At 36.6% G+C, this 56,561-nt stretch overlaps 3 protein-coding genes, 1 long non-coding RNA gene and 1 pseudogene across 7 annotated transcripts; 3 read left to right on the top strand and 2 right to left on the bottom strand.

Annotated features, from left to right (window-relative positions):
• The first annotated feature begins 2,254 nt into the window (after window positions 1-2,254).
• On the top strand, window positions 2,255-5,962 carry LOC112197967 (mitochondrial outer membrane import complex protein METAXIN). Its single transcript, XM_024338953.2, has 6 exons — window positions 2,255-2,515; window positions 2,948-3,282; window positions 3,473-3,549; window positions 3,715-3,775; window positions 4,820-4,982; window positions 5,516-5,962. The coding sequence occupies exons 1-6, from the start codon at window positions 2,374-2,376 to the stop codon at window positions 5,701-5,703; spliced, it is 966 nt and encodes a 321-aa protein (XP_024194721.1). The 5' UTR covers window positions 2,255-2,373; the 3' UTR covers window positions 5,704-5,962.
• Window positions 5,963-6,339: 377 nt separating this feature from the next.
• LOC112197966 (protein ROLLING AND ERECT LEAF 2) lies at window positions 6,340-11,521 on the bottom strand. 3 transcript variants are annotated; one of them, XM_024338951.2, is made up of 5 exons: window positions 11,410-11,521; window positions 8,343-10,226; window positions 7,753-7,970; window positions 7,387-7,610; window positions 6,340-7,275 (listed from the first exon to the last, which is right to left on the bottom strand). In XM_024338951.2, exons 2-5 carry the CDS (start codon window positions 10,027-10,029, stop codon window positions 6,567-6,569), a joined length of 2,838 nt encoding a protein of 945 aa, XP_024194719.1. In that variant the 5' UTR covers window positions 10,030-10,226; window positions 11,410-11,521; the 3' UTR covers window positions 6,340-6,566. The 3 variants fall into 3 exon arrangements, with proteins under 3 accessions (XP_024194719.1, XP_040373305.1, XP_024194720.1); XM_040517371.1 differs by lacking the exon at window positions 11,410-11,521 and adding an exon at window positions 10,539-11,403; XM_024338952.2 differs by having other exon boundaries at window positions 6,341-7,275; window positions 7,753-7,967.
• Window positions 11,522-28,379: 16,858 nt separating this feature from the next.
• On the top strand, window positions 28,380-36,690 carry LOC112196634 (pentatricopeptide repeat-containing protein At2g34400). 2 transcript variants are annotated; one of them, XM_040517320.1, is made up of 7 exons: window positions 28,380-29,300; window positions 31,032-32,039; window positions 32,261-32,342; window positions 32,584-33,989; window positions 34,119-34,750; window positions 34,929-35,371; window positions 35,796-36,690. In XM_040517320.1, the coding sequence occupies exons 1-2, from the start codon at window positions 28,393-28,395 to the stop codon at window positions 31,969-31,971; spliced, it is 1,848 nt and encodes a 615-aa protein (XP_040373254.1). In that variant the 5' UTR covers window positions 28,380-28,392; the 3' UTR covers window positions 31,972-32,039; window positions 32,261-32,342; window positions 32,584-33,989; window positions 34,119-34,750; window positions 34,929-35,371; window positions 35,796-36,690. The 2 variants fall into 2 exon arrangements, with proteins under 2 accessions (XP_040373254.1, XP_040373255.1); XM_040517321.1 differs by having other exon boundaries at window positions 34,119-35,371; window positions 35,936-36,690.
• LOC112200997 lies at window positions 35,871-36,833 on the bottom strand (annotated as a pseudogene).
• Window positions 36,834-38,253: 1,420 nt separating this feature from the next.
• On the top strand, window positions 38,254-39,411 carry LOC121052536. The gene is made up of 4 exons (XR_005809393.1): window positions 38,254-38,697; window positions 38,803-38,872; window positions 38,959-39,026; window positions 39,160-39,411. It is a non-coding gene; the product is annotated as an uncharacterized LOC121052536 (long non-coding RNA).
• The last annotated feature ends 17,150 nt before the right edge of the window (window positions 39,412-56,561 follow it).

The following is a 56,561-nucleotide window of genomic DNA, read 5'->3' as shown; positions in this document are numbered from 1 at the left end:
ATCGAGCTCAATCTCATTCTTCATCTTTTAGAATGCATACAACATAGTTGGTATATGTTTTTCACATTGTAGCAAAAAGTGTTTTAAGGTCACTACTGCTTGAAATACCTCTTTTGGAGAAACAACTGGTATAACACAACTGTCACCAGGATCATGATCATCAACATTAGGTGTATCAATTATCTCCTCATCACTAGCTTTTCCATTAGTGCATCATTTTCACTTGATAATTCAAAAGAAGAAGTTCCACGTCCATCGGCCTTTAGACTAGAAATGATTTTAGATAATTCTTGGATGCCTTCATCTTTACCGCCTTGTATTTGAGAAGCCATGCCTTTAATTGAGCGGATATCTTGCAGTACCGAAAATAATTTACTATGATTGTTGTCTTGATCGACATCTATAGTCCAAGACACATTAATTAATAAAGTTGATAGCATTCAAAATGTTTTATTTTTTTTTTGGAATTGGTTGCTCCTGTCTCATAGCCTTCCAAAATGCTAGGATAAAACTTACGTCAATAATAAGCTTTAAATGCTCGATTAATTAATAATCTCGCTAAGTTAATAAATTTTCTTTGATCAAAATTTTATTAATTTATCAAAATTTTATTGTATAATATATAATAGAACTTTCCACGTTCTTGACGACTTATTGTTTAGTTAAAGAATAAAATATATCCTAATCTAATTATAACCTGGAATAAATATAGAAAAGTAAACGTGATAATTATTAAGTGAAAAATACTCTAAGGTGAAGCAATTAATGAACAAAATTGTAATGTCACACTCAATCTGTGGGATTCATTAACGAGGCATATGTAGTTATATTATACTATGTATGATTGAGTAGACAAAGAAGTATATATGATTGATGGCTTATGGTATGTTGCGTACGTGACTACAGAAAAGAAAATAGTATCTTCCATTTTTTTTTATTGAAGTAGCACCTCATACTCATTAGTCATTACTCAATTATATGTAGCTGCAAAAGTGTTACAATGGAAGCGGAACCAATATGCTTTTAACGTTTGAGTGCATATTTGATCGATAAAAAATAAAAGAAAATTGATACCAAAAAACAAAGCAACACAACTACAATCAGAAACTCTTAAAGCTAGGTCCCTTATTTGATCCAAGAAGGTCCTTATAATAAAGAGTTGAATTTGGTTCCCTGTCTTGGTAACGAAGGATAGAACATGTGAAAGGATTGGAAAAAGTGATTTAGGAATATTAGCATATGTACATTTGATCCTTTCCAATTTAAAATACATATAAATTTTCTAAGAAAAATAGTCGAACATGATCAATATATATGTTATCCTCTAATCCCTTATCATTTCTATAAACCTCTAGGAGAAATTTATGCTCTCCTAGATGGATCAACTTGTCTATTTCACTTAAGGTAGTACAATCATGTGGTGTTATTTTTAAGGGTTAAATACTGCTTACTCCCTATACTTATAGGGTTTCATCGTTTCAGTCCCTGACCTTTGAATTTCACCTAAAAAGTCCCTGAACTCCCAATTTCCTCTAAATTAGTCCCTACCGTCAAACATCCGTCAAAAACTCTGTTATCTTCTCCTAAAAAGTCTATTATACCCTCATTTACTGAAAAACATATATATATATATATATATATCTTCCTTTTTTTTTTTTTTTTTTCTTTTTACCTCTTTTTCTTCCGGCTCTTTTGCTTCCTTCTGTTCATCTCCTCATCAAGATGGTTCCAATCCACAGACCTTCAAGAGGTGAAATGAAAAAAAGAAATAAAACAGAGAAAAAATAAATTTTTTAAAAAAAAGTAAGTGAGGGTATAATAGACATTTTCGGCAACTTTAATAGAAAATTTTGACGGTAGGGAGCAATTGGGAGGAAATTGAGAGTTCATGGACTTTTTAGGTGAAATTTAAAGGTCAGGGACTGAAACGATGAAACCCTATAAGTATAGGGAGTAAACAGTATTTAATCATATTTTTAATTTTTGCATCACAATATACTTTTTCTTTACTAATATATTGTCATACTGGTGAAATCGGAAATAGATAAACAAGCGTTTCCAGAATGCAAAATTCTTTTTTCATGGCTGAACTTGGTAATTTTTCCAATTCATCATTGACAAAAAAAAAAAAAAAAAAAAAGAAGAAAAAAAACCTAGGTACACAATTGAGTTGGATAATTGTAGACCGACCCATGACCCATGTTCATTGTGATCGACCCGGATCCGCCCAACCTCAGACTGGGTGACCCCCAAGCCAATTTCCAAAACCCTCAAGAAACCTTTCCTCCACGTCTCTCTCTCTCTCTCACACACCTTCTGCAACATCCACTTCGCTTCTGGGTTCTCAAAGTCAAAACCCTAATCTGTTTCTACATGGAAGACTATACTCTCGTGGTGAGGAAGCCCTGCTTTGGCCTCCCTACTGCTTGCCCTTCATGCTTGCCCCTCTACTTCTACCTCAAATTCGCTAACCTCCCCTTTCAATTGGACTATAATCTCACCTACCCTGATTCTGGTACCAACCCTAATTCCATCTCTCTCAAATTTTACTTCTTTTTATTGGGAAAGTACTCTTCCTTTAAGTTTTGTGCATTGTGTTTTTTCTTGAATCCCAAGTTCTTTAATTTTTCTCACTGCTACTAATCTAGGGTTTTTCGTTCAACTTATATAAACATGTGATGCCGACTCTGCATATATATATATATATCATGGTTTCTTGATGTTATACATTGCGGTGTTTTTCGGGTTTGATTCAGTATAGCTAGGTTTCTGTATTCAGGAATATGCAATTTCATTGGCACTGGAAACTATACTGTGTTTGTGAATTTATGGAATAATGAGTCTTTGTTCAGTTTTGCCAATGGAATCTTCAAATGTTAGTTTGCGGATGGGTGTGAGTGTGAGAGAACAAGAGAATCAGTGTATTGATTGCGGTCTTTTGTGTTAGATAAAATTCCGTATGTTGAATCTGGTGAGTACGTGGCCTATAATAATGAGAAGGGTGGCGTGATTGAGAGACTGAAAGAAGATGGCATTGTTGATCTGGACACTGAATTCCAATCAGTCCCGGAATGGATATCTATGAAGGCCATGGTTAGCTCCTGGCTTGCTGATGCAATCAAGTATGAGCTCTGGGTGGGAACTGATGGTACTTCTGCTCAAACTATATATTGTTCTGACCTTCCATGGCCAATAGGAAAAATTTTGTTCTTGAAGCAACTGTACAATGTCAAGCAGCAACTTGGGATTACTAAGGACAATGCTGAAGAAATAGAAGAACAGGTCCATTATTTCCATTGATCTTAGTACTTTCTTTGTCTTTGTCTTTTCTACCTTGCCTCTGGTCTTCACTCTCTACCTCTCTCTCTCTCTCTCTATTCATATTTTCTCTCTCTCTCTCTCTCTCTATGTTTTCTATTTTATGAAAATCATATAATGTTGTTGGTCTGAAAATTAAAAAATTAATGGACAGATATACAAGAGAGCCAGCATTGCGTTTGGAGCTCTGTCTAGTAGATTGGGGGATCAAATGTTTTTATATGAAAACAGGTGATTTGCTCAATATCTTGTATACTTAGATTGTTGTTCCCTTTTAGAATGAAGCCCGCAGACAACTCTTCATTTCATTTTGTATTAACGTACTTTAAAAGTGAAGTAGTGACTAATACTAACCTGCTGATTGTATTTCTACCTGCAATTTTCTTTTTTGAGTAGGCCGTCAAGTTTGGATGCTGTCTTTTTGAGCCAGGCACTTATCACTCTTCAAGCGTTACCAGTAAGTCAAATTTTATGTTAGCACCATTCATGTTTAATTGGATCAGTTACTTTCTCTGAATCCATGGAAATTGAGTTGCCAGCTAGAATTTTAGATTTCATTGTAGCATCAGTAAGGTGCATAACTGAGAGAGTATTGATTGCTTGATTTCTGTATCAAGAAAAGAGTTTGCGAGAAAATTTACTGAATGGGAGATTTATTTGAGTCATGCCTGGTAGAACTGCAAAAAACGGTGACTATATTATAAATTATGATCTGTACAGTTGTCTATATGATTTTATCAATCATTTTAAGCTTTTAACTGTTGTGCAACTTTATTCCATGGTCTGAACTATAAGCTTTATAATGATATTTTTAAATAAATCCCTAGTGATTGATTTGTATGAAAAATCAAATATCAATACAAGATGAAAATGACACTCGATGTCCTTTACTTGAAACAAAATTTGACACCATAACTGACAGTTTTGTGAATTGAGTATATCTTCTGTACCAAAATAGAGAGGTAAAACAAATAAGAATGATACTGCTACTGACTTAAACTCAGATGTCATTGCTATGTGCACAAAATTTGACCCAATCTGTGATTAAATTTAAGTCGACGAAGTCTTGGAAGCAAGTTTTTGGAGGCAGATGACTCTCCTGACAATTCATTTATAGCTTTATTCATCTATCAACTGAAATAATGCATGCTGTCCCGCTTCTTCCTTAGGATTTAATAGCTGCTAGGTTTTCAAGACCTGCTTTGATCTTTCCCATACCATGTTTTAACGTGAGACTTATTTATGCAATGTTATTGTGGTGACAGTTCCTGATTCTGTACTCATGGTTTTTCATGTTATCATGAATTAATGTAGAATCTTGGATTATAAAAAATGATTTCAAGCCTCTTATAAATATATTTTGAATTTTTCCAAAGGAACTTGGTCCTGTGTGGTAAACTAAGTTGTATCTTTTGTTTTTGTTTTTTGTCCTTTTTTTATGTTGCCCTTTTCAATTTACTTTTGGATTATTTTAACACTTCTTGCTATTATATGCTTTTAGGAAACATCAATTCTCCGGAGCAAGCTCTTAGAACATGAGAACCTCGTTGGGTATGCCAGTAGGGTTAATATGGAGTTTGTTGATGCGAGTACTTCATCTTCAGTCCCAAACTCCCATGCAAATCCTTCATCATCAGCTCCGAGAAGAGGTCCTTCAAACTGGCGTAAGACACTTTCATATACTTAATGTTCAAGTCTTGTATATCTTTAAGTTATCTCGGATAAAATAATTTGATTTATTGATCACCTTTGACAGCCCTCTATTTTTGTTTATATAGTGGGATTTGAGAGTGGAGTTGGTCTGAACACAAGCAGTTCACCATCTTATTTTTCTTTAAAAACGTAGGATGTTACTTTTGAGTGCATAAAAGCTATTAATATGAGCAGGACGCCCTAGGCCTTTCTTGAACTGAAAGCTGTAGTTTGTATTTTTGTAGTTTTTATCATGTGAGATACCTGCTTTCCTGCACATTAATGAAAGACATAATAGGGACACAAAATCTTTTTAAAAGATACATAGCTAATGACAGGCAAGTCATCGATTATTAGAACTTACCATGCGTTTTCTGAATTTGAACCCTTAAATATTGATGGGATTAAAATTATATAATTATTGGAATGCTAGATTATCTTAGATCAGGGCCACCTTGGTCGTAACTCATTTTGCATTTTCTGTTATGCTTATTTTATTGATCAGGTTCTAAGCCCAAGACCAAACCCAAAAGGGAAAAAACAAAGGAGGAGAAAGATTTTAAGAGAAGGGCCAAATATTTTTTGATAGCACAGCTGGTTTCGGTTGTACTTTTTGTCACTCTCATGGGTCAAGTTGATGGGGTTGAGGTTGAGCTTGATGATGATGATGAAGGCTTTGATTACAATGAATAGAAAGAGTTAATCATTTTGTCTGATTTGTAATCTCTACACCAGCATTTTTGGCCCAGTAGCATGAGTTGTGATGAGGATGAGTTTTCCTGTAATCCTGTTCTTTCATTTTTGTAGTATGACAAGGTTAGAAATTTTGGAAAATAAACACCAGTACGTTGTATGATTTATTGGAACATCAAGTTAGAAACTTAGAATCGAGGGTTGGAAGATATACTTTTCACTCGTCATATTATAACATTTTAACTTTTGAAGCAGTGCTTATACTTGTGTAAATTTTATTCAATGTGAATTGGATAAAGGTTAAACCATGATGAATTTCATCCCTCTGGTTTTTAGGCTTCGCTTTGCTGAAACAGATCATTGAATAGGGTTGAACCATGATGCAATTCTATTTCATGTTGTTTAATTTTTGAACCTACTGTGAAGTTTATTCAATTTGAAGTACAAAGTGTTATAAATGATGTAATTCATACATATGGCTATTCTGTGTAAGCTCTTGCTTGGTATGGTCTTTCAGATCTCTTAGCAAGGATGCATCGTGGTAAACTGGAATTCTGGAGCTCCTCCTGTTTGAGCTCATCTTAGGGTTTTGATGCTTGGTTTTCTTATTTTGTGCCAAAATGAATTGCATATAGGGATTTGGAGTTCATTGGTGGTTACCGATTATAGATTCGAGTATTTAACCCTTCGTTATGTAAGATTACATTCTTAACAACCAGCGTATTCTGTTTCTACGCTGCTTGGGAAATAAACACAAGGATTAGGGTGGCAACAACTCTACTCTAAGAATTTATAAATAGCTTAACTCGTAATTACATTAGACACCCACTCCTAAACTACCCCATAAAAATCTAAAGTCTCATTCAAGCTCTAGTCTTGGCATCGTCCCATTGATTCACAAGATCAGCATACCCCTCAGCAGAAGCAATAGAAAACTCTGTCAGTGAGCTCATAGTAACTGACATTCCAGCACAAAGTACCCTTATGGCAACTTCAGCCATTTTATCCGCAGTCATTACTTGTTCAACTTGACCAACTTCCACCAGTTCCATATTCCCACTGAATTCCTCAGTTGACTCGAACCTCTTTGAACCTATCCGAGCTCTACGTAAATCCTCTTTAACCTGCTGTGCATAGAGAGATCCCATACCAGCTGCGAAAAAATCTAGTCCATCTAGCACTGGGGTCTCACGTATGGCATCTAGAAACCTTGACCATTGGATGCATATTCCAAATATTGGAGGAGCACCGTAAGAGCGACGAGGAGAGAATGGCAACTTTGATGTATCTGGATCAGCCCTCATGCAACGGAGAAGCCATCCTGTTAATGCGTGTACGTAGGATCGCTGAGAAGTGATCCATGACTCGAAATAGGCTCTCCAATTCCTCAGTTCGGTCTCAAGATTGGCTGCAGAACGTGCTAGCCGGTTTGGATCAGTAACTGAACTGGAAGAAGAAAGCCTTTTAGCTTCCAGTTTTGAAGGTGTGCCTGCTAGTAGAAGCTTGGCTTCATCGAGGCTTCGTTTCTGTGTCTGATGACACTCTGCCATTACTTTCCACATCCTTGCCAACCTGAAGGTAAGTACATTTAGTACAGAGTGATTAGATTTGCGTTGCACATTGTGTGTTATATGTGTTGTTAATGAGTGCTAAAGCCAAGTATATTGTGTTAATGTGTTGTACCCTTGCACCAATTCTGAAAGTTGAGGCTGCAGTTCTTCATCCCTTAAGGTTTCAATTCTCTTTGAAATAGCTTCAACTGAGTGTATCGAAACCTTCATCTTCGTATGCAGATCTCTAATGGATACCCTTGTTTTTTCTAGAGCAGATTGGTCATAGCCTTTTACATCTTGGTTCCGGAGTTGCTTTAATTTCTTGTCATATGTCATCCGAACCTTTTCTCCAGACTGCAAAGTAGGTGACACACTGATCAAGCTCTTATAATTTTTGGTTCAAGCATAAGCACCGTGATGATTATCATCATCATCAACTATGGCTAATTGTATACTCCCTACTTAAAAAGTAAATCAGTTTCTGTTAGAAGTATACCTTGACTTCCTCATAGAGTTTCTTCTCCCAAGCATACAATCTGTCCAATGTTGATTGGTGACTACCTGAAAACATGCAGGGCTCCTCTGAGAAGTCACTGCTGCTTTCATAACCTTCATCTTTGGAGCAGGAAGAAGTCACTAAAAATCTGGATGAGGCTGAGCGAGACGAGGATGCTGAGCGAAATAAAGCTACTGGGTTCAGCATTTTCATGGCTGCTACAGCAAATTAGTTCTATTAATAACCTCAAACTTTGACATAAAGGAATTTTGATGAAACATGAAATCCAGCGAAGTAAAGGAAATATGAAATCCAAAATGAAGAGTTGGTTTGATGAAACATTGACATTCCTTGACCACATATTGCCATACTGAAATCCAAATTAGTTCTAGTGAATATGACATAACAGATCAGTTTGCTTTATATCCCTGTATTATCTGGAATAAACGAAAGCTAAACTGGATGTTTTGGTCTTCTACCTCCATAACTATTGAGTACAGACTTCCACATTTAAGATAGTAAGATGAAAAAAAATTCTCAAATGTAAAGGGAATTAATTTACAGTAGATGTCATAGCCAAGTAAGCAAACCTGAGAGTTCATTGGAGGTTGATGAGTACTGCTCTCTGTTGGCCTCTAACAACGCCGAGACCTGATTGGCTGCATTGCAAACGATCACAAACTGAGCTTCTAAATCCTTGATAACTTCTGCCATACTTGTTGGCCTTCGGTTTACATAAACAGTAAATCCTGGTGTTTCTTCCTTGGCCTCTCGATCAACAACTGCCGTTCCTTGATTACTAGTTTCAACTTGTCTTGCAGTCTGAGCTCGCACCTCTATAGTAACATGATCATGGGAGGGTATTTCTGCTTCATGCTCAGTTTCGTCTCCGCTGACCGTCTCCTCATCCTCATCATCGTCTTCAACAATAACTTCTTCTCTGTTGTAGTTTAGATCCATTTTATCCCTTTCTTGTCTTACATTTGCCTCATCATAGCAATCCTCTTGCTCAGTTTCAATTTCTTCCAAGTCAGGGATCCCTTCTTCTTCTCTGACCTGCCTTAGTCCTCTATTCTCATCATCCATGACTGTCTGATCAATACTAGATGGAGTGGGATAACCATAATAATCTAATGATGAAAATGGGTTCCAGAAAAAATCCCATTGAGAGTTTTGAGGTGAAGGTGGAGGGATATTGGGCCTGTTGTTAGGGGAATAGGAGAAGAATGAAGAAGAATTCATTGGCGAAGATTGCATTGCAAAGAAACCATCCATTCCAAACTGGTGTACTGGAGAGTAAGTTTCTACTCTGACCGTCTCTGGTGATTGAGGGGGTCTCTCTTCCACTGACACTGCCGGATTTCCTCCTGATCTTAGGCAATGTACCTTCACAGATGAATGGGGTTCGGATTGGGTTTGTGCAGGTGAGAAGGATTTTGATGAAATCCTCCTGATCTTAGGTGTACTGTCACAGATAAAACCAGGACTTCCACTGACTGTCTCCGATGATTGAGGTGGCCTCTCTTCCACTGACACTGCCGGATTTCCTCCTGATCTTAGGTAATGTACCTTCACAGATGAATGGGGTTCGGATTGGGTTTGTGCAGGTGAGAAGGATTTTGATGAAATCATCCTGATCTTAGGTGTACTGTCACAGATAAAACCAGGACTTCCACTGACTGTCTCCGATGATTGAGGTGGTCTCTCTTCCACTGACACTGCCGGATTTCCTCCTGATCTTAGGCAATGTACCTTCACAGATGAATGGGGTTCGGATTGGGTTTGTGCAGGTGAGAAGGATTTTGATGAAATCCTCCTGATCTTAGGTGTACTGTCACAGATAAAACCAGGACTTCCACTGACTGTCTCCGATGATTGAGGTGGTCTCTCTTCCACTGACACTGCTGGATTTCCTCCTGATCTTAGGTAATGTACCTTCACAGATGAATGGTGTTCGGATTGGGTTTGTGCAGGTGAGAAGGATTTTGATGAAATCCTCCTGATCTTAGGTGTACTGTCACAGATAAAACCAGGACTTGTTTTCTTTATTGGTGTGAATGGTGGGGTTATGAAGGACTCTAATGAGAACACATGAGGCTCATCCACTTCAATATAGTCACGAAGAGCAGCTGAAACTCTTTTCAGGGACTGGATATAGGCCAAGTGTCCAGATGCAAATCGTGCTCTTTGTTCGAGAGCCTGTTTAATAAATCTCTTTCGATCTTTACAAAGTTGAACTGCTTCTCCATCATCTAGCTTAGATGTAGAACATCCCATCTCTAGCTTTCTCTTAACTTGTCCTCTCGGCCTATGAATTTTTCAGACTCGGATCAAAACCAAAATCACAAGGGTAGTCTTCTGTATTTCTTGCCAGATACATAAGGATATTCTGAGCCTGATTAGCAGAGGAGTTCAACAGCCTCACTCCAACATGAAGAACATGCAAACAAAAGAAACAAAGAAGAGGAAAGAATCTGCAGAGAAATCAAATTTTCAGTACCAACATACACATAATTAAAATCTCCTATAGGACTAAAAACACTTGGAAAAGATCTGGGTACTTTTCTTTATATTCAAGTCACAAAGAAGGTTTAAGAACATCACAAACTTGAACAATTAGGAGAACTTTGATTCTTTCAGGCCTTTTCTATCAGTCCAAACACCTAAAACATAACTATTAAATCCTGATTATGCAATAAGCCAATAACTGCCTACTAAAGTACTAGCGCAAGAGCCTCCTATACACATAACTTTCTGCTAGGAAACTACTAGTACAAGAAACTCACAGAAAAAGGAGAGATCAGTCTTTCATAACTGTTGTTTCAATAGATAATGAAATTCTTCGAGTTTTTTCCAACTTGAAAGAAAACGATTTAGCCTTGTGGAACAACATATACGGTTAGGGTTTCAAAACTAACAAATTCAATATGAAATAGTGATTCAAAGCAGGTAATAAAGGATTCAAAGAAAAATTGAAAAAGCAATGTAAACATAGGTAGTCAAGTTGAAGTTTGATCTCCTCAGTTGCAACTTTTCAAGGTTACAACAGAAGGGTTTTGAAAAAGAAGATAAAGGTCTAAAGGAGAGGAACAAAAAGAGAGACTAGAGAGATCAAATTACCAATAGCCCATAGTGAAATCTGAAACAATGAAGAATAGAAGATGGAAGACAAACAAATCAATTTAGTGAAATAAGTATATGTTGAATACTTCTATGAAATTAACACAAGAAGCTGGGAGGTATATATTATGAAAAATTAAAATTCAACACATGAAGCCTTTATCATGCAATTATGAAAAATAGAGATTTCAAACTAAAAATCAAAACAGCCAATAGAGAAGGAAAGAGCTTTAAAATTGATACTAACAGAAACATGAGAAGCCAATCACTCCTTTTTTTCAGCTTGTAGTGAATATGAACACAGAACATCTCAAAACAAAAAACCCGTTTCACATGTAAAACGGTATCTATATCTGAAACTACTGAACTAAAGCAGGGGTGAGTAGAAAGAAAGAGCTTCCATATTCAAGAAACTCAGATTAAAAAAAGAAAAAAGAACCCAGCTTTGGTAAGACTGTTCTACCAAATGAAATACAGAACACAGAAACAAAACACTCCAAATGAATCAGTAAAATGGATAACATAGAAGAAACAAACCTGGGTATTGCAGAGAAGAAGAAGAAGAAGAAGAAGCTTTGATCACAGAGAGAGAGAGAGAGAGAGAGAGACGTTGAGAAAAAGTAACGGTCAAAAGCCAAGAGGGAGAGGAGGAGGAGAAGCAAACATAAAAAAACAAAAAAAATAAAGTTTTCAGGTTGGAGGACTCAAAAAAAGAAAAAGGGGGAACAGACCTATGTGCTCTCAGAATATGACACGATTAAGTGACGACTTTGCCCTCGGTTTTGCACTAATTTGTGTAAATGCCACTGTGACTTTATTATCCGTTTGAGGTTCTGACAACTTGGCCTCACAGGCTTAACAGCTGCATTAAATGATTGGGGTGATGTTGAAAACTCCGAGGAATTTAATTTTTGACGTGCGGTTAAAATGTCGTTGAAATTTGAAATCAAGTTGTTGTTGTACATGAAGGAAAAATCCAAAAACAGGGGAAATGGGAAGTTTGTAGTTTTGTAGGTGCCATTATTGTGTTCATCTGTGACTTTGTACTTTTGTTTTGGTGCTCGTGATGTGTTTGTACTTTGTGCACATGATTAAGCTATTAGTGTTACTTTAGAACATATTTAGAACCTATAATTATGTGTAAAATTAAGGGAAAATCATTAGTTTATGAAAATGAAACTGGGCATTTCATCAATCATCATCCCCATCTCTTATTAAAGTTTCCATAGATATACTTTAAGAAGCTTAACAGTGATTGCTGTATTGTGTCATGATTATAAATGTGTCACTGTATTTGTCATTAAAATCCACAATAACTAATTCTTTTTTGTTATGACTAAATTTTTTGGCATGTTTAACGTTCTACCATTTGAAGGTTAGACTTTACAGGAATGCCTTCAAACGTTTGTTCATTGTTGTTGTGACAATATTATCTATTGACGCAAATGACCTGTTTATGTTCCCATATTTACTAGTTCTCATTTGATGGTGTCGTGTAAAATGCCGACGTTGTAGCATATCATTTGACTGAGTTGATCATATTTTGAACTTGGCTCCCCTTATCTTCTACGTTTGATTTTCGTTCAGATCGTCATACTAGAGTTTAGCCGTAGCATTTCCTCTAATTGTTTTGTTCTCATAGAAAAGTTTAATAATAATGTGATTGAGCATAAACTTTGGACAAAGAAATAACAACACAAGAACTGAGTTCATGGTAACCTTTTAGACTAAAAAAATGAAACCTTAAATATCGAAACTCCTAAATACTTAGTCATTCAAAGCATAAATTACATAACTCGTTAGAGTACAATATACAAAATATGAAGGTGAAATTGGGGAATACTCGTGAAGAAATGAAAAGTAACATAGTACCGTAACATTATTGAATTTGCATCCATAAAGATTGTAGAAATCTTATACACGAAATGGAATGAGATACTCTCTCACACACTTTCCATGGTGTCCTTAACTCAATCGGTTGTGGTCCAAAAAGAAAAAAAAGCAAATTTAGCATGGACACTTGGCGGCTTAATCCCAAACGGTGGTGTACTTATTACATTTCAGAGAGGTAAGGAGAATTTGGTAATTATGAGTGGAGAAACTAGGGACGAAAATAATATAATATGAATTTTGTAAAGCAAAAGATAATCGGCTATAAAGAAAAAAAGGGGAAACTGGTCCCACCAAGGCCTCCGCGGGATGCCCTTGGTAACGTCCTTTTACGTAAACGCCCTTTTCTTAAGGCGATAATATCAGAAACGCAATTTGAAAATTCAAAAATTCGTTTCTAGAAACAAAAGAGGCGTTACATTTTGTTCTGCGGATTTGAAATCAAACCCAGTTAGGGTTTTGTAGAGAGAGAAAGAGAAGGGAGAGGGAGAGGGAGAGAGAGAGAGACCCCATTTCGGATTTTTCAGGTCTCAGAGATGGACGGATTTAGCTTCGCTTCACTTCACCACGTACAAGGTAAATTTTCTCGATTCTTTATTTTCTTGTTTCGATCAATTAAACGCCCAAAAGCTAGGGTTTCTGTGAATAATTGAATTATGATTCTAGGGTTTTACTCTTCATTTCTGAGATGGATGGATTGGAAACGGCAAATCGGTATTCGCGGTCGCCGGAGCGAATACCGATTTCTGTTCCTGCTGTCCGATTGAAATTACAATCGGAACATTGGGTACAACATGCAGCAATGTATGCCCTGCTTGATTATTACTCTTCTGAAAATTGCAGCTGGTTCCTAAATCGTATTTGGAACCAGGTTATTCTTGGGATTCATGTTTGTTCTTGGAACCAGCTGCTTTCAATTATTTGATATACTCAAGTTTGAAATGATTCAAGTTTTCCAATGGAATGATAAATTCTCATGTGTTTACTGTTTAGGTAACTTTGTGGATTGCAGAGTCCATGCTGACTTTAATTATTATTGCCGATCTGTGCATGCAGATACAAATTGCCATATTTGATTAAACTATATGGCGAGATATCTTGGATCCCCTAATTGAGAAATCTACTAATTTTTATGATGAGGAGGTCCAAAACAGTCATGCAGAGAAGATGGAGAGATTACAGTCCTATAAACTACCCCAAAATATGGCGTCTGCAGCTCCTTCGATGAAGAGGAAGCTAAGAACTTTCAGGTTGTTACTTGTATCACTTACTGGTACTGGTACTGGTACTGGAAGAGTAACTTATGTGACAACCCATTTCACTTAGGTGCCCCTTTCTTCAACTTCTTGACAAGTTCATGCTCATGGATAGCCTGAAATTTAGTGACAAGTTTGTCCTTAGGAGGCCAATTCTCTTTGAATATAGGAGCATCTGATAAAGTCTTTTGCCATTGGGATAACAATGGGAACTCAGCTTCTGCTATCAGCTTCATGCTAGCTGCCTCTTCTTCAAACACGTTCTCATGGTGTGCAAGCCATCTGAGCGCGATATCTGCGAATCCAATTTGCTTTCCCGCAAAGAATTTCTTTCCCTTTAGCTCTTCTTGCAAGTACTTCAAGTTCTCCCTTGCTTTCACAATAGCTTCTTCTTGCTCTTTCCCTTCACTGCATAATGCGTCCACAATAGGTGGAAAAATCTTCATGCACAACCACAGACATATTTACATAGTGAACTGAATTGAATTCTTTACCAAACTTTATTGTGTATATCGATCTTGAAACTCCATATGAAACTAGTGTTCAAGTAGTTGCTGATTATACGATGAAACAGTAGTGGTTGAGCTAGATTACCTTGTCATCACCAAATTTGGCCCAAAATCGTGCAGCGGCTTTATCGTGAAGATCTTCAGGCAGCAAAGGATTTTGTTTCCATGTTTCCTCAATGTATTCAAGGATCACCAAAGATTCAGCAATTGATTTTCCATTGTGCACAAGCACTGGAACTTTCTTATGAATGAGGTTGTATTGAAGAAGTAGAGGGCTTTTGTTTGAGAGATCTTCAAATATGGTATCATATGGGACATCTTTGAGCTTCAGTGCCCAAACTATCCTCAAAGCAAAAGAGCTTGACCATGTCGTAAAGAGCTTAGGCCTTATATGCAGAACTTTTAGTATGCAATTTTGCTGCTATTATTGTAGCCTTCTCTGTTGGGATATCTGACTTTGGCCCTGAGGCATATTTTTGTTGCCCAGGAAAGAAGTGATCCGAGTACAAGACCATTAATTGTCTCACAGATTTACGTAAACAGGAAGCAGCTGTAGATTTTCAGTTTACGAAGTTTTTTAGCGTCTACTAATTATAATTTGGGGAAATGCCCATACACCCCTAAAATACCAATATACTTTTCATATATCCCACCAATTTATTTTTATTCTCTTTCACACAAATTTTTTTCCTTTTTCTTCTCACCTACCCATCTCACCTAATTTTACACCATTATTACCCATTTTCCCTTTCTTTCTTTGACCTTTGTTATCTTAAAGCAAGTTCATCTGACCCAGGTTCGAACCCCGAAGCTGTCAAAGTGGCCAGGCACTATGCTGCAATGCACAGTTGGAGCATTTCACATGCGCCGAAGGGGTTTATCTTGGGCCTAGGAAGTCTTTGGGTTCCCCTTGACAAAGTAAAAAAAAAAAGTTCACCCGTAGTCAAGAAATGTCAAGGTCGAAAAGATAAGGTGTCAACCAGTCAAGTAACTGTTCACTGCCACTGGACATGGGTTTCCACCCGTTTTTTTCTTGACCGGTCAAGACTGTTCATGTATCACTGTTCATCAATTTTTAATTGTTCATTTTCATTGTTTATTGATTGTTTTAACTGTTCATTTACTATCTCGATAAATGTTAGGATGCTCGAGGAAATTTTCAGAAATTTTCATAAAGTGAAATCCTCAATCTAAGAGTTGGATAATAAAGTACACGACACGATGAGTTCGTGGGAATTTTTCGGACACCCGAAGTGTTTATAATGAATTTTTAAAGTTTGGAAATTATGAAAATGCATTTAAATAAAAAGAAAATTTCTGCGGTGCGATCGTGGCCTTCCATTTTACCACCGCTTCATCCTAGCCATTGAAATAGAGTGAACTCAGGGTTATAAATGCCCTTGATCAGATCAAGGATCAAGATCGCGTACAGAGGCTTCGAGGTCTCCCAACTCGAAACCGAGAGCCAGCGACCCAATTCCCTAACCCAACCGGCGCTCCACCGTCAAGCAGCCTCCGGCAGGCGCACGAGCACCATCTTCTTCGTCTCATCGTCACCGTTACGCCCGTGGTCTTTGATCGTCCATGCACGGGACAAGTGAGGAGAAACTTGGAACTTTTCCGGCGAGTTTCTGCAGACTCCGGCCACCGATTTGCTTATATGTGATATGAAACTTCATCTTCTCGTCATGTTCTACATGCCTATGTGATTTGTTTTCAAATTCGATTGGGTTCTGATGATTTTCACTTTTGGGTGACTTCGGCTCTGTCGCAATTCCTCGACACTGGGCTTCAGTTTCTGCTTGCTGCGGCGCCACGCGTCAGCTTCTCCTACTTCAGTAGGGTGTGGGCCGAGCTGGCACAGGCCTTGGCTGGGTCAAGGAAAATGTCATCCTCTTGCCTTTTTTCTTGGCTTCGGTCAAGAAAGTTCATCCTTTGCCCAATCAAGCTTGTGTTGGTGGAAGAGAGATTTTGGGGTTGGCCGGTCACCATGTCAACAAATCTATGTGGAGGCCGGTCATAGACAAACCGGTGGACTTGCAACCGATGGACTTGCTCTTACTATTACTATCAATAGTACTAAAAGTTTGTCAATTATTTTTATGACGGAGCGTGGTGGACTCATATTTTGAAGTTATTTGTTTAGATAGCAATTTTAGTTAAAATTCATCTTCTATATTCGAAGATAAATGGTTAATTTTCACTATTCATAATTTCTATCCTTTCTAGAAAAGATTTAATTGCTATTTGCAATATAACCAGTAAAGCATTAGCTGAAGAAAGAGAAAAGTTGAGAAAGCTAAAAGATTATAGATCAAGGCTTAAAAGAGAAACTTCTGATTATTGGAATATTATCTTCATAGTTCAAAAACGAATTTATAAAGTTGAGAAAACTATCGGAGATCTCGAATATACTCTCCGAGAGGAACAAAAATCTCTTGATTATTTGAGCATCGGTTAGATCAGATCCCCATTTCACTGGTATCAGAGCTTGCTAAAAAAGCTCAAAAGGAAATCCCCAATGGGAACAATGTCTGAATTGATATTACAGAAGTTGAATTCTCTATTAAAATCCTCTGATGAGAAACATCAGAATCTAATAAAAGAATTATTTAGATGTCAAGATCATCTAAAAAAAGTACCAAATATAATCTCCCAATTAGAAAAATTGGAGTACAAAATAGATTATATCAAAGAACTTCCTAAAAGGAGAGAAGAATGGCTGACAAGCGTTGGCAGAAAAATTAGTAAACAGCAAGAAACGCTGAATTCTATGAAAAATTTACTGAAGGATAAGAAAAGACCTCCAATTAAATCCAAGAAATCTAGTGGATTTAAACCATTAGAAAAGCTTGAGAAGAATCCTACTCCAAGCATGATTTTTCTAGAACCTTCTACTAGCTTGACTAGTATCAGGTATGAAAAACCACAGCACTTGATAGCAAGACATGTTAAGATGATAAGCATCTTTGGAAAAAAAAAAAAAAAAGGAGTACAACTTCTAAATGCTGAAGAATTTGAATACAATGAAATAAAACAGGAGGTGAAAAACTCGGTAATTCCAAAATTAGATTTCAAACAAATCTATAAGAGATGAAAGTTTGAATTGATGGGCAACCATCATTTCAAATGATTGGAATTTACAACTCCATCTACAACATGAATTCAAATTTGCTCACCACCAATACTTTGGTGATGATACCACCACTCAATACAAAACTGCCACGTATTATAAAACATAATTATAGTTTATCATGATGTTAAATGCATGCAAACTTCATTGTATATGTTACTAAAGTTTATGAAATAATGGTGGTTTTGTTGGTAGAGTTTCTTCAACACCGGTGAACGATAACAAACATAAAAAAAAAAAAAGTATTGAGATATGTTCTTAAAAAAAATAAGCTGGGAATTTTGTTGAAGAAGAGAGACTTTTTTTTCCCCCTTTATTTGTACATGTCTGAATTAGTCATTTTATATGAATTAACACAATTAATCATTACTTGAAAAAAAAGAGGGAGATCTAAATACTAAATTTGGAGGGGAAATTTTAAATACACACCCCTAATCACTTAATACACATCCCTATTATTTTATATTTCAAATTAAATTTTGTAGGTAGGTTAAATGACCAAAACAGACATCTATACATTAGAAGACAAAAAAAATAGTCATATTTTCCTTATATTATTCTATTTATGTATAAATAGTTAGATAAACACAGTAAATTTATATACATGGCCTCCTAATTTAATACAAGAATAAAGTTAGAAACTATCTAATTTAATTTTACCTTAAATAAATCTTAATTAAGTGATGTTAGAAACCATAATATTTAGAATTTCAAAATCAATGGCATTAAATGTTTTTAAAATGGATCACTTTACTCCCATTTTTTAGTTAATTTCCTTCTTCTTTTTTTTTCCTAAGAGATATGATTAATCCATTTATTTTCTAATGTGATGTTTTGAAAAAACTTTGTAATTGTTAATTTGTTTGGCCCCTCTAATGACAACTTTGTAGTTCCGCCATTGTGGAGAAACTATTAATATAGTTTTGGTTAAATGTTCAACTCATAATTTTATACTTGATCAACATGGTGTTTGGTGGATGAGAACTCAAATAATACAAAACTTATTTATATGCATCTATTTAAAGGGATTAATAATAAATCTTTATGGATTTCTCAATAACTAACACAAGTAATCAATATGGTTATTTATAAAACATCAATTTATATACTAGAATATACTAATCATATTAAATAGAAGCCTTAATATAGTCAAATAATAGGATATTTCATGATTTTTGATATTAAGGATATTTTAGGTACTTTTGGGTTGTGTATTTAGTAAAATATTAGAATGAGAAATTAAATGGGTGGTGTATTAAGTATGGAGTGTGTATTAAGTAATTTGGGGTGTGTATTTAAAACTTCTCAATTTGGAGGTATGAATAGAACCACTCTTAAAAAAAAGAAAAAAAAAGAGAAAGAAAATGAATTGAGGGGTATAATAGTCATTTTGGACATGTTGTGTGAGAATTAGAGAGAATAAGGATTATCCAGTTTAATTTAAAAGACGAGGGACTAAACTGTTTTTCAGGAAAAAGTTTGAGGAGTAATAAGTATTTAATCATTGTTTTAATTTTATCTAACGGACTACATGTGTTTACACAATTTTGAGTGACCAAATGATTATGGATTTAATTGATTTTTTATAGATACAATTCTTACATAGGAATTTAAAGGATCAATGGTTGAAATCATTGAATTATATCATATACTAGTCTAAAATAGTAAACATCCTCAAATTCTTAAAGTAAGGATGTCCTCTCTTGATCCTCCGTCACACACACACACACACGCACACATATTATATGCAACAATGCAATTATCCCAAAGTTAAAGAAAAGTAAATCTCTCATTTTTGTTGACCATTCCAACTTTATTAATTCAACTTTTAGTATAGACTATAGAACATCTTTTAAGGTTCTTCATAAACGTAAGCTATATCTATACTATTATTAAGAGAAGAGAGCTTGCTCTTCATAACTGATTTTTTTTACTATTATGGCCCTAAAATATTAATAAACTTCAACACTAAATTAATTATCAAGGATGATAGCGTCAATACATAAAATAAAATAAAAATATAAATATAAAATAAAAAGAAATCACATGGCTATAAACATGAAAGAAAGAAACTTCTCACTACTTTTTCATTAAGAAAAAACTTCCCATTATTTCATATCTCCCCACACACATGGGGTGTGGGCCTGCTAGTTTTAAGTTAAAAAAACTGAAATATAGCTATAGGTTTAATAATTTTTCTCCAGCAATATTAGTTATTTCAAATATTTTATCAAATTATAAATTGCCCTATGGATAAAGGGTAAAGAAAGTAGGAGATAGAAATATAATTATGCAAAATTCATAGCTAAATATAGCTACCTATTTACCAAAAAGTATATTTAACTTTCACTTGGGTACTCTGTTAGAGATGTTATTAGTTATTTTTATAATTCTAATTTGGAACATTTTTAGCTTAATCTTTTAAATTTTGGTTTGTAACATCTTCGGCTTTATTATGTGAATATAAATATTTTGAATATTACGTTTTGTTTGCTATTTTATTGTTGGCTTTTGAGTTTATAGATATATTCCGGAAAATTTTTCCGAAAACAAAAAATTGAATGCGTACTATGATTAGAGGGACAAACTTTAAAGTTTGTCTCAAGTTTGAAAATCTCAGTTTCGGCCCTGCCCCGCAGCGGAGTCCATTGTAATCGCGATGGTCAGAGAGGCAGTCTAGACCAATCCTCGGATTGCTTCGATCCTCCTCCGACTGTAATTTCATGATTGCTTTGTGGATATGAGTCCCATTTCAGTTTGTTATTTCTTTACCTACACATAGTTTGTAACTTTTTTGATATGTGAGTCTCATTTCAGCTGTTAATTCTTTACTTACACATAGTTTGTAACTTTTGATATGTGAGTCTCATTTTAGCTTGTTAATTCTTTACTTACATATAGTTCTAACTTTTGTTGTCCACTATGGTACAGGGCTGTGATAGTTCTATTCTAATAAATTCCGGCAAGAATCCTGAGAAGTCAGCATTGGCACATGCAGGAGTGAAGGGTTTTGATGTGATCGAGTCGGCGAAATCAAGACTGGAAGTGGTTTGCCAAGGACTCATTTCCTATTCTGACATTATTGCTCTGGCTGCACGGGATGCTATTTCTTTGGTAAGTAGAATTATAGCAATACAACTTTATTATTCCATTGACAAATGACTTAATATGCATTTGATAATTCGTTTATACTTTTTTAGGCAAAGGGTTTCGGTTGGTCAAGTGTCAAACGCTGATCACGCCTTCCTAATGCCAGATATGGATGATCCAATCAATGCGCACAAATCCAAATTTACAGAAAAAGGACTGGCTGAGAAAGAGCTCATATTTCTTATAGCTGGTAAGTTTTGGTCTTAACATATTAATCTGTTTTTGGTTAGCAAAATAGAGATTACTTACTTGTTGGAAACTACAGATTAACATGATCATCAACTTATCAATATGTACCTCTATTAAATCAAAGCATGTAAACAAAGATCACTCCTCACTGTCAGAATGTGTTTATGTAATTGGGATTGAAGCCGTTGTAACCATTACATCTGCAGAATTTATGAACATCAGAACTTAAATACATAAAACTTACTTGATGCACTTGCATTGTCCATGACAGTCTTCTCCTGAATTCACCTTAATTTTCTCTTAGCAATGGGAATAATTTAAGGAGAAAGAACTTATGTTTTAGAATGGACTGGTTTGACACTTATTTAGAAGCCCTGCATAACAATTTCATCTATAAAGAAACTGTTATTTTGCTTAACTATTTATTCAAACATTTAACTGTCATCAACTACAACATAATTTTGAATTAAAAAAATGCACAAACTTATCTACAAAACTAATTCAAAGCTTATACACATATATTTTAAACTTGGATCATATTTCATGTGTTTGTACTGCATATATATAGCATATAAATTTTGAGTGGTGTCAAGTTCTATAAGCTGCAATGCTTACAATCTCCCACTGACCTTGTCATTACCTGAATAATTATATTATAGTACAAATATATGAGGATGATCTACTAAAATGTGCATTGCGAGTTTAAAAGCTACTTAAGCTATTCAAATTCTGTCAATAATGTCTATTTCAAGGAACCTAAGAACAATATGGTGAATAAGGATGAACACCAGCAATCTAAGATCACAAGATCACTTTGTGATTGACTAAAATCACATGAATTTCAGTCACAATAGCAGTATAAATATACTTGTGTTATAAATGCATTCAATCACATGTATGCTGAATGTCCTACCAAAATTTTTAATCTTAATAGAAACAAACCAAATTATATTTAACTGTAAAGTTATCATAATCTGCATATATATATATATTGCCATTCAATGAATTGCAAACTAAAGTTGTACAACTTAATCTAGTAGATGATTGATAAAATGAACACTTAATAATATAATTATGCTTCACTGATCATATCACAACTGAACAATAAAACTACAACATATAGTAACGGGTGATGATGCTGATATGTTCTTCAACATTAAATGGCGTATGTAATTCTCATATTTGCAACATGCTTGACAAAATCAGCTATTGGAAAAGCCTTTGTCAATGGATCTGCCAACTGCTCTTTTGAGCCAATCTTTACAACTTCAATTTCTTCATCTCTAACACTTTCCCCCATTGCGAAATACTTGACATCTATATTTCTAGAACTTGAAGATCTCTTGTTGTTCTTTGAGAAAAAGACTACTGATACATTGTCACAATAGATCAACATATGTCTTTCTACAGATTCTATTAATTTCAAATGGGAAATAAAATTTCTCAGCCACAATGCATGTCCAATGGCTTCAAAAATAGCAATATACTCTACTTGAAAAGTTGATGTTGCTGTCAAAGTTTGTTTTGTAGTTTTCCATGAAATAGAAGAAAAATATAGCCAAATGTTGACTTCAAGTAATCCTTCTCTGGTTTGTAAGATGCATCTATGTAAGCCTCCACCTCAAGTTCTTGCTCATCAATTCTATTGTAAACCAACATATGCTTTTACACTTTCGCGTTAGGAGTAGTTGTAATATTATTGTTGGTTACCAATCATTACTTGGCTCATCCGGTGAACAACTTGAAAGTCTTTATTCTTTAACTCTAAGAAATTTTAAGCTTTCGCGTTAGGAGTAGTTATAAAATTATTGTTGGTTACCAAGCATTACTTGACTCGATCATCCAGTGAATAACTCGAAAGTCTTTAACTCCAAGGCATATGATCCTTAGTCGAGTTTCTATTCTTTCCTCGGGTTTCAATCCCTCAACGAAGTCATATATATGCACAACTCATCAATCTACAATTGTACACTTTGCTTCTTAGAGCAACTCCAACAGCTTCCTTATATTTTTATTTTTCTCTACTTTAGGGAAAAATGAGCCTCTTTTGCTCCAACAGATTCCCTATAACTATCCCTATTTTAGGTAAAGTGAGGAAAGAGAAAACCAAATTCCATATATTTACAGCAATCTCTAAAAATTTAAGGAAGAATATGGAGATTTTAGAGATTGCTGTAAAATAGGGAACCGGTTAGAGTTGGAGAAGAAAAAGATGCTAAAGCTTTGACTTTTGCTTCTCTATTATATAAAAATTATAGGGAAGCTGTTGAAGTTGCTCTTAGTTGTATACTAGCACACCCTGCAATTTACTCATTAAGATGTTCCTAGATGTTTCAGCTATGCCGGCCGAGATTATTTTCATTGGTAACGGGTACACTATTTTTAATATTCACAAAGTGTGCTATTGCATTTAAGGAAAGGCCAATTCATAGTGCAAAAAGAACTCAACCAAATATCTGGTTCAAAAAAAGGAGAGAGGAGGAATGAGTGAGGGAGGCGAAGAAGGAAGATAAATAAAAGAAAGAGTATTAACATTTAAATCTCCTATAGAAATTCCTGCGTACAAAACTATCCACTTTATCATTTCTCTTTCTTTGGCTCTTCCATTTCCATCTTCTGCTTCCACCAAATTGCAGGCCTCCCAAAGTAGAGGTGGCAAGCCGACGCCATTTTAAGCGGGTCTAGTCGTGCTTGGGCCGGCCCATTTATTATCGTGCCGGACTCGTACCGGCCTATTTATTTAAACATTAAGCCCGGTCCGGCCCATAGCCCGAGCCCATATTGTGCCGGGCCAATAAACGGGTCGTGCTGGTGCCTATCCATGATAAAGTACGATTTTAAAATCTTAATTTGAATAAATAAAAAATAATTTTATTTAACTATTTAGAAAATTCAAATAAATTAAGTTCTACAATGTTTTTCTCAATCTTAGCTTTTTAAGATTTAGTTTTCTAATAATTTTTTATATTGCACTACAAGAAAGAAAGAAAGAAAAAAAAAACTCAAAATATATTGCTTTTAAATTGTGAGATTAATCTTTATTAATATAATGAAGATTTAGTATCATATTATTCTTTCCTTCATTCTATAGTTGTATTATTATGAGATTAGTCTTTATTCATAAACATATATTTAATATTTAGAAAAAATGTTTTATGTCAAAACAAGGATATAATGTTTTTTTTCTCACTATTTTGACAACATAAAAGAAATAGCATTGGTAGAATTGTCTTGAGATTTTAAATAAGGAGGTATAATATCAAATCTCATCATTGTGGATTTTTAATATTTTTAAAAACAAAATGAAATTTTGTGTTTGAAACGGGCCGGCCCAAATATGTCATGCTCGGGCCGTACCGGGCCGGGCTAATGGGCTAATATTCCTAGGCCCAACCCGGTCCGTTATTCTAACGTGCTCGGGTCGTGCCGGGCCACTAACCGGCTTGGGCTGTGCCGGGCAGCTTTTAAGCATGCCGGGCCCGTGCCGTGCTAGTGTTTAGCGGCCTGTTTGCCACCTCTATCCCAAAGTATGATAATTACAACTCTTCCTCTTCTATATTCTCAGGAAAAAAAAAAAAAAACTCTTCCTCTTCTATATTAGTGGTGTTTTTAGGGAGAGTCTCTAATAAGAATTTTAAAATGAGGACTCTATGAAAACTTTTAAATCAACGGTTTGATTAGTGTTTCAAATTGTAGTTGAAATATTATTTCTTGGGTTTTTGTCTATTTACCCCATTTCTAGGGATTTTTATCCCACTAACCCCATTAAGTTTTTTTAATTCCCTCTTACCCAATTGTCCAATACACTCTAAGGGAGTATTCCCTAATACACCATTAAGATTTTTTTAATACCATTTTACCCCTCACCCTTTTGTTACTTAGAGATAAAGAGAGAGAGAATGGAAGAGAGAGAAACCATAGGAGACTTCGCCGGAGCTGATCACCGGTCACCAGAATCCGGCCATCGGCCACTGGAATCCGGTCACCGGCCGCTGCCCACCGGATTTTTTTGAAAACCTCTATTGCCCCCAATAGAGGAGCAATACAAGTCTATTGCCCCCCAATAGACGTCTATTGCCCCCCAATAGACGTCTATTGCCTCAGCAATGTATTGCCCCCCAATATACACCTATTGCCCCCCAATATAAGGGCAATAAAAGTCTATTGCCCCAAATAGACATCTATTGCCTCTCAATAGACGTTTCGATTACCGAAATGGGAACCAATCTTCATAAAATTAGACAAATAAAATTTTGATTAAAGAAAAAAAATGAGGAGATTACATCAATTCAAAACGTATATTGCCCCCCAATAGACGTTTCGGTTACTGAAATGAGAACTAATCTTCCTAAAATTAGATAAATAAAACTTTGAATAAAGAAAAAAAAGAAGGGATTATATCAATTTAAAAACGTCTATTGCCCCCCAATAGACATTCAAAACTTTTTTTTTTCTTTCTTTCTGCCCCATTACTTAAACAAGACCAAATTGTACAACGCTTTTTTTTTTCTTTCCGTTTTTCTTTCATTCTTGGAGAAACAGTTTACTAAAAAAAAAAAAAATTGATTTGGCCACCCAGAAAATACTCTGGGTACCAAACCGGAGCAAACCTCCGCCAAAAAAAAAAAACCGAAGCAAACCACCACAGGTGCAGTTGAGGGATCCAAGCTCGGCCTCAATTGCTGTAATTCATCTTCTTGTAAAATAGCAAAAGCAGCAGCACCTCAGGATTAAGACAACGTGGAGACTCAGCTTCTCGTCGATGCTTCGAAGCTCTGACTCCTCGTCGCTTACCAGCAGCGATCGGTTCTCATCGCCTACCAGCTCTGGTTCCTTGTTGCCTACCAGCTCCGACTCCGAGATCGCTTGCCAGTAGCGACCGGTCCTTGTTGCCTACCAGGTCCGACTCCTCGTTGCCTACCAGCTCTAACTCCTAGATCGCGTACCACCGGCGACTGGTCATCTTCGGCCTCGTCTCGCTGTAGGCCATCTAGACCAGAGACCGGAGCTAGAGAGAGAGAGAGAGAGTCGATCGGAGAATGGGGGATGAGAGATAGAGACTGCAGCAGATCAGGGAGAGAGGAGAGAGATAAAGAGAGGGCCACATGTAATTAATTAATTAAGTCAAGGGCAAAATTGTCATTTTGCTTTAAATAGGGTAAGTGAGAATAAAAATTTGTTGCTGAGGTAAGTGGGATAATTTTTGCTTATTTTGGTGTTTTGGGTCAACGACCCTTATTTCTTCACCGTATAACCAACTCATCCAATCATTGATTTAAAAGTTCTCCTTTTTTTTTAAAAAAAAAAATCCTCATTATAACCACACCCGTTCTGTGTAACTGATAGTGTATAGAGTTCCTCAAAACACCAGAAAGGTTGGAAAATATAATTTATAGGAACACTCCTTATCAGTATTAATTAAGCCAATAAGGTTTATGGTTAAATTTTCAAAAACCCACAATTTACCCTTCTTTAATTATAGTCTAAAAATCTATAATTTAACACATGAAGGGTAAAATAGTAAATATAACAGTAAATTACAAAAAACAAATCTTTTTGTTAGTTGGCAGTTTAAATAAAAAAATTGCTTATTAAACAAAAAGTTATTATTATTTTTTTTTAAAGTCATTCATAATTTCATAAAAAATAAACATTTTTTAGATAAATTACTAAAACAAACTCTTTTTTTAGAAATACAAATAAAAACTCAAACAAAATATTATAAACACAAATAAAGTATAAAAAAAAAAAGGCCAATTGACACACGCGTGACTCATTACTCCCACATTTTGACTCTATTTAAAAGAGTGACTCATTACTCCCACATTTTGAAACATTTACGTGAACATATTTTGACTTAATTAAGGCCAAAAATAAAGGCCAATTGGTTTATAATTAAGTCAAAATATGTTCACGTAAATGTTTCAAAATGTGGGAGTAATGAGTCACTCTTTTAAACAGACATCGTTACTCGCTATCTATTTTTTGGAACATGGGCTTCTAGGTTCGTAAAATGCTTTTGGAGATGGGTTTCTATAATAAACCCCAATTAAACCAATTTGGTAAAAAATGAATTTTAAAATTTTAGTAGAATTTGGGACATCCATCTGCTGATGTTATAGATCGGAATTAATTCTCACCATTTCCACCGTCTCTTTTCAAGAAATAAAAAAGAGCTAATTTCATTTTACGTATGTTATATCAATTGTGGCATTTCACTTTTAATTTCATCACATGTACTTATGTGCTCTCCAATTTAATCAATCAGGTCCAATAATTCATTTTTTTGTCAAATATTTTGTGAATTGAAAATGTGGCTCTAACGGGCTCCATAGTATGATGACGATTCACTAATGTAACATGCAAAATTATATCGTATGTGACTGCAATTTCAAAACACATCACACAACAGTTGGCAAAAAAACCAATGGTTAGGCAAAATTGATTGAAATTGGTAAGTACAGGGGCACGTGTGATGAAATTAAAAGTGCAGGGACACAAATGATTTAGGGTGTAAAGATCATGGAGGTAAAATGAAATTTGCCCAAAACCCAAAACCCAAAACCATTAACCCCAGGTGGTCGAGTTGGTAACAGTTTATAGGTGTAAAACCCCCACAACCGAGTCCGAATTTTGCCGACGCTGATTGGAGTTTAAATCTCAATCTATTTGTATGTACATGAGTATTGTCAAGCATAATTAGCTGTGCATTGAGGTTAGCTTCAGGCCACCTCCGCAAGCAATGATGCCACCATGGGGGTAATCTCCGAGAACAACACCATGCAGGCTATCGCCTGAGCTCAGGTTCAGGACGAGACTGCCCTTGACGCACCATCACGCATCAGAAAGCACATACTGATCCCTATCAGTCCCATATTGGAAACCAGATGGAGTTCACTCTCTCCTCCACCTATAAAAGATCTACTTCTCTCTCCTCATTCATTACGCATTAAATACTTACCTAATGTTATCGTCAACATATTTGACTTAAGCATCAGAGCAGCGAAGACCTCAACCGCAGTGTCTCTCCTGACGCCAATGTATTTTACTTGACAAGTAATGCTAGCACTATCTCCCGTCTTCTAAAATTTCAGACTCTAGTCCGCGTTAACGAGACCTGACCTGCGTTGGGAATTCTTGAGCATTAACGCTATTCTTGGTGACCAAAGGGGATGAAGCGTTTTGGCATGATCCCCTAGTACAAATTAATCTTTGAGCTTAAAAAATCATTTGTGAGTACCGTGCGATACCGATAAAGGGAAAAAAAAAAAAAAAACCAATTCACGTCATTGGGTTCACTGTACATTTCTAGTGACTTCAGTGATTACCCTTCTTTCTGGTTTTCTTTTTATATGGTTGGTTTGCAACAGCTAATTCAAAACACACCAACATAATGCTTAGACCCAAAGCCCCTTCACACCTTATTCCCCGCCAAATCGCTTTTGAAAATCTCAATCCCGATGCCCCAAACCAGTTCCTATCTCTCTCGGGAAAGCTCATATACCTCTTGAAACAATGCATCTCCACCAAAGAGCTGAAACAAATCCACACCCAAATGCTCATAAACTCCATACACAAACCCAACTTCCTCCTCCCCAAAATCATAGACCTCAAAGACTTCACCTACGCCTACACCCTCTTCTCCCACATCCCCGAACCCAATGGCTACGCTTTCAACGTCATGCTCCGTGGCCTAACCACCACTTGGCAAAAGTACCCACTTACTCTTCAACTCTATTACCGAATGAAGTCTCTGGGTGTGATGCCGGATAATTTCACCTACCCATTTCTCTTCATCGCGTGTTGGAATCTCTCGGAGCTTAATCATGGCCGTGCAGCACATTCGTCTGTGTTGAAGACTGGGTTGGACGGTGATGGTCATGTGTGTCACTCTCTGATCACAATGTACTCGATGTGTGGGGAACTGGGTTATGCACGGAAGGTGTTCGATGAAATTCCCCAGAGAGATTCGGTGTCGTGGAACTCGATGATTTCTGGGTATACGAAGATGGGGCGTGCAGGGGATGCGGTGGGGTTGTTTGGGGAGATGAGGGAGGCTGGGTTTGAGCCGAATGAGATGACTCTGGTGAGTGTTCTCGGGGCGTGCGGGGACCTTGGGGATTTGAGCTTGGGTAGGTGGGTGGAGGATTTTGTTGTTGATAAAAAGTTGCAGCTGAATTCTTATTTGGGGTCTGCTTTGATTGGTATGTATGGAAAGTGTGGTGATTTGTGTTCGGCAAGGAGGGTGTTTGACAGTATGAAGAAAAAGGATCGTGTCACTTGGAATGCCATGATTACAGGGTATGTAAATTTCTACTTCACTCTTGGCTTGATGTTATGGTTCATGTTACAGATCAGGTACCTTAATAAGCTTGATTGAGATTTTAACATAGAATATGGTAGCATGGATACAATACCTGACCTTGACTTACTTCCATTGAGAAGAAAATAAATTATACATGCTTGTGGATAGGAAAACGTTTCTTAGAGAAAAGGAATTTGGATAACATGTCTTGTCCAACATTCCCTTCCTGACCTTGAAGTAATTTTTTAGGAGATTGGTTGGATAGGAGTCATATGTAAGGATTCCCTTGCTGCAAGCCTTCAACTTTGAACATGTGAATGTAATTTGAGGATATCATAGAGGTCAGAGATCATCTGTTAGGTTTTGATAGGTGAAAATACTTGTTCCATTTTTGAACTTAGATAGGCGTAGGTTTGAATGGGAAAAGGTTGCTGAAAGATTCTTAGGGAGACAGAGAGTACAGCTATGCAAAGCTGAGAACTTGGCTTTACAAATTAGAAGAAATATGTTGTCTTAAAACACATCTAGCAGCATTGGAATTTGATATAACAAAGAAGTGGAAAAAGAAAGAAGAAATATTAGACACCTCACATCTAAATCCCTTAAATCATGTGCTAGGTATATCTGGAAACTCCGTCGAAGCTATGCTAGCTTTTTGAAAAGTTCTCTGAACTAATCCTCAATCCTCTAGTGCTTGAAAACGTCTAGATTTTCAGTTGCTGGTTGCTCCTATTGCAGCATCTAATGGCTATATATAATTAACCTTTAACATAAGCATTCCTCATTTACTAGAATGATGACCCATGAACCATGAGTATTGCCCTCAAATCATGACATTTTGCAATCTCTTTACATTATGAAATGGAAAAACAATAAACAAAGTCAGAAACACTTTTTATTTTTATTATTGATTGTCTTATTTTATTTTACTTTACTTTTGTGAAACAGTCACTTGTAGCTACAATGGGTGTCAGCATCCTAGTGTGCTTCATGTACCATTAAACTACACTGCTCTCTAAGCTTGCCCCTTTTTACAGTCTTTGTACTCCACATGTGGTTTTAGTGTAACTCTGTCATCTGCAAAATTGGAAGCATTTTACTTGAAACAATTGTTACAGATTAATTTAAACTTTGAGCACAAATCACAATGCACCACATTTGACGTATGTCTTTTCTTGTGGCTTCTTTCTTATTTTCTTTTTCTTGTGGAAAAGTAGCTTATGTTTTTAGTTCTGTATATTTAAAAATTCTTCCATGGGAACACAGCTTTTGAGAAGTTGACCAGGATGCCTTTGCAAACTGCTTTCACTTTAATAGTTTACTGATAAGCACGGTAGTGATGACAATGATATTGATGATGGTGTTCAATTTGTTACTGCAAACGGTCATTGTCCTTCTGTAGTCGCATTTACCAAAATGCATGCATAATGCCTTTATCACTTACAAGTCCTGTTATGTATCTATGAAAGTTCTCTGATTACTACTGATTCACAACATTGTTCACAACAGAATTTTCAATATTCCTTACTGGTAACCTATGGTCCTTTGGATTTTAATGGCCTGCATTGGACAGTGGGATACAGGGAGCAATCAATTATATAGTATATATTTCTATTAGCTATCTTCTAGTATATATCTGGAAACAGTATAGATTGAATGTCTTCTCCAGAAATGTGTGTGAAAACTGAGTCTGGGGTTACTTTTATTTTATTTTATATGTTGGACAGGTATGCTCAAAACGGAATGTCAGATGAAGCAATGGTGCTTTTTGATGGAATGAAAGAAGCAGGTGTTATCCCTGATAAAATCACACTGGTTGGAATGTTGTCTGCATGTGCTGCAATTGGTGCCCTAGATTTGGGGAGATGGATTGACAAATATGCATCTGAAAGGGACTTCCAACATGATATTTATGTTGCTACTGCATTAGTTGATATGTATGCTAAGTGTGGCAGCTTAGCCAATGCACTAAGAGTTTTTGAAGACATGCCCCAGAAAAATGAGGTTTCATGGAATGCCATGATATCTGCCCTTGCTTTCCATGGGAGAGCCCATGAAGCAATATCCCTATTTGAGCGTATGACAGAAGAAGTTGGGGCTGCTCAGCCAAATGACATCACATTTGTCGCAGTACTTTCTGCTTGTGTTCATGTTGGACTAGTCGATGAGGGTCGTCGATTGTTTGATTTAATGAGCTCATCATTTGGGCTGGTTCCGAAAGTAGAGCATTATTCTTGCATGGTTGACCTTTTGTCACGTGCAGGATGCGTACATGAAGCTTGGGATTTCATCAAGAAAATGCCTGAAAAACCAGATGAAGTTACACTGGGAGCGTTACTTGGTGCCTGTCGGAAATGTGGAAATGTAGATATCACTGAACAGGTAGTGCAGCTGCTTCTAGAATTGGAGCCTTCAAACTCCGGAAACTATGTTATCTCATCAAAGATCTATGCGGGCTTAAAAATGTGGGATGACTCAGCAAGGATGAGAGTGTTGATGAGACAAAGGGGTGTCAGCAAGACTCCTGGCTGTAGCTGGATTGAGACAGAGAATCAACTTCATGAGTTTCACGCCGGTGATAATTTAGAAGAGATCTCTCAAGTACTTAAAGTATTATATGAGGATTTGAAGGATGAAGGTTACATACCAAACATTAATGCTCTCTAGAGAAACAATGATGGAAACAAGTGCTATACATCTGGATAACCAAACGGCATGCTTATGATTTTGGCCAGGTCGGTGTTTGAGCAAAATTTATGTCTTTAAGCAAAATTACATGAACATTTTTTGGTCTGAAGTTTATTTTTGTTCCTTTCTTCATTGTTAGTTCATTTGTTGCTGGTCTTTAGGTTGTTGAAAACTTCTTTAAGATGTGTAGGTAGTTAAGTCAAGCATTAGGATTATTGAGTCCCTTTTATCTGATAATGGTCCCTTTTTTCGGTTTTTGACTTTTCAGTTTGGACATGCATAGAAATATATGCACATGACTGTGGAAGCGGAACTTGAAGAAACATTGTTTTGACTTTTATAGCTTACAGGTGAGAAAGATGAGGTCATTTTTTTGGAGATTTTAATAATATATATATATATATATATATATATGTATATATTATTAAAATATATATATATATATATATATATATATATATATATATTCTCCAAATGTCTAATAGTCAATAGCATTAGGATTATTATCTATAAATGTGATTAAGGTATCTGATAACAGTTGTTTTATTTCATATAAATCTTAACAAATCAATTTTGGGAATTTACTTGCAGTAATAGCTAATTCTTTTGAAAAAACAATTAAGCTAGCTCTGAAAGTGCGGTAAAACTCAACGAAGGAATACAAGGTTAATACTCTGTTCCCCTGTCTTGCATAAATATACCAGGAACTTTACCTCCAAGATCAACAGGATGAAAATATAAGAGATCAGCTTTACTAAAAAGACAACTGTGAAGAGATTTGCATGAAATTGTCCCTAGATTTGCTAAATTTGAGCCCCCAGCATCCCCACTGAAGGCACCAAGCTTGCACCTTGCAGCTTTAATGATAGAGAAGCAAACTCTCCTCAAAGTGTTAAGATTCCTTCAAAACCCAAAGTTCCAGCTATAAGGGAGACCGTAATATCTGCAAAAATTGCAATCTTCACATTACACTTGCTTAATAGATTGCACAACCTGGAAAACAGAATTCGGAAGCTTCAGTCTCTACCACATGTCCTTCTGACATCTCACATATTTATGGCACTCTAAAAGGAAGAAATGGGTTAGAAATGTCTTCAAACGAGCTTCAACTAGAACCCCTCATCATGAATCTAGCATCCCAACTATTATCATCAACTCCATACTTACTCCTTGTCATATGAATCTGCTTCCAAAGGCTATCTCTTTTACCAATTCCCAAGCAATGCTTATTTCTTTTAACTTAGTTACCCACTATTAGACACCCGTTCCCCCTCTAGCTACAAAGTCCCAACTATTAAAGTGATCTTTCTTTCCTTCCTATCAACCTTCTGATAGATACTCTAGCTGAATACTGTAAGCACTTTTTCATTAAATGTTCCTAAAAATCCCAAGATGAAACATACCATTTCTTAGCCATCCACTCATCACTCATTGGTTCAATTCTTTTCATGTCATGATAGGCGAGCTTTAATCTAGAGAGGATTGATCATGCCTAAGAAAATCTTCACTGGCAAACTCCCAAGTTGGACAGTTGAAAGATGGAATCTTGTTAGGATGTATGATTCTAGTCTGACATCCACATATGTACACACACAGGTGTGTGTGGGAAAATTTTCACTTGGCAAACTCCCAAGTTGGACAGTTGAAAGATGGAATCTTGTTAGGATGTATGAGTGTGTGTGGGAAAGTTTTCACTAGGCAAACTCCCAAGTTGGACAGTTGAAAGATGGAATCTTGTTAGGATGTATGATTCTAGTCTGACATCCACATATGTACACACACAGGTGTGTGTGCTAGTTTTTACTGATAATCAGCCAACATACAGATGACGGCTACAATGTGGGCGGAGAAATATCATATTTCTTCTTAACAATGGCGGATATCCAAAAGAAGAAAAGTTCCATCTTGGGCCGTACAATGTAATAATGAACTGGAACTACACTACCTTGGTTGATTCTTCTATCCATAATGGGGAGAGCAACTGCTGGACGACCAAGGTGAGACATGATAACTTCATTTGCTGTATTACTACTCAATGGTAAAACTAAAGTAGATTGTAAGAGAAAGATTAGCAATTTCCATTCTTTTCATTTAAATTTTAAATTCTAGTTCTCTTTATTTTTCAGTTCAATGCGAGGAGGAGCTTATAGCAACAATTAATACGGTAATTAAGGATAAAGAGGACTGCTTGTGCTTTATACTTTATTCTTTATAGAGGTCATTTTAGACAAGGAGGACTCAAGCAAAGTGCTAATTCAGTTTGGCTGTACCATATTTGCCAGAAGTAACCCTCCACAACCGTGACTAAAATTGAAATTATTACTTGAAAGCTCTATATTTGTCTTAGAAACTAGGAAGAAAAAGATGAGATATAAATAGTTCCATTGTTGTTTACCCATAATAACAAGTTAGTTGTACTATAACAGCCTACTAGCTCTGAGGTCAAAAGCACTTCATATACCTATTAATGTCAAACACATAAAGTTGGTATTTAAATTTCAGGAACATGTTGCTGAAAATCAAATTTTTTTTGTTGTGTTTTGTTTTTTTTTTTGGGTGAGACTGGTTATGATATGTGTAGATAGGCACCACAAATGTTCCTCTGTGTGTGGAGATTGTCTTGAGGTGGTAAATGGGGTATTCATTCTCTCCTTCCAGGGTGACCTTTCATCTCAATGGGGAAGGTGCTACCCCACAATTGTTGCAATTAGCTTGCAACCAAGTGACTTTAAAAGAGGTCTACATTACAAGTATGCAGGTCCTATCCCAGCATATCTCTCTTTTTCATATGATTCAATCTTCCTAAAGGCTAGTGCACAAAATGGTTGACATGAGTAGGATCCCCGGATACTTTCTATTCTCCATTGCATTAACTCCCAATATAACTGGAGTTCAATTAGTTCTCTACCCCACTGTAAATTGTTACCATTTGCCAGAGAAATAACTGGAGCAATGTGTTATATTGAGAATGAATGCAGTGGAGAATCATATATTCATAGTGGGTATGTGGGGATGCCCACGATATGCACAGCTAAAAAAGGAAGCCTCGGCCACAAAATACAGGGGAAGCAAACAAATGGCTATAAAAGCTCAGTTGTATAGGGAAGTTTAACAAATGACCTTTGCGTAAGAAGTTCATACATGCATGCTTAAGAACTAAAGTGTTGTCTGTTTACTTTGACATTTAGTTGCAAATTTGCTAGGGAATTCAACTTATCAGCACTATTCTTAAACTTGGTTGGAGAAACCATACCATTCTTTTTTCTATGACTCTGGGAAACTATTTCTATCAGACTGGAATGAATCTGCATCAAGTATTTTCAAGGAGTGGTGCTTGGAATATCCTTCACCTCTGTTGTGTCTAAACCTACTTCATTTCGTAAGATTTCTCATCATTTTCTTTTCTTTTTCATAAGAAAATAGAATTTTATTAATAGAAAGCGTAAATTTACAAAGTGGACAACATCCAATAGGGAACTCCTAGAAACACTAATAGAAGGTCAGAAACACCAAAAAGAGATCACCAAGCAGAAAAGAAATTAACAAACAGCTGCATAATCATAGAGAATACTGATATCTGTATTGTCCTAAAAACTAAGTGAATAGAAGAAAACAAGATATTCCTAAAAACTGGAAATCATGCCCACCATAATCATAAAGAATACTGTACCTGTATTGTCCTACATCGGAGGACATATCCTCAATAATTAGATAATCATAATCATATCAATAAAGAAATGGAACATTTTATGAGGTTCCTAGCTAGCATGTTTTAGACATTGAATAGAATGTTGAATCATCAGATTCATACTGAAGAGGAAGTCCCTGCGGGACATATATCCGGTGGTAATTAATTCTTGTAAGCAGTTGTATTGCATTCAAGCCGCCTCTGCAAGTGGTTTTAAGAAGTCCTGAATGCACCCAAATTTTGGTCCATATGCAGTAACGACATTGTCAGGCTGTACAACAACTGCCTTCTCCATTTTGACAAGAAGTGAGAACCCAACCAAGTTGAATTCATCGAAAATGGCTCCAGCAAATAGCTAAGCATCGGCTGATTCTACTATTTCTGCGGTGAAGGGGGTGCTCAAAACACCCCAATAAGATCCAATGAAATGTGGGTGGTCCTCTGGTACCAGGCCTTTTTGCAGAGGGCATGACTGTCAAGGCATAACCACAAGTCTGCCAACTCAATGAGGCAATTGCTGGCCTTTGTAACGGGAAGAATCTGCCCAGCAACAATACCCAGTTTCAAAGCTTTACCAAGGAACTAGCTGCCTCCACTGCAATTTCTAGGCCTCCTTGGTGAGTCAATCTGAAACAAAAACGTATCAATTATCTTTCTGTTAACTGGCTACTATTAAATTGATATATGAATATACCAAAGAATTTTCTAGTTCGAAGCATTTGAGAAATTACTTGGGAGTTAAAAATAACCGATCAGTAGGCTCATGAAAGGACGGATGAGACAGCTTACACCGATATAAATAGGCTTTCTGTCTTTCAAAGCAGTTGCGAATGTTTCATCAATCTGTGAACGTGCATCTTCCAAGTCCTTCACAACAGCCTCAAAGTAATTGCAGCATGGCATATTAGAAATGGAGTTGATATCTAGTTAGGCTAACCACCAAGATTTACTTGGAATACAATCAATCAAGTTTAAATAAATTTGTTATCAATTACTACCTCATTATTGCATTTTTTTATCATTTCAGTACCACAAATTTGCACTGCTATGCCTGGTTTTTCTATTACAGTCTCACTGGTTATCAAAGTTATTATGATTAGTTTGTGTGGATTACCAACTAATCATCCTAACTTTTTTTTTTGGTTACAACGAGGCCCAAAGGGCCTAAAGCAAAAGAAACACTAGCCATGGAGGCTAACTTTCTATCTTCTGCTCCTCATAACTCCACAAATATCATCCATAAAAAGCATTTGAAGCTTGGGGGGGGGGGGGGGGGGGGGGGGGGGCAGGTGGGCGTTTATTGAAAATAACAATCCCAGGATCATGAGAGAGGCTGCTCTTAGCCATGGCATCTGCTGTCATATTGCTTTCTCTAAAAACATGCTTAATCTTCACATCTTCAAAACCATTAAGTAGAGACTTGCAGCTGTTCAGAATGCTTCCAAGAGGATGGGAGCTTTCACAGCCTTCAACAATGAGTTTGATGAGAATGGCAGAGTCAGATTCAATTTCAATCTTATTAACCTGTAAATCAGTAGCAAGTTTCAAGCCAGAAAGCAAGCCCCAAGCCTCAGCAGTAAGGACCTGCTTTTAATCATCCTAACTTTGATAACGAGTGAGCCTCTGCTGCAACATAATGTGATTCACTCATGTATTCTAATGGTATGAACGTCCAGTGGTGCTTGTGTGATGACCGATGACACAAAGTGAATGGACGATTTTGCCTCTTCTCTTTTCGAGAACGACTTCTGTAGACAACCCAAAGGCTCTCCATCGCGTGCTGAGGACTACAAATTGCTTGAGACCATTTCCTTTTTTATTTGTGCTTTTTGTAATTGTTTTTGGGTTTTTGTAAATTCAGAGATGGATATGATGAAATAGAGATTGTCAAAATTGTTGCTTGGTGAAGACATGTCAGTTTTTTGTTTTATGTTCATTTCTCCAGATTAATTTCAAGTTCAGTTTAATCTATTGTCAATCCATTTTGTTTGTTGTTTTTTGTATTGTTTTTTTTTCCTTTCTATTAATTCAAATTTTGTCCAATATTAATGGTAGTTGTATGCAACCAATTCAAAATAAGGTACTGTAATGGGGCATCATCTGAATTATGCTAGATCTTCCAGGGCTGTTGATTTAATCGCATACTCTCCCTCTGCTTTTAATGCTATTATCCAATGAGGTGCCTTGACATCATAAATACACGAACAAATCAGCAAGTCCACCTCAGTTAAAGTACAAATAATACACAAATAAAGCTACTGCCGGAGGGAGAGCTTTTAGAGATGAGGGAGTTCATTGTTTTAAACAATTTCAAATAACTAAGGATGGTACAACTTTGATCCATTTATTGCTACGACCACATCATTTGGGCGTTTTCATGAAAGCCATTGGATGTAGTTTTCCAAACATAGTAAAATTTTGTTGGTTTTTACAGCTATTGTATTACAAATTTTGAATTGAATGGTTTATTGTTCATCTACAACTGCTGAGTTTTGTTTTGTATAGCCATATGAATCATCCGAATTTAGCAAGAGCCACAAGATAAGTAGAAATTGATAGATCCCAGTCAAATTTCTAACAGATGAATAGCAAATTATGCAGAAAAACATCTGCATTTTCTTCTGTATTTAGTATTAGGGTGGTTGTGTGTGTGTGTGTGTTCTGTTCAGAAATATCTTTAAGAATATGCTCTCTTTTTCTAAACCCTTTATATCTATGTTCTTTTATTCCAAATGCTGATCATGAATCATCTGCAAATGCTGATCATGAATAACAAAGATAAATGCATGTTGTAAATGCTATCTAAGATTTTTAATCAGTATCCAAAATGAAAACATGGATTAGGCTTCATCTAAGAATATGCATGCCACTTCAGGAAAAGAATCAAATTCTTCCAATCATGCATAACTGAAAGTACTTGATCATCATTTTATGCTTTGCAGATACCACAGTCCCAATTGGTTGAAATTAATGCACATTCTCTATTCACCAAATGGTTCTCTGAAAGTGGCAAGTTGGTATGTAGTCGACACTTATTATTGAATATGTCTGCTTTTTGTGAGCTAAAGTTGGATTTGGAACATTCGGTTTTACCGATGTTGAATATTTCTTCTCAATCGAAGGTTGCAAAGCTTTCCAAAAAATTCAAGAGATGGTAGAGGAGGAAAACCAATCTGGTATTTATTTTGATCGGTGAGATTTACTGTTACTGTAGTTTTTGATTTCATTCTCATTTTTCTTCCACCTGGCTTGATTATAAATGTAAGATGATGCTGCAGATGAAGTTGAAAGCCTTGCTGCTACAAAATCCGCTTTATCGGGTTCTGAACCTTCAGATTCTATTCGGGTACCATGCTCTCTCTACCTCCTTTTGCAGGCTATTTTCTAAGCTTTTTGATCAGATGTAATACAAACGTCTATAATAACATTTTGGATTCGGTTGCACCCGCTCCTTTTCTAAATGGCACCTAACATGCCAGGTGGTGAATGCGTTACTAACCTAGCTGGAAAAATCGAAATCAGCACCAAATGTGATGATTTTGACAACATCCAACATAACTGCTGCTATTGGTAAGACCGTAAGACTGCAGTCACTTTCTTACATGCTAATTGAAAAACCTCCTTGGATTTGGTTGCCATTTATCTTTACCAGGAGCGGTAATTTGTTGTTGGGAAAGAATTGATGCACTTCTTTTTCCCTCCCTGTATAGATCAGTTTAATCTATTTTTGACATCGCACATCGGTCATCGATCTGCATTCCACTATGGTTCTAAGTAGTAATAGCTATGCATGATTTTTTTGTTTTTTTTTTTTTGAAGGGGCTGGTGCGGCTGCCCTCAATCCTTGATTAATGAAATTGCAGAATACAGGGGGGGGGGGGACATAGAGCCTGAACCCCATATTACAATAAGCATAAAGAGAAATCAAGACTCTCTATAAAATCTATGTATTCTAACAAACACCAAATAGCAAAGAGTGCACGAATGATTACTCCATTTGTCTTGATATAGCAGTGACATACCGGAAAGATAACTCTCTCACGAAGAAGCATCATTACAAATAGCACAGCTTTCCTATTATGTTGCCACACAGAAATAAATCCGGCGACACTCAATTTCATTCTGCCACTAGGAGGTTGCGTCCATTTGATTAAGTAAATGGCTTGCCGCCTTACTAGGCCAGACAAGACACACTAGGTGCGCACTCTGGGACCAAGCCCACGTCGCCCTACTATAGATTGATAGGGACTTATTGCTGGCATGAAGCCACATTTTACGAAAAATAAAAAGTAATAAATCATAATAGAAAAAAAGAGATAACATGGGCCCAGAACCAAAGCCCAGGCCCAACCACTTCCAAGCCCAAGTCCGAGTGAAAAATTGCAGCAGCAGCGCCCCCTCCGTCTCGCATGCATCTCCCTTGCCGGTCCACCAGCGGTGGCGTCTCCATCTCCCTTGCCGGCCCACAACCGGCAGCGTCCCAACTCTGATCGGAGGTAGAGCAGACCAATAGGCGCCCCACCTACACCAGACTCTCCCTTCATCACCCTCCAACCCAGATTGGAGCCTGCAAAGATGAGATCGGAGTGAACCAGATCAGATCTTGCACGAAAACTCCATAACCCAGCCAACCAACACCGAGCCCCGTCGACCCCATCTGGGTTTCGCGCCGCCGATGTCGAGTTCCACCCTAGATCACCAAGTGGAGACGCCAGCCCTGTCCGCTTGTCAACTTCACCTGCACCCGATCTGGACCTTGACGCCATCACCACGCAACCTTCACCCCGACGGGGCTTACACCTGGAAAACCCACTATCGGACTCTAGGTCCTCTCCGGCCCGTCCGACAGGGCATGAACTTTCAGTAGAAAACGACCAGACTTTTTCGTCTCCTAAAGAATACGAAGTTCGACAACAGATATGCATGATTTGTTAACAAAGAGTTGACGCATGAAATTCTAGACCCCTCATTCCATGCAGTTTCCAATTTTCAGCCTATTTTTTTTCTCATTTGGATTGCTGTTGGTGTTCTATCTGTTTGTTCACTATGTTTGCTGGAACAATCTCATCCTCTTTGCTCCTTCCCCATTGTCCCATTGATTATACTTAATTAGCTATTTGAAAGGAAACAAATAGAAACACTAGGAGCTGGTCTAAGCATATGAATCGTGAAGGTCTTTGTAATCATGACATGTTTGCTGCTATATCATTCTTATAAACAAATTTCTATATTATTGATTGAATGTATATTACGTTGTATCAACGTGCAGTCATACAAGTCAGACTACTTGATGGACAAGAAAATATCCTACAATTAAGGGATAGATAAGGAATACAATTAACAGGATAATATCAAATATTCTTGTATCTCAATAAGGGTTGCAAGTTTTGATTGCCCTTGAGCATCACCAGAATCATAGAAATGAACAAAGCAAAAATTTTATATGAAATGTACTATTGTCACTTGTCAGCCATCTGAAAACTCTAGAGATTGAATTTCAAGATCGATATGCCGAAAGACCCCTAGAAATCTATCTATACCTATAACTTTGAACCACTCATATTAACACCTATTCAAATAGAATAATAAATCAATGATGATCATGGAAATATAGAACCAGCAGAAGAGCCAACAGTAGAAGCTCAGATACTAATTAAGAATATGATAAAGAGTTGGAAGATCAACAACATATGATGGTCGATTGTGTTGTTCATTTAATTAGAAGATGCTGAATTTGATTAGTGGGAAGAAATGATTATGTGGCCACAAACAAGTCACTGAAAGTGAGCAAACTCAAAAGTTGGGTTAGTCAATACTCAATAGAGGTTGAGTGTTGAGTTGAACTCTGAGTAGATGAGAATATTAATATGTTTTAGATGAATAAAGCAGACCGCAAATCACAATTTTCGACAAATAGGGGAGATAAATTAAGAGAAACATATTAAAGTGTTGGTTGGGAACCTCTCGGAAAACTTGCATTTGAAAGATGCTTCAAGAGATTTCAGATGCAAAATTTCTCTGTTATTGAAGTTTCTGTGTCCAAGGGTGACAAATTGAGTGAAACACATTTGAAAAATGAAGCAATAAAAAATAGACCTTAATGTATGATAGACTTGTTGGTAGCTTAATGCATGCAGAAATGCATACTAGACTTGATTCGGCATATACAGTGTGAGTAATGTCAAGGTTTTAGTCCAATCCGGCCAAGCCATGCGCGCTACGAGCTGGCAGCAAAGCACTAATTAGGTGTTTGCACAAGACTAGGAGTTGCATGCTTGCACTATAGAATGATTCCTACATCTTGAAGTACTACAAATATAGGGTAGTACTTCAAATGATTCTATATTTGAAGTACTACACTATATTTGCACTTTTAGGTATTTGCACAAGACTAAGAGTTGCATGCTTGAACATTGTAGTTCTTCAAATCTATGGAATGATTCCTACATCTAGCTTTTGTTGTGTAAGGTTATATTTGTCCAAGTGAAAAAGTGTAAAATTAATTTGAACATATGTCATTTCAAGTTCACATTTACGAAATGGGAATGTTGTTGCAAGGAAAAAGTAGAAACTGAATCTGAGGGGTTAAAAACTTGAAATTTTTAGCACACACGAGCGCTGATTGAGGGATAAAATAAATTCAAATAGATAGAATTCAATTTCCTTCCTTTTTTTTTTTTTTAGTAAGGTCGTTTATAGGTTCCTATCACTAGTGAGATCATTTTACTTAATTTGGCCCAACATGGAAAAGTTTCAAGTAGTTGACGTAATAATTCATTCATTCAAGCACAAGGAGGATCATAAATGCATTAAGAGGATTCCATCAGTTGTGGTTGCATTGTGGTGATTATGCATTATGCGCGTTTTAAACCATCGACTCAAAAAGAAGTTGCCCAAAAAGAAGTTGCAGTTTCATTTTTAAAGAAAATATTTGTAATATTCTATTTTTATTAACTAGTTTGTTGCTTATGAGTCTTTGATATAGTTGTATAAGGAATTTTTTTTTTTTTAAAGTAAAAAATCATGAGTTTCAACTTCCAGATGACCATTTGTTGTGTATAAAATAAAATACAGAGTAAAATCCTCTTTTTTTTTTTTTTTGAAGAATAACATGTCAATATATTAATAAATCTCAAGCCAGAAAGGACAATTACATATCCTCCCTCTACCATCTCTGGGTAGATAAAGAGTTTGTGGTAGTAGCACAGTGATACATAGATTAAGTCAAATTATTTGACCATTCCACGCTCATAAAGAGAGCCTATAAACTATTAACTACTACATAGTAAATATGCCGAGTAAACTAGACTCGATGACGCTTACTAAAAAACTAGAAGCATAGCTCCCTAAACAAATGGGGAATTATTGTAATCAAAAGATTAAACTAAAGGGCCTAAAGTTAAAGCAGCCCAAATTTTGGCCCAAACAGACAGCCCAGAAGGGTTCCCCCCAATGTTCTCGCAGCCCAGCTTGGCCTAGGCCTGGTCTTCACCTGCATCCTCCCTGCCGCACATCACAGTTCTAGTAGAGCTCAGCCCAGATATGCTCTGCCGCTATCCACATCGCCCTAACCTGCACGGCCGCGATCCACAGCACCCCGACCTGAGCCGCCGCGCTCCACATCGCTTCGACACCAACCATTACGAAGTAGCACCCCATCGACTAGCGTCCCACGATCTATGCCTCCATCGCATAAGACCCACGCCGCCGCCAAAATGAAGCCGCCACTGACGAGGCCCTCCAAAAATGTTCCGCACGACAACCCGCCTCAGAGAAGTCAACCAAACCAGAAGCCGAAAACTGACCTGCAAAACCTTAAGGAGAACCCCAACCAAGAACTTTCACGGCCATAGCTTCACTACCTGTCCGGCAGCAGCCTAGAAACGTCAGAGGGGCGGGGGCCAAACCCAAACGTCAAGCCGCCGCCAGACGAGAGTGATTTCTAGTAGGAAAGACCCGTCTCTGGCTTTAAGGTTTCGCAACCTCTCTCTCCTTTTTAGGTTAAAACACGTTTTTTTTTGTAGTAAAATCCTCATATGGTACCTGAACAATTGCGAAATACACTTTTTTATATCTACAAATTTTACGGAGTCTTGTGGTACCTGTACTATCCCTCTATTAGTTTCTTTAGTATTTTTCTTTAGTATTTTTGTCCATTATTCTGTTAAAGTAGGGATAAAATTGTAAAATAATAATTATTTTTTTTTATAAATTTTTTTAAATAAAATTAAACTAGATTGTAAAAGCACAAAGTTTGGTGAATATCTAAATTTGCCTACCGTCTCTATTGATTAATCTTATTATTTATTCTAAAAGAAATTCTCATTAGTTGACACAAATTAATATATATCAACATTTTCATGAAACAAAAAGCATTTTCATGAAAAAGAACCAAAGACAAATAGAGGTACTAAAATGCATTGCCCTGAAAACTTCGTGAACATCGTGAATAGAATTTGGTATTATTTTTACATTTTATATGTCAATATATTTTTAAATTATAGATGTAAAATATATATATCTATTTTTTTGAAAGGGATTATGTGGATTTCATTCATACGGTAAGGCCAGAATGACCATCACATATCTTTCCGCTACCATGTACAGATAGTCAAGAAGTTGTGATGCAAAACACCACGATGATACATAGTCTAGATCATTCATTCAAACATGTCATGCTCACTTATTCTAGTGAGCCTATGTACTATGAAACAAAGCATAGTAATAGGCAACATACCCTAAAGGCTACATCTATTCCTTGCCCTTGAAGCTAGGGCTAGTCGGCATTTCCGAGTGGAGATAGGAAAGCACATAGTCAGCAGATACCTGTGTCTTTGGCTTGGGAGGATTCTTGCTTCGGGACCCCAATGGCCGTCCCCTTTTCTTTTGGAAAGTGGAGTCATGGGACACATCTCCCCTAGGCATCATGACTTGCGTAGGAACCAGCATTCCACCTGGTGTTTCTACTAGTCCCAATGTAGCAGAAAGCTTAATGGAAGCAATACGCATCTTCAACTTCTTTGTTGGTGCAGGTGAATCGTTACTGCCACCTACAAGCTGTCCAAGTGTGAGCTTGGGTTTCTTAGGAGAGGCAAAGGGAGAGCAAGGCCTTCCTCGCTTTAAGGGAGACTGTTCTGCACTAGGTACTAATGCCAGCTGCTTGTTGGCATCCTCTGGGATTTGCAGATTGGCATGACGGAGAACCATTGGTTTGCGCAGTTTGGAGGAAGAACCAGAGTTAAACAAACTTCTTGCCACATGAGGCAGAATAGGCGTTTGGATGCCCTAAAAATGAAATGCTCCTCCACTGAAATTGCAGTGCGCAAAACCGGCAAAAGAACTAGGCAACTCCACCTTGTTTTCGACCCGTTTTGGATCCAAGCTCGGTTGAGCGTTCCTACCTGCATACATGCATTCCCCATTCTCATGAAAGATAAGATTGCAATCCCGACAACGACCAAGTAGATTTTCAAAATAAAAGGAGATTTCCTCAATAACCCCTAGCGCAAGCTTTAGGGTTTTTGTCAGGATGAAGGGTTTGGCAATATGGTGTGCCACATGAACCCTAATATCACCTGTTGCCTTGAACAATTTCTCATCCCACTCCAGGAATCTGCCGGCAATCAAAGCAACATTCACAATTGTATTTTTGACCCCTAAGGCTGGTGGTATGTTACTCAGCTTCACCCAAAAAAACAAATCTTGCATCTGAATTGCAGTGGGGGGGTTGCAATCCATCATACTCATGGATGATGACTGGTGCACGCTGAAAATACCAAGATCCGCCTTGCAGGACCTTGTTTCTATCCTTGCGCAGATCAAAAGATAGCACAAATCGCTTCTGCGATCTTTATTGGACCTTGAATGCAGCGTTGAGAACCCAAATGCGCTTGAAATGTAGCTGTAAATCCAGTGCAGTAAAAGGCTTGGGCGTGAGAGGCCGAGCAAGGAGGTATGCCTGAGAACCTCACCTGGTATCTGCTCCCGGCATCTTGGAGATATCCACCACATCGTCGTTAGCTCTCCATCGTCGCCTAGGAGAGCCAACGACGATGCAAAACTTGCAGCAACATCATCTATCGTTGCCATGGAGAGAGGGATCGAGAAGCAAAACGAAGAGTGCTAGGGTTTTGGGGCATTAGAGCGTCGCCTAGGGTTTTTACAATTATAATAATTTTTCTTAGTTATAAACATTTTATAGATGTAAAATATTTAATAATATAGAAACCTAACTATAGATGGAAATGCTATTTTACCCTTGAGATTTTTCTCACAATAAGCATTTTTAAAGGAATAATTCACAGAAGTACTAAAAAGGCTAACAGATGGATACTACAAGTACCACTAGATTCACTAAAAATTTATGGATACCAAAAAGTGTATTTCGTGATATTTCAGATACTATATGAGGATTTTACTCTTAAAAAAAAAAAGGAAGTAAAGATTAATAAGGAGGTTCTTATAATTGGGCTAAATTAATGTTTATATTTTGTTATATTTTGGTTGAAAAATGATACTATTTGAACAAGGAGGTTCAAGGTGAAAAATACCCTCCCGACTACGAAATGTAACCCGTTAAACAATTTGTCACGCCTCGAATTTTGAATAAAGGAATTCAAATCCGAAATGCGATAACCCAATAAATCGCCTAAAAGCTTAGATTTTTTTTTTTCTATTTAAACTAAGCAACAAAACAAACTGAAACCACAAATGTTAATATAGACTCAATCACTAGAGTCAAATATTACATAACCAAGTGTTTACATAAACGCAAAAGTATCAAATTAAAATGTAAAACTCACTAAGAGCATACTACAAGCAGCAGTACGATAACAAAATAAGTTTTGAACCTAACACTACTGCAACTACACGCCTCGATCTCAACTCTGGTTGTCCTGACCTGCAGGAATAACCCCTACACCATGGAATAGGTCACGGGGTTTCAAACAACAAACCCGGTAACCTTTTTGAGCTCGTATGAGTAAACTCAAATAAAAAGACTCAAACACCGCATGCTTGACAATTTCTCAACTCAAGAATATAATAAAGCAATCCGAAACCAACTCCACAATTTAGTAAAAACCCAAGTCCCTCAATAGACAATAAAAGAAAGAAATCACCTGAAACTCTCTTTTAAAAACATGTACTCATGGGCCTCAAGTAACTCACTTGTTACCCCCATGCAATATAATAGCAGATAGACTAGAGCTCTAACTGATCGTAACCACTCACCTAGCCAAAGGCGTGGTTCCCGATATATTTGCCTCTGTCACTACTATGACACCATATCTGTGGATCGAAAACATTTAAAAATTCCCACATGACTCAAAATGTTACACCAAAACTCAAATACTCTTTCAACACAATAAAATCAACAATTACATGATATATTGTATTCACGCAAAGAATAAATGCTCAAAACAATAACCTGAATAAAATCACAATTTATTATGCATATCGCAATGCCACGCCATCAAGAGATATATTTCACACACACACACACAAAGTCATCCACTAAGGAATGTCACTAATACCAACTATAGTCTACAATCGCAAAACTCGAGAAAAATTATTTTTATAATTAAAATCTCATTGTACTTACCTATGAACGGTAGCCGATTAAGTTCAAATAATTTCAAACATATTATTTATTTTCAGAAAATAATTTCACAATTTAGCAATTAAACCGAATAATAATGTAACTCGGTTCATAAATGAACCACGTGAGATTTACTCACCTCTAAATCCCGTTGTGTTTTATCTTATAGCCGAGATAAGGTACAAAACACACTCCGTCAATCACCTAAGTAAAATAAGGTCTCAACTTAGCACACAATTTAAAACGAAAGTGGTTACGGTTAGAACCGAGCATTTGAACAAAAATTGAAGATTTCGTCAATCGAGACAAAACTTCATTCGAGACCCCCCAAGGTATTCAGAACACTTCTAGGATCAACTACTCAAAATTATAAGACGATCCAACAATCGGATCCTCACTGATCGCAAATCGAGAAAAATGAAATTACGTAAATCTAGCATGCTTCGAATAATCACAACATGACTCCATGATATATCAACAAGCTCGTATCGACGAGTAGGTGATAACCATGAAAACATAACCAAAAAACCTGGTTAGACGCACTGCCGGTAGTGGCTGAGCGTGGGCTCCATACGCTGCCGGCAACCCCCAAATTGGGTCATGAAACCTATGCCAAAATGGTCCCAATAACATGTACAACAACTTTCTCAACTACATTGAAGTCAGATTGTAAGCCATTTGGCCAGAATTTACCTCGAAAGAGAAAGCCCGATTGAAACCCTAGAATTTCAAATCCTCAATTCGACCTCCACACTTCAAACTGTTGCAAGTCCCTTGAAGGGAAGCATCTATGTCTCCTGGGCTTCAAAACCCTCAAGAATCATCACCGGAGGTGGTCAGAATCAGGAGTTCTGACGATGCCCCGAAGCAACGCCTCCACAAAATCTTCTCCGCCTTGTTGCTCCTTCTACAGTCCAAATCGTGCCACAAAGCTGCCACAGACTTAAAGAGGGAGGAGAGACGAAGCGATTGGGACCGGTGGAGCAGCCAACAATGGCTGAGATACAGCCAAGCGATTTCCGTAGCGAGGAGAGAGAAGAGAGCTCGAGTTTTCTTTTTTGGAAACTAGGGATTTTTCTGAAAATTTTCCCTTTATACAAAAATGGAAATTTTTTTCATTGGCTATAACTTCTTCTTACGAACTCTGATTTTTGAGTTTGTACATGTCCACGAACTCATATCGACGCGCTCTACGATTTCCGTGAATGAAGTTTTCACAGAATCCTAACGTATAAAAAGCCAACCCTTGAATCGAAGTATTACGAGAGAATAATTGTTCGAAATAATTTCTATTTCTCGATTAATCAAAAGAACAAAGCCTCGAAACCATAATTTATACCAACTGCGACTTTTATTAATTTCATGCAAAATAAAAAAAATTAATACAAAAATCTAGGTCATTACACAATTTCTATTTTTAACCAATATCTATGCTCATGATTTTGCAGCTTCCACATCTGCGCCTCAATGCCTTATCAGAAGGCATCCATGCTCACTAATTCCAATGTGGGTTCATGTTCGATATCATTAGTTGCCACTAAGCTATATCTCAAAAGTTGATGGTTTAAGCCACTAGGAACACAGCCACTAGATGATGAACATTATGGGGATTCCATTACCATGGTGGACATCATGCATGTAAGTTGTTTTAAGCACTTGTAAGTTGTAACTGTCTCTGCCCTATTAATCGACAACAGTCCTTAAAGATGCTGTCATTTCCAAATACAAAGATAGCCATTATGGTGTCATTACACATTGTGGCCCAATCATTAAAATTGCTGGCCGGTTATTCAATGGAAACTGATTGGTAATTAATTAATCTTAGTGAAACAGTGAAACAGGAAAATTGTTTTCTGTAAACACTAATTGATATGAGATCTTGATGAAATGACTAAATGATTTTTGTCGTTTGTTTTTTATTTTAAAGAAAAAATAACAAGAATCAAACGATATTAATTTGTCAAGACAGTCTTAGAAAAATGTTTAAAGAATTGTGCAACACCCGAACTCTCTTCGAAAGAAATGGCCAATTGATATAGTTTAATTGAGGAGGAGGATATATGATATCCATGGTTATATAACGAAAACAAATTTGCTAATTTTGGTCCCCTGTTCTCGTACATGTATGCAGGCGAGGGAACAAATATGTGTAGTGATGGAGTCATGCATGAAACCAATTCTCAGAATATAGTCGTCACCTTTTCCTAACCCCGTACCAAAGGCATAATAAACAAACATGTGCTCTTCCGGTATGTCATATCAGAATTCACAAGCAATATAATCAGCATGCAGGACATGGAATCTCTCCTAACCCATTTGCAAACGTACATATTCTGTAGGCAACGAGTTTGGTTTTTGTTTACGGTTAACGAAATTTGAGAAGATGGAAATTAAGTAGAACGGATATTTAAACGTGTAATATCCTTAATGCCTGTTTAGTTAATCTGAGGCGGTACTTCCCTTCCGTTCGTGTTCGTTTGTTGATATCTACAATTAGTAACAGCTAAATGACTTCGTCGAGATAGTGATCGGCAATCCTTCATGTCAAAACCCCAATGTATTAGCATTATGAGATCAAGTGCTCATGATTGTCATTCATCACAGAAGATATAAGAACACGAGATTTATCATAGTACAAGCTTGGTGTTGGGTTTTGCACGAGTAAAAAAACAAAAAGATAATAGAAAGAGATTATAAAGATGTTTGATCGATCTCTCGTAACTGACAAACTCAATACACTCAGACCGCTCAAAACATTACAAAAGAGACTATGTAGATTTAAAGATCTTTCATAGATACGTCCTATATAGATATGTATATGTTTGTTTTCTCGTAGAAGTAAACTTTCATATTCTTCCCAATCCCCAAGTGAATTTGCTGGACTGTGAACTTGTTTATCCTAATTTCGAGTTGCAATAAGAACCTAGGTCCATTTTGAACTTATTTTTACGTCAAATTTCTTATTCATTTCATTGTGTGACTTACTGAGGTCAGCTCAACTTGTGAATTCACCTTATTCACAAGTTATCATTTAACCTTATTTTAATTCTTATTATCGAATCATTGCTTTCTATCGTAGATTAGATACCTAGATTAGGTATTATCCATAAATGAATCCCATTATAATTGGGTGAAATGGACAAATGATTGATCTATGGTCGATGCTCATTCGTGAAATATATGCCAAGAGAATATATATTCACCAAGACGAACATGCAAGAGAATTGAAGTCAAAAGAATACTTAAGTGGCATTTCATGGAGGACACAATGGCCACTGAAAATTGTCTTTCTCTTTTCAACAAGTTGGTGCATTTTTTCTCTACCATGCATATTCTTTATAAGAGATTTGGTCATGAATAATTGGATATGACACCAATTTACATACGGTTAATTTTGATATATAGCATCTCTTCCATTGGAATGTAGTCTGGATTAAGCTACTGGCAAGGGAAAGAAATATGTAAAGGTTATCTTAATGAACAAAAATATTAAAACGTACGCATGGCCTACCAAAGATAAGGTTTTATATTTTTGACGGGCAGTACGTCTAGTACACTTGCTTTCTAGCTATGCTTTATTCTTCGTTCTTGATCTCTTTGCGAAACTATATATATATATATATATATATATATATATATATATATATATATATATATAGACACACACACACACATCCTATCCAGAGCGAAGCGTTCCGCTTTGAAAATTAATTTGTGAAGTTCGAGTTTTGGGTCACTTTTTGGTCGTATATTCACATCTCGACCGTTCAGTTTTTAGGTACTAGTGTATAGATCGTCCCTGCAAATTTTCAGCCAAAATGATGATCGTTAAGGCATTGATAACTGTCTTAAAACTAGTACGGTTCAGGTTGACAGATTCAGTTCATCCATTGGTTTGAGCAAGTTAGATACTTTAACGATCATCAGTTTAGCTGAAAATTTGCAGAGACGATTTATACATTAGTACCTAAAAAATGAACGGTGAAGATGTGGATATGCGACTGAAAAGTGACCAAAAACTCGAACTTCACACTTTAATTTCAAAGTGGAGCTCCGCTCTAGATAGGATATGTGTGTGTGTGTGTGTGTGTGTGTATAGGATCCGTTCAGAAGAGGACCTTCGCACAGATGCAAAAGTGCGGACGTCCTTTCTCAAGCCATGATCATGCGGCGATGGCGGTACTGCAATTGCCGGTGTCGAACTAGGCCTCGATGTTGAGGCTCTGCTTGCCACTGGAGTCGTCGATGAAGAGTTCGAAGTTGACCTTGATGAATTTCCATGGTTTCAGGCGAGCTCGCCGCACACACATTCGATTCCTATCAGCTAAGCCTTCACCTTGATGGTGACACCGTGCGGGATGTCATATATATATATATATGTAGGGAGGATCAAGAGAGGACATCCTTACTTTAAGAATTTGAGAATTTTTACTATTTTACACTAGTATATGATCTAATTCAATGATTTCAACCATTGATTCTTTAGATTCCTATGCAAGAATTATGTCTACAAAAAATCAACCAAATCTATAATCATTTGGTCACTCAAAATTGTGTAAACAAATGTAGTCCGTTAGATAAAATTAAAACGATAATTGGGCTAATCAAATGGTTAAAAATTTTGCCATTTGGCTAATTTTTTGTATGATTCATATGTGTAGGTAACTAAAGAATGGGTGGTTGTGATTATTAAATACATCCTAAAAATAAAAATATCCTCACTTTAAGAGTTTAAGGACGTCCTCTCTTACTCCTCCTTATATGTGTGTGTGTGTATATATATATATTATCAACCAAGCATGATGACTGACGATATCAATTTTTTATGGAGATATTGGAAACACCACTTACACCAACTTTTGGGGGAGGTTCAATAATGTCATAGAGATATATGCCACAAAAATCATCATGAAAATCTGATCGATTCAAAAGAATTATTCCTTTTCCTTTTGGTGAGGAAACATTATTGATGAAAGAAAAAAAAACGAGTAAGGTACGTAGAACTAGAACCCTAACCCTAACCCTAATCAGTACGGAAAACCAGTTGATTCTTGAAACTAAACGAAGTGACAATTGGGTATATATAGCTGAGTGTTCTTTTTATTTTTCATGCTTTAAGAAAGGTGTATGGGAAGATATCACTTGAGGATCGTGCGTGTTAGAATTGGTTTTGGATTAAAACAGCCAGAAAACTATTTATATCTTGCTGAGTGTTCTTTTTATTTTTTATACTTTTCGAAAGGTGTTTGGCTAGAAATCTCTCGAGGGTTATGTGTTGGAGTTGGTTTGGCCATAATATATCTGAGCGACAAAGTTGATAACAAAAAAGGATGACATTAACAACAGAAAAGAAACAGACTGCACTAAGCCACTATAAGGTGTTGCAAAAGTGACCTATGAGGGAGGCTTATTCGTGCCTTCGATGATTGCAAGTAGAGGAACAAATATAGATTTTCCCTTGATCCATAAAATATTAACCTGAGACTTGACCGTTCTTGTTCACAGGCGGGGGAACAAATCTGAATTATGATTAAATAATTGAAAAGGTGGTCAAGATTGTTTGACCACCTTTACAATGAATTATATAAAATTAAAACAAAGAATAATTATTATTTGTTTACATTATTTATAGTCGTATATTATAAATTTAAAAATAAACACTTACATATAAGTAAAACTTTCATGAATTTGCTACTTATTTATGTTGCTCACATAGTAAATATACACGGCATGTAACAATCTCAAAGAAGAGTTTGATAAAATGCAAGATGACTTGCATTACCGAAAATGAGTGATATTAATCTCACTCGTTGGAGGCTTAACCGGCATTGCTGAAAATGAATGTATAAATCTCACTAATTAAAGGGGCTTATTATTTGCCTTGTATAATTGGCATACGCAGCAATAGTTGTAGAATCTTATTGTTGTTGGATTGGTGACACAACCACTAAACTTTGTTTCAAGGTACGTACTAGGCCGAACTTGGTGCTTCTTCCAATTATAGGAACTACTTTAGGTACTTTTGACTTTTATCCCGTCGTTTATTGTCACAACTTGAAATTCCTATTGTTGCAAGCAATGACGACCAAAATACCAGATATTGCAGAAACATCGATCTATCAATAGCATTTTGGTAAATTAATTATAACATTTACTAAATTAAAAAATCAGAAAGATATTGTATTTCGCAATATCTAATTGTCAAAAACTGAAACTTTGAAGATGTTATCGGTATTTTTCACCTTGCGGCGTGTTGGTATTGATATTGCGTTAATTAGGTTGCTTCTTGTTTGTTCTTGCTAGGAAAATTAAAAAAAGAAAAAGAAAGAAGAGACTTATCAAAGTAGCATCATGATCGGTCTATTCATTTACTTTGAAGATCACCTTTGCCGTTTGTAAATTGTAATCAGGTGTCTGTAGATAAGATTAAAAATTAAAAGTTATTTCCATTAATTTGGTTCTTTTCTTTTCTGGTAATAACAATGTAAATTAATTGGTCTCTTTTAGAAAGACGAATATAACTTTTACCAGAGTTTCGTCATTTCTGAATATAAGTTGGATGATTAGAAGCAAAAGAAAAAGAAGAACGAATGTACTTTGATTTATTTAAGTTGGCCTGCCCAAAAACGCAAAAGATGATTCAGATATGGAACTGGGGAGAAATTAGGTATACTCATTCCCATATTTTTGGTGTGATGGGTCGATCATTGATGTCTTAAAGACTTTGGCTGTTCTTTTTCAGAAATTTTGAAGACAACCGTACGTGTTACGCCAGTCTTCAGGGTTTCATTTCTTTACAGTAATTACCTTCCAAAATAGCAGTGTGAAAGTAACTAGGTAAAACATAAACACTTACCTAGTTAGTTTTTCAATGAGGGACATCTCAATCATATCCATCTTAGGTCAGATTACTATTCTTTTCATTTTATTTCTTCTAAATCTGCTCTTGAATCAACTGATGAACTGTCCATTTTCTCCAGAAATGATCATGCTCTGACTGATCGATCTGCAATTCTTCCTTTTAAGGCTTTTTCACCGAGCTAGCTTGGGTGTAACTTGTAAGAGAATTTAGGTATTCTTGCCTAGCTGTCCGAGAGTCTTTAGGGTTTTTTTTATGGAAACAATTGCAAAGATTCAGTCTTGCTAGTAGCTCCCACTATTCAAAAGGGAAGTTTTTTTTTTGTAACACCAATATGTATGTTCTCATTTAATCAACTTGAGAGATGCAGCAAGTGTGAGAATTAATCCAAGAAATCCTCGTATAACTTGCAAAAAGCTCATAGTAGTTTTTTTATGGATAATATCCACACGATCGATTCAGTATTGCTAATGTAAACAGCGCGCGCGCGTGTGAACTATTATAATGATGGATCATCCAGTAGGGGCGGAGCTATCCTTTGCAAAGGGTGCCCTGTTTTACGTGTTTGAAAGCTTGTTAATTAACTTATGTCGTTAATGTTAAGGAAATTAGAATCCTTCCCGTCAAGGCTCATAGAGTAGACTGATAGAAAAGTAACAAACCACAAGACAAGCAATAAGAGAACACTGAGATTTAACGAGGTTCAGCATAAATCTATGCCTACGTCCTCCCGAGAGATACCTGTTCTTCACTATGAGAATAATTACAGTACAAGATACATTGAGCTAAATCACCATAACCCAAACCCATAACCCTTGTACACCCACACTCATAGAATTTCCCAAGAACTCACTCTCACCCAAGAGCTGTATTCACTCTTGACATCTCTGCTCCCTTACCCAAGAGATATACACTCTTGTTGATGATTGCATGCACCGACCATACCTTGGTTTACTACCCATGCCCACTATATATAGGCACCCCAATTATAATCCAATTGGTAGTAGGAAAACGAAACCTTCTTGTACAGGAGAAAAGATCCTATTCCTGATAGGAATAAACTTTGACATCAACCATGTCCAATTAGGAAGACTAACCAAGTCCAACTAGGACTTGCCTTTCCTAATTAATTCTCATCACATCCTAACAGTTAATAGGTGTTGATGGAATAGAAGTGATAAGCTACATATTTGGATATGTTTGGCCCCCATAATACATTGATGGCATGTTTCAGAGTGTAAAAAAGTATTAATTTTCTTCTATGACATCGATCTCGATCATTTCTAGTTGCTTAATGAAAATCTGGTTCTTGTTTTAGAAAAAAAAGGATGCAAAGAACAGCAGAGAGAATTTGGAAGAATGATCTGTATTTTTATTGATAATAGAAATCTCTTTATATAGAGGATTACAAGCAAAGAATCTGAGTTTTATAAGGAAACATAATTGTACAATGATAGGATATCTACGAAGATATCTGTAAGACTAATTCTATTACAACTCGGACAAGTAACTAGAGTTTGGGCTAGACACATAATTTAGATGTCCTTAAACACTCCCCCTTGTGTTGCCCAAATGTGGTGCTCCTCTTGTTGTCTCGTCAAAAACCTTGCCGAGTAACAAAAACTCAGTAGGACAAAAAGAATCTAGATCGAAGGAGAAAAAGAGTACAATACACCCTTCACGTTTCGAGACCATACATGTAGACATCTTCCCCCTGATATCTGCATCTCCCCCTGATGACTACGATCATAGGAGTTCAGATAACTTCCGTAAACCGATGCTAGCAACATGTTTCTCGAAAGTGCATTGAGGCAATGACTTGGTAAACAAGTCTGCCACATTGTCCTCAGATCAAACCTGGCTCACCTTGATCTTGAGGATAGTCCTTTATTGCTGATTATAGTAAAATTTGGGTCATATGTGCTTGGTGTTGTCGCCCTTGATGTAGCCTTACTTTATTTGTTCAATGCAAGCATCATTATCCTCATAAATGCTCGTAGACTCATATGTGGTAGACTTCAAACCACAATTGCTTCAAACATGCGAGCGTAATTATGGATCTCAGCTGTATACATTCCCGAGCAGCTTCGTAAAGAGCAATAGTCTATGCATGGTTCGAAGATGTAGCGACAATGGTCTGTTTTGTAGACCTCCAAGATATCGCGGTCTTACTCATGGTGAACACATGACGAATTGAGGAACAACCTTTGTATGGGTCAGAGAGATACCCAACATCAGCAAAACTTTCCAAAACTTCAATGTTGTTTTGGGGAGGGGATAGGGGACGCATGCCACTATTGGTGGCGTTCTTGGTGTTTGATGAGTCCGAATCCATCATCCTTCTGTAGGGATAGAACATGCTCATATCAATCGTACCACTTATGTATCGAAAGATATCCTTTACACCAATCTAATGGCATCGC

The sequence above is a fragment of the Rosa chinensis genome, chromosome 4 (assembly GCF_002994745.2).
Source record: "Rosa chinensis cultivar Old Blush chromosome 4, RchiOBHm-V2, whole genome shotgun sequence".
NCBI classification, from domain to species: domain Eukaryota; kingdom Viridiplantae; phylum Streptophyta; class Magnoliopsida; order Rosales; family Rosaceae; genus Rosa; species Rosa chinensis.
The sequence above is the reverse complement of the archived record's forward strand: the minus strand, read 5'-3'. Positions and strand labels throughout refer to the sequence as shown.

Bases quoted from the DNA above. Each gene is read 5' to 3' on its own strand.
- LOC112197967 (XM_024338953.2), top strand. From the start codon at position 2,374: ATGGAAGACTATACTCTCGTGGTGAGGAAGCCCTGCTTTGGCCTCCCT. The intron at 2,516-2,947 runs GTACCAACCCTA...CTTTTGTGTTAG, and splicing joins TCTCACCTACCCTGATTCTG to ATAAAATTCCGTATGTTGAA. The intron at 3,550-3,714 runs GTGATTTGCTCA...TTTTTTGAGTAG, and splicing joins ATGTTTTTATATGAAAACAG to GCCGTCAAGTTTGGATGCTG.
- LOC112197966 (XM_024338951.2), bottom strand. From the start codon at position 10,029: ATGGGATGTTCTACATCTAAGCTAGATGATGGAGAAGCAGTTCAACTT. The intron at 7,971-8,342 runs GTTTGCTTACTT...AATTTGCTGTAG, and splicing joins AACCTCCAATGAACTCTCAG to CAGCCATGAAAATGCTGAAC. The intron at 7,276-7,386 runs GTACAACACATT...ACTTACCTTCAG, and splicing joins CTTTCAGAATTGGTGCAAGG to GTTGGCAAGGATGTGGAAAG.
- LOC112196634 (XM_040517320.1), top strand. From the start codon at position 28,393: ATGCTTAGACCCAAAGCCCCTTCACACCTTATTCCCCGCCAAATCGCT. The intron at 29,301-31,031 runs GTATGTAAATTT...TATGTTGGACAG, and splicing joins TGGAATGCCATGATTACAGG to GTATGCTCAAAACGGAATGT.